This window comes from Prosopis cineraria, unplaced genomic scaffold, assembly GCF_029017545.1.
Source record: "Prosopis cineraria cultivar Desert tree isolate PC_DT_omini unplaced genomic scaffold, ASM2901754v1 PC2, whole genome shotgun sequence".
Taxonomy (NCBI): domain Eukaryota; kingdom Viridiplantae; phylum Streptophyta; class Magnoliopsida; order Fabales; family Fabaceae; genus Prosopis; species Prosopis cineraria.
In genome coordinates, this window is record NW_026555333.1 from 13772065 (window position 1) to 13843902 (window position 71838).

Here is a 71838-nt window from a genome sequence, read left to right on the forward strand (position 1 = left end):
AGACTTATTTTTTTAAAATAAAGACTTATTAATCAAATCACAATACTTGTTCCTCTCCACTATAAATTAATTTTTTAGAGTTATTAATAAAGGCATTGATTGTTGTTAAAATGTGAATGAAATTTTTTTTTATTGGGGAGTTGTTAAATGAATATATAATTTACACATGAAAGGTCTTTCTGTCTTTTTACAACAAAAGTAAGTATTTTGATCCTATAGAATAATATCAGAATGATTTGATCCTGTAGCATAATTAATCATCTACAAGGGTTCTTGATTGTGATTTTACCAAAGAAAAATGGCCTAATGGGAAACGACAAATGAGTACAAAAGAAACATCGCATCCAGCTTTTTGACGCAGCATCTTTAATTTATTTATTGTGTGTCTAGATGAAATGGTTCTGCAATGGGAATGCATGTAGAGGTAATTAATTTAAAGAATTATCTACATAGTTGACACAATATAATATCAATATAAATAATAACCAATGAAAGAACCTGGGAGGATTACATTGTTTACATATGAATATATGTGTGTGTATATATATATATATATTGGAGAAGCTTGCAGTATGCAGTAGTGAAGGTGTGCTAGCAGAGGAGGCAAAGGGAGCAGAGTAAGTGGTTGAGGTCTCAAGGAGCTCGGGAGGCCTAATTGAGAGACAGTGCGTATCTATGTGTCCAACATACAATCAAACACACACTCAAAAGTTCTAAATTCTCAGTTGCCCAAAGAGTGGTTAACCGAACACTATATTTTTCATGCTGCGAGCATACAAAGGAGGCAGATAAATCAAATGTGAAGGCTGATTATAATTTTATGAATTGTGGATCCAATCCGTATCAAACTAAATCAACATTTATTAATAGGTAAGTGTTGTTGGTTGGTAAATGAAATGTTCGGATAAATGTGAAGTAAAGGAGGAGCAGCGTGTTACGGGAGAAGGGAACGCCGCAATGGGCGGGGCAGTCGGAGGGAGAAATCCGGTGCAGTCTATTTCAGAAAGAAGCTTGACTCACTCCGTCTAACTATTTATTTATTTATTTATTTATTAAAGATAAGTGTACTGTGCTCTTTATGGGGAACCTCCACCGTGTGTGGAATACACGTCTCCTTCATTTTAAAAAGCTGTTGCATACTCCAACAATTCGCTTTTAAAAAATTCAATTAATGACAATTCCTTTTTTTTAATGACTTTTTCTCAAAATAAGTGTACGGTTGTAAAAAAAATTGAAATTATAATCTGACGGTTGCATTAAAATTAAAACATCATATTTCTAATAAAAATTCATGAAATTATAATTATTTAAATTGATATTGATAATTTCTTCATGTTTAATGAGAATGAAATTATCATTTATTTTTTTTTTTTAAAAAAAGCCTAAACGTGGGTTCATGGCGTCCACCTTGTCAATTAGGCGGCCGCTTTCCCACGCTCACGCGGTCACGCAGCTGGCTTCTCACTTTTAAAATCAATCATTCTCCTCTTCATTCTTTTGCCTTCTCCAATATTTCATCTCACCGTTTTTTTAAGCTGCAAGTATTACAAAAATTAATTATTTCATACATCAAGTCACCATTATTCAACTTAAAAAAATACTCATATCATCCAACTAAATTTCATATTATGTTAAAGAACAAATATAATTCGTTTTATATATTCATAGTATTTGTTTTTAATCAAATCACCACATGTCAATTTTTTTATATATTCCTTACGCTATAACAAATTTTCGTTATTCATATTATTAGTGCATTAAATTATATAAAGCATATACAAGTGAGTACTCAGTCTTTTTATTACATTAAGGATTAAATGCCAAATTTGATCTTATACCATAAATTTAAGACCATCTATTATTCTAAACTTGTTTATGATATAATATTGCTATCCAATATTTCAAAACAGCACAATATTTCTATCACCATTAAATAATATTAAATTTGACAGTTGATTGATAAAAAATTATAAAAATTTTTTAAATTTTTTGGATCATTTTTCTGTAATTTTTGAGATCATTTTTTTATAATTTTTTAGTTAATTAATAATCTAATTTAACTTTTGTTAAAGTTAGGGAGACATTAGATTGTTTTCAAAAATTAAAGAGAAATATTATATCAAAAATGAGTTTAAAGTTTTAAATGGTTCTGGACATATAATTTAAGGATAAAATTTTAATTTAACCTTATATTAATCACTTTGATATAAAGTATATAATTTTCATTAATCATTGCACTTTTGATCAAAAGTCCCGCGTTCATTTCGTATATATTCAGCCAAACTTTGACCTAAAATATCGATTCTAAGCCTGCATTTTAATTTAAATGTTCTAAGGTATAAATCTTTTGATAAATTTCCCCCCTTTACAATTTTCTCCTACGGGCTGTTTCTATAAGATCATTCCACACAATTATCTTCATAAATTTTGTCTTTGAGCAATTTAATTTGTCCAGATCCAAACCTTGACTAACTCGTAAAAACCCAGTCTATACGGGACAAGATTTGAACCTTCGTTGAATAGCTGGTCCACAAAAATGGTTGAACAGATTGATTGAATACAGCTAATTTATCGGCCAAACTAAGAAGCCTGATTTTATTTCATTGAATATGAATATATAACATAATACTCTTCCGGCCTTATATATTAATCACCTTTTAAAAATATAATATGATCCATTTTACAAGTGACTAACTGATAAGATTGTTTTGTTTTAAATTAAAATTCTCAAACCACCCCTAAAAAATAAAAAAATAAAGATAAAAAATAATATTATATTATTTATTTATTTTTGCTTGAGAGTTATATTTTAAAATTTTATTTTATTTTTATTCTTTATACTTTTAATGTATTAATATTGATGAGATTAGTAAAAAAATTTATAAATAGGATCAGGGAGTATCAATTAAGTTTCAAATTTATACTCTTGAAGTATGTGGTTCAACACTGACAATGATTTATATATGTATGTGTCTAAAAAATTACCTCCAAAGAATTATAATTGATTAACAAATCACAAGTCATATAGTGTAGTTCGGTATATAACTATACAAGGTTCCATTCAATGAATAAATCCCACCATCCAGTATAAATCCCGAACAGTGCAATAATTATCATTTTCATTACACATAAAAAGACAAAAACAAAATGGGGCCGCAAGGTACACGATTTATAAGTTGCCAATCTTTTACTTACAACCTTGAAATTGTTTTGATGACATATATATACACCACACACGTTCGGAGCGTCGGTGCCACTTGGGGCACACCACACAACTGTCAGTGGACTGGTCCGAATTTGCAAGTGTCTCATTTATCTCTATCCTTTTATAACACCTTTGTTGATATGGATGAATGAAAACCTTAAAAAAAAAAAATAAAGAGAGATTAGGAAAAGAAGCCACCGATGATGAAAAGTTAGCCGTAAAATAAAACAGAAAGGAAGAAGAAATCAGCTGCGTTATAACGAGGAAACGAGGATACTAATTTTTTATGCCGAATTATCGATTTCACACAAAAGATATATCCAAAATGCAAATCCATCGTCTCCTCGAATCTTCTCGATCGAGTCACAGGAAACCATATTTTTATACATAACCCGGCAAGTCAATATATGCATTAATTTTATTTTACTTTTTTATCTTCAGACATGATTAACATAGGATACGATTTACATAAAAAAAAATAGATTATAATAAGAGAAAACTTTTAGCATCTTGGAGTACATAGACGTAAATATGAACAAGTGAGATAATAATATTTTTAACTTGTCGGCAATAATATATTATTAAAATAAAAAATTTACTTTTATCTGGTTACTGTTGAATACAACGGGGAAAAATGGCCAACTGGTGCAGTTGGAATGCAGGAGAGACACGAGAGTGGGTTCCAATGGAACGAATCCACTATTCACACACATTCAAAATCCAACAGAGCCATCACCGGTCCATGTTTGGTGTTTTTGGATAAGCTTCTAGTACGGTTCCATTCCCCCATTATTATTTTAAAATTATTCCTGACATTTTTATGCTCAAAATATAATTAATTAAATACATATTTGCCCACTCCACACCGGCCTCCATATTCAAATCCCTTGGTTCCTCGTTGACCTGCGTATGCCCCCGTCCACACGTCTTTCTTCGTTATTTTCTTCAAAATTACAACAACACCTATCTGCATCTAAACTCCCACTATAAATATCCCTCCTTCTCTTCCCTCCTCTATCCAAATTCAAACATATTCAGCTTACCTTCAAAAAAAAAATGGTCGATTTACACTGGAAATCCAACATCGTCAACTCCGATATGCCCACCAAGCTCTCCCCCACCTCCGATATACCCCGTGTCATGTCGCTTCCACCCTTGACGGCGCCGTTTCACCCGATTGATATCTCTGCTTCTTCTTCCCCGGCTTGCTCTGCTTACGACAACTATCTTCGCCTCCCGCAGCTTAGGAAGCTATGGAGCTCCAACGACTTCCCCGATTGGAAGAGCGAGCCCGTCTTCAAGCCTGCCTTACACGCGCTCGAGATTACGTTTCGCTTACTCTTCACCGTCTTGTTAGACCCCAGACCCTACGCCAACCGCCGCCAATGGCTCCGCCGGATTGAGTCTCTCGCCGTGGCCGAGATCGAGACCATCTCCATCCTCTGCGAGGACGACGAAGAAGATCCCGATACACGTGGCACTGTTCCTACGGCTGACCTCAGCAAGAGCGAGGGCGTGAGTTACAGCGAGGCTAGCTTGCTTCCTCGATTGGCCACATGGTACAAATCCAAGGACGTGGCGCAGAGGATCCTCTACACCGTTGAATCTCAGATGAGGAGGTGCCCTTACACTTTGGGTCTTGGTGAGATGAATATCGCCGGAAAACCAAGCCTCCGGTACGACGCCGTATGCAAGCCGAGCGAGATTCATTCCCTGAACAAGGCGCCGAACGACGATCTCATCGAGAGCTACGAGAACCAGACGGTGTACACTACGCACCAGATCATAGAGTCATGGATCCACGTCACCCGCCAGCTGCTTGGCAGAATCACCGAGAGAATCCGAAGCAAGAGATTTGATAAGGCCGCTGACGATTGCTACATGGTGGAGCGGATCTGGAAGCTTCTCGCCGATATCGAAGAACTCCACCTTCTGATGGACCCCGACGATTTCCTGCGTCTGAAGAGCCAGCTGTCGCTCAGATCGACAGGGGAGACGACTGCGATATGCTTCCGGTCGAAGGAGCTGGTGGAGGTGACGACTCAGTGCAGGGATCTGAAGCACAAAGTGCCGGAGATACTGGAAGTGGAGGCGGACCCGAAGGGAGGGCCGAGGATTCAGGAGGCGGCGATGAAGCTGTACGTGGATAAGAATGAGAAGGGAAGGTTCGAGAAGGTTCAGTTGCTTCAGGCGATGCAGGGGATAGAATCGGCGATGAAGAGGTTCTTCTTCACGTACAAGCAGGTGCTGGTGGTGGTGATGGGGAGCTCGGAGGCCAGTTGTAACCGGGTCGGTGTGAGGTCGGACTCGGGCGACTCGCTGAGTCAGATATATCTGGAACCTACCTATTTTCCCAGTTTGGATGCTGCCAAGACATTCCTGGGGTACTTTTGGGATAACGAACACCGATGTTAATTCTAGTGCTGGTGTTGTTGGGATAATTTAGTAATTTAACATATTGAGACACGCGTGAAGAAAATTAGGCATATTAAAAAACGAATTCTTTTCTATAATATGGATTAAATTATTCTTGTAAGAGCTTGTATCATTATCCGTTTTTGTTTATAAGATATTCAATACGATTTTTTCTCCATTGCTCTCGTTTTGGATTCGGACTTAGAAGTATATTCTGTGATAGAAACTATAGATGAAAAATAAATTAACTAAATCCTTAAAAGTATTTTTGTTTAGAATTTTCTTTGAAAATTAAACATAAAACAGAGCTTTCTCCGTCCATAGTGAGGAAAAAAAAGTATTGCTTTTTAATAAAAATATTTCTGAATTCGTCCCATGAATGAACCTCAAGTGCATTCATTTTTAATCTTATCTGTTATATTTGTGCGTAGCAACATTATTTTGTTGAGAAATTTAAACTTCAAATTATAAGAATTTCAAATATATAAGTTTAACAAACTCATAAATTTCTAATTTTTTTCAATGTAATTTTTTAGATTTAGATTTGATAAAAATTAGTATCATGTCACGTGAAATATATATTGAATGCATGGATTTGTATTTCTCATTGGACTCAAATTCATAAGTTTTAACACAAGAGCCTCTGACATCAAGAAAAAGTGATGAAGAACTCAATTTTATGAATATTGAGCTGACCATAAACATTGTATAGCAAGAGATTCAAATAATTTAAGAAAGAAAAATTCCTAATCTTGTAATTTCACTTAAAAAGCATGCTCATGTTGAGCTAGCTAATTAGCTTAGGCATGAGCTTAACCAAAAACATGTTGATAGTCAATACTTCCCTTGTCCCATTAAAGATATAAATCAAAGGATGGTTTCCCTAGTATTGAGCCCTAAGAAAGTTGGACTTGATTTGAATGAGATGGAAAGTGGAAGAAAAATAGGAATGAAATGTATTATTTTTGAAGCTTTTCTCTCCTAACATTCCTTTTTCCTAAATTTTCTTTTCATCCAAATCAAGGTTAGAGCTTTTACCAAGTTGTTGTACATACTAATCTTCTTATATCCTTGATGTCAATAAAACTCAAGACCCTCTAGAATTTCAATCAATTCAATCAAATTAAAGTTGACAGGCAGGTATCCAAATGACCAAACGGAGGCCTAGTATGGTTTTGGCACCATTTTCAAATAAAGTGGTTAGAATGAAAACATGGGAGAGTTGCAAGAAATGAGCAGCTTGTGGTGTTTAAATAGAATCGGGTCAAAGTAAGTGATAAAATTGGCAAGTGAGGATGAGGCCTAACAAGTGATGTGACGCAACAAAAACCATAAAACATGAATTAAAAACAAGAAACCAAGCAGGAAGGAAGGAAGGAGGCAGGAAATTAAGGAAACATGCAACGGTGCAGTCAATTTTGGTGGCACCACAATATGTGTCTCTCGCCCTCTTGATTTTTCTACGTTTACTCCCTCAGCAAACAATACATCAATTCCTTTTTATCATTATTATATATTATTTCCTCTTCAAAACCAATGGAAGTTCAGTTGATGTCGTCAACAATTTATTTTTAAATTCTGAGAAGTTGCTTTTCTTTTTGTAGACATTCAAAGAAACAGTTTTGTTTACAATAATCAAAGCTCGCTTTTAATTTATTAAGGTAGTTTTAATTGAATTAGGATCAAGCTATCATTCATAAAAACAAGTTAATTTATAATATTTGAAAATTAAAGTAATATACAGTAGGATGAAATTCAAAAATACAAAAAAATTCGTAATAATTTAATATATTTCGACATATAATATATAAAATACATTGAAAAGTCTAATATAGGTTAAGAATCTTCATCACAAAGAAAGTCAAAGTTAACAGTTAATCATGGACTATTTGAGAGCGTTTCTAGATAAGTTTTACACTGAGTCCATTTTCAACATCCGCTCGACCAGCTTTAAAAGTTCCGTCGACTTTATACAATTTCTATTAATTATATTAATAATAACGCACTCCATAGAAAGGGCCTTTTTATGTAATGGGCCCATTAGTCTTAAGCCGAAGGATGTAACAAATCATTGGGCTTAGAATGATTCTTCTATTCCATTGCAACCACGAACTCAATACTAATGAGAATTGAGATTAATGAAAGTGATTAATTTCTTATAACATAATAAATTAATATTTAAATTCTTATTAAGACAGTATCCATTACTTTTGAACATAATTTCATCCAATGAGAGGATACACGTGGGAAACAAAAAAAAAATCATCAAATTTAAAAAAATATATATAAGGAAAAAAAAATACATTGACCATTCCTGTATTTCTTCTTAATTACAGTCACCACCCTTGTATTTTAAAAACCCATTTAAACCTCTCATAGAATCAATAATCACAAAACACAAACCTCTTCTTTACTTTAAACATTTCATTCCTATCCATACAACCGTTGATTAACTATTATGTCACATTTGTTAAATCAAAATACTCCTCTTTAAACATAAATGTTATCTAAAAAGTATTAAAATGCCAAAAAAAAATTAATGTACTCCCTTCATTTAAAAAATATAAAGTATTTAAACCCACAATAAACTAGTTACTTGTCTTTAATCTAATAATATTTTTTTATGTTTTAAAAAAAGTTAATGATTATACTTTGAAAGACTCTAAATACCTTATATTTTTTAACATCCAACTCATCAAAAAATGCCTTACATTTTTGAATGACGGAGTATATTTTTTTACTTTTTTATTCATATTTTATTATCAATTATGCAAAATTATTTATTTAAAATTTTTAAAAATAAAAACACATTTTGAGTAAAATAATATTTCAAACACAAATATAAACAAACTTAATGAAACAAGTATTTAATATAATAAGAGATAAATTAGTTATTATAATTTAGGTTTATATTTATTTAAATTTTATTACTTTCACACAATATTTTTAAATTATTTATCTAAATTTTATCATAATTATTTATTTATAGTTCATTAAATTTGTTGAGAGTCTATACAATTCTAAGGGTAAATTAGTAATTGTAAAATTTTCAACATAATTAAAAGTGAAAAGTAAATATTTTAGAGCCCTTAATAGAATATTCCTAATGGTATTAAAAATCAAATTAAAGTGTATGTTTTGAAAAAAAGAAGGTGTAATGCCCTGCATGGTAGAATGAACTAAAGACAATTATCAAAATCCCATTGTTTCCGGCGTTTTTTGTATGGGCATGCTAAAGGAGCATATCCTCAAAATGTACAATGTTTTTTACTTTTAGAATCGAACGGTAAGTTTTCAAAGTCCTTTATCACAATTTTTCTAAATACATGCTTAATAATAAAGAGAGTGGAGCAATAAAGATGGAGAAACATGTAAAACATACATAGTGAGAGCAAACATGATTGTGATGATGAAAAAAAGAAAGAAAATTACAGCAAATATAAGATGAAAAAAACTAAGAAAAGAGTTGGCATGCTATTAATATTGTTCTGCTAAAAACTAACACTCTAGTGGTTTTGGAGGACTCACTTTTCTCTATTGAATGGGTGGTGTAGTAAGAGTGCTGTGTCAAATTTGTTTAAAGATATAAGGAGTCATACTAGACGAAGTAAGGAATGACATAAGATTAAGACTTTTGTACTGAGCAAGTAAATTGAGTTGTCAAAGTGTTTGTAGTTGTTGACAACATATGTGTGTGTGTGAACCATATGTGTGTGGTGGCTAGTCCTTTTACTGGTATGAAGAGTCAATTTTCTCATGGCTTTATACTTTTCTAGGGCTACTGGGTGCAGTTGTCTCCAAAACTTCCTTCACTTTCATTTTTCTCGTGACTAACTTTTTCTATAACTTCCTTTCTTTTAGAAGACTTTAACGGACTTAGGCTAAATTTAATATTTTTAATCCAAATAATTGGACTTAGGATAAAATCACGACCTTGGCCAAATGCCTACCGTGGTAGTAAATGGTATACCATGATAAAAAAAAAGTTAATATTTTAAAATCTTATCATGGTAGGAAAGAGTATGCCATGATAATTATGAGTCAAAATAGTTTTATAAGGGTTTACTATGATAGAAAAAGATTTTCTATAAATATAAATATATTTGTTTAAAGTCAACAACCATTTTAGAAAAAGAGATACCATAGTAAAAAAAAAATCAATGTGTTATAATGTAAACTTGCCAGCTAGACACTAGAATCTTAATAAAACAATTGAGGCTTTTAAGCCTATCCATAAATTTAAAAAAAACACAAAAAGAGACTTCAGTTAAGACAAAAAAAGGATAGGCCTCAGCTCAAAGTCAAATAAAATAACTCTTTAAAATAATTACGTGAGACCTAAAATACCACAATTAATGAAATGTTTCAAAACTGATAAAATAATAGCTTAAATACACTCTCTTAGGTTATGGAAATGAGCAAAGTGTAAACTAAGCATATGTGACAGCTATAGAACAACTGAGTTATCGCTTAATTCTCTAACCCCTTCTCTTATGACCTATCGAAGGCCTTACATGAAAGTTAGTAAGAAGTAATAAATGAGATTTAATGTCTCAATAACAAATAAGAATTCTAAATATACTAACAAACCAATTTAAAATTTCATTTTGCAAAATATATTTACATAAATAATACCTTTCTCAAAGCTAGTTCACAAATGAGTTTACAGAAAGAATATTATTTTTACAAGTCAAAAGTATGTCAAAAATAATTATACAATAGATGACACCATTCCTGATCCTCCCTTATACCTTCCATTCACCTTATTCATTAGCAAAAGTCTAGCTTGAGGATATACTTGATCAACAATGAATTGGCTACAAAACTAAACCTCCTCCTTAAAAAAAAGGTGCCCAATGTTCCATAGTCCTAAATTAAGGAAAATGGGTCCTAATAAGAAATGTCAACTAGGAGGTCGTTGGTGGTGACTTACTAATATCTCCGACACATCTAATATGAACATATCCTCTCTTATACACTATACAAATGCATCACATCAAAAAAATAATTTCAAATGTGCAAGCATACTTGAAAAATTTAAATCATATTATTTTTAATTTCTAAAGCAAACAAGCATCCTGACAGAATTAAACCTTTATAAAAAATTATTTCCACAATCTTGTCATCAAATAACAAAAACTGGCATGTTTGAAAGGAATAAAGTAGTTCTATAATTTCATATATCATGCAAACATGCTAGATAGTTCAAAACATAAATTTCTAATACATAATCAATCTAACAAGCCCTCAGTTGGTACAAAATTACCAAAACAATTTACAAATATAATAATATAAAATAATATTTTTACAATATACAAAGAATAACCATTGTTATCTCTTTTTTAAAGTAAAACTATATGTGCCAAAATGTTCTTAAACACTACCAACTCAAATACTGCTTTGCAAAAATTAGTAATATTAAATATATCATTTAATAAGTCTAAATAATTTATTTAATCCAAAAATTAAATTTAATAGTTTCCAATGTTCCCCATTTAACCTCCAAACTATTTTTTCCTTTAACTTAAATCATTTTCTACAATTTTTTTCCATTTTCCATCTCAATAAAATTAATAAAAATTTCTTATATTTAAATTTCCCCCATAAGATTCAAATTCTGTCTCTAGAGTTTATCCTCCAATTTTTAAATTTCATATATTCAACTCTAATCTTTATATTCAACTTATCTATAAATAGTAACTTTTGGAGAAATTTTCTAGCCCATTAGTTCATAAATAAATCATTATTGGTTTATCACGAGTTTCTCATAATATTAAAAACTATTCTATAGTTCTCAAAATCAATGATTTGGACAAAACATGTGCATATAGACCCTAAATATAATTTTTTTTAGCTTTTTGAATAGCTCAATAATCAGTTGCAATCACCTAACAAATTTAAAATTTTTCTAGTTTTAAATTTCTCTATCTTATTAGATTCCAAAAATATCAAAAGGAAAAATAAGAAGGGCGGCTAGATTGCTTATCTAATTTTTAGAGATCTGAAAATAGATGATAGCCATCGAAGGATCTTGTGGTGCATGTTTTCCTGCTTCCTGCCTACAAAAGCATCCAATTGGATCAGGTTTAGTCTCATTTCGTGTCACTCAGATCTGGGTTGGACTTGATTTTTTTAATATTGAACATATTAGTTTTAATAATTGCTACAATCATTCTTTTGGGTCTGAATTGGAACTCAAGCTTGGGTTTAAAATACTTTGTTTTTAGATCCTCGGACATTGCAGGATGAAAAGTGAATGAACTTTCCCAGCAACGAAACACTATAATTAGTAAAATTTCCCACAGATCTTGCCTTGTAAACTTGTTCGATCCGACCCCACCTAGCTTGTGAAGAGCAAGGGCAGGTGGTGTCAACGACAGCGAAGATCTGATAAAGTGCTCTGGAAAGTATTGCCGGTCATGCACCAACGGGATGATAGCCGCCTACGTGGCCCTTTGTTGTTACCCCTGCACAATGCTCCACCTCTTCGCTCTGGCCTTTGTCAAAGCTCTGTGGATGGCGAGGAGGAGATGTCTAGGTCTTAAGAAGAAGACTGAGAGAGAGAGAGAAGAGGACCTGCTCTTGTGATTTGGATGAGGACTAAATGGAGAAGGCTTAATGGACCTCCACGTCGCTGTCCTTTTGCTCAAATTAACGGGCGTTAGATTAAATTTAACGGTGGACGAAATTGTTTCATATTTAATTATTTAAAGTTTAATATTTGTTATTTATAAGTATAAGATTTAAATCACTCGAATTTATAATTTAATATTCAAATTGTATATTGATCTTAAATTTTATCTCTCTCTCTCAAATTATATTTTTAATTCTGTCTTTTTCTATAATTTATCTTTTCTCAAGTGATTATATGGTGAGTTTTAATTACCATGAAATCATAACTCAATATGACTAAAATCCCAAAAATAAAAATTTGAACGTTACAATACATGTCATGTGATGCGGTATATAACACAATGAAATAAAATCTCACTTAAACCTAATAATTTGTATCCAATCCGGTCTAATCCTTATTTTGGATTCAAATCAACTTTAATATATGATCTTAGGCCCAACTTAAATCATAATTAAGTGCCTAAATATTTGATTAACTTCAAATAATCTCAATTATAAATTAATTCCTAAATTAAACCTCAAAATAACAATAATGCTACTTTAAATCCTCAATTTTCACAATTAAATCTTTAAATAAAAATTAGGATGTTACAGAAAAAATATCTCTATAATTTTAGTAAAGCAAAAGGGAGGTGAGTCACAGTATTTTACTCTAACATAAGCATTTAACTTTTAATTTTGAAATAAATGCCTTTTAAACTTTAAAATCAAAAGAAGCCAAATTCTCTTACAGAAGCTAAGGTGTTTACGTCCTTTTGAATGTAAGGTGGTGTGTGACAGGGTGAATGTTACTAGGTTCAGAATATGTAATTGCTTAATATCAGAAGCCTTTTTTTTATTCTTACCATAAGGGGGAGAAAAAGATTTTGATTCTGAATTTGAATCTCAATCGCGGCCATTCAATGATTATAGCTCCTCACATGCATATATCAGATGAGTTCTTCATATTTGATTATTAATAACGTAGGTTCTTTTTGCGATATATTAGGTTTGGGATCTGTTTAGTTTTTTTTTTTTTTTACCTTTTTGGCAAGAGAATCATACCGTTAAGGGGTCTGTTTAGTTAGATTGCAAGTGTGTGTGTGTGACTCTTTTAAATACACAAGGACTACTCATCTATTGAATATGAGCTTCTTCTGAATCTGCTTTTACAACATGCTATGAATAAAATAAATCATATAAAAGGTGATAATAATAAAATACTTACATTTAGTGCCTATTTAATGAAAAGACACCTGTTAGTTTGTATAAAGAAGAAACACTTGTTAGTAATAAAAAAATTATTTATCCAAATTCACTAATATCTCATAATCTAAGGGACAATGAAATACAAAATATTAAGGTCAAACTGGACATAGTTAGCTAGCTTGAGCTACCCAACATATTAGAGCTTGTTTGGTTTATGTTCTCATTTTTTATTTTTAAAAATTATTTTGTAATGCAGTTTTTAAAATTGTTTTAAAAAAATAAAATGAAAATTCGTTATGTCAATTAAAAAGTAGTTTTAGAATTGAAAAATGGATTGATATTGATAGCTATAGATAGTTAATGATGGTAATTAATAATAAAAATTGATCAAGGTAATTATAATTTTTAATAATCAAATATAGTATATTTTACAAATAAAACAAAAATAATTTAAAGTTGTTTCTATTTTTTTATTTTAAAAAAAAATAAAAATAATTTTGGAAACAATTAAATGGAAAACACTTATCGAAACAAATTTTTTAATTTTTTTGTTTTTAAAAATAAAAAATAGCTTTCAAAACAAAAAAACAAACAAGCTCCATGTTTATCTTTCAACGGCTACACAACTGGCTGACCTTTTTGTTTGTTTACTTTTTCGGTTCAATATACTTCAACGACTTCTTGTCCATGCTTTTTCTATCCTAAATGCACAATCTTAACTATAATTTTATCATGTTGTTTTTCAGAAAAAGAAATTGTTAACCTCACCATTATTTCCTCCTCCTCCTCACACACGCAAGCTCATTTCCTTCTTGCCTCCAGGTATGTTGGGCTTGGGGAATATCTTAAAAAAAAAAAATATAGCTAGGTTATCCAATCACTTCAAGAGAACACATATAAATGATTATGATGCTGCATTTTAATTCAAAATTTAAAAGCATTGAGTTTATTAATCTTTTTCACTTTTATATCTTTTATCTAGCCCACTTTTTTTCCACATCAAGTAGAGTTCACTCACACTTGCTAACCTAACAGTCTTTTCTTGAAGTGTGAGTCTATCATTGACCACACAACCATGCTTCCCATATTCATCCACAATTTAAAGACGTCAAACTGCTACCAATATAAGCTTCAAAGGCCTTTTTCACTGTTTTTACATCGAGTCTCCTTTTAGAATTTGACTTTGATACCACTTGTTAGATCCAAAGAACATATCGAAAGAGGAGAAAATATAGCTGGGTTACCTAATAATTTCAAAAGAGCGCATATAAATGAATATGACATAATATCTTAACCCAAAATTTTAAGATATTGAGTTTATGGGACATTTTTACTTATATATTTCTTATTTAACCCAACTCTATTTATGTAAGAATTTCTCTTCACACCAAATGAGGACCACTCATACTTGACAATCCAACAAAGTGTACTTGCCAACCATATTGTTGTATTTCCAAAACTCACTTATGGTATATGGATATAATATACTTCCTCCATCCTTATATATAAAAAATTTTTTAAAATCTTTTCTGTCCCTAACTATAAAGGGTTGTTAGCATGATTGTAATGAATGAATCATTATACTCTTATTAAATTGAAAAGAAAAAAAGATAAATATTTTTATTAATTTACTTTAAAAAAAGAGATTTATTTTTCATTTATAATAATTAAGAAAAAAATTAAAATATTATTGTGTTTTTAATTAGGTAACAAATTTTTATTGATTCGTATAATTTAATTAAAAATATTTTATATATAAAAACAGAGGTAGTAACGTACATAAACATAAAAGTCATAGCAAGCTTTATTGGATTCCATACACCACATGCAAGCCACATTTGGCGATATGTAATAATTTCTCAAGAAATAGGAGAGACAGGTTCCGGGATGAAAGAGGAATTGGCCATGATCTCCCGTGAATATGACTTCCTCTTCCTCTTCCTCTTCCTCTTCTTCTTCTTATTATTATTATTATAGCCAACCAGTGAATATGACTCGGATCACGTAATAAAGTGAATCAGTGAAGTGAATGTCAAACTCTGGCCAAAAAAAAAAAAACAAGAGTGAATGTCAAACAAGGTCTCACTTCTTTTTATTCATTTTATATTTGTATTTATCTGTTAAATTATTAAATCCATTTTTTCAATAAACATTTATTAATGAAATCGAATATATGTTGTCAAACTCTGTCTCCCTCCCTCACCGCCACGTTAATCTCCATCACCTCTAACCTGGCCCCACGTGTCATCCACTCAAACAGTTGCTCAGCTAAACCAATGTCCTGCCCCGAAATTGTCATCCTTTTTTTTCTGCTTTTCTTGAAACACTCTTGAATTCTCACGATCCAACAGGCAAAAGCTATCCACTTCTCTGTTTTATTATAACCTTCTCCATGGAGTTTCTTTGCTGTTTCAGTCTCCGGACAATTTAACACAAATCACAATCCACAGTTACGCCTTGCATGTACATACCTTCAATTAACGCCCCGTTCGATATCCCAGAGGCTATAGCTATCTATTTTTTATTTGTTCACGTTTTGATTGCTTCTCCATTTCTGGGTACATTAAATTCGCCGAAGGTTCTATTCCTTGTTCCTTTCTTTGGTTCCCCTTGAAATCTGATTCGAGTCTGCACATGAGAAGAGAACTTTTTATGACACCCTCTAAGATCGGCTTCTCGGGTTTGTAACTATATTCCACGGCGTGCTTTTCCTCTTTATTTAATTTTTTACGGTGAATCATAGCTTCTGGGATATGGGTTTGAGAGTGTATCAGAGTCCCAAGCGTATGCAAAGTTCCTTTTTCGGAGCCCCTCGTTCTGTGTGTCGTCCATCTAAGCTACCTTCTGTGTTTCCTTCTTGGTCACCGAGACATTTCAGTGATAGTAACGTTGCTCTGTCTTTGCGCTTGGTTCATCGATTACCTTTTTGTGGCTCACAGGTTTTGAGACATGAAAGAGTAAAACGAACTTGCACTGCCCATTCTGGGGAATGTTTCGATGAGATGAATCTGGTTGAGCAAGTTGCGAAGGAATTGGATATCCCATTCGAAGCAGATGAAAATGACGAGAGAGTCATGGAAATGGTTCAGACAGTCTGTGAGGAAACCCAAAACATACAGCGGCTAAATAGCTCGGGAAAGATTTCCAAGGAGCAATTTTGGACAGTGAAGCTTGATGTTATGGAGCCTTCTGTGTTCGGCATTGAGCCAGAGCCACCACGCAGGCTAGAAAGAGAGAAAATGCTAAGCGCGGACTTTGAAAGGAGAGCGAACTATTTGGGAATTCCTTTCTCGATTCGGATGATTCAGAAGAAGCTGCAGTGGCAAAAGAATCTGAAAGAAGCGAGTAAATGTACTCCCTGTTCTGTGAAGAAGACCTTCTCGTCCTTGGTCTTCATCCTCCACGAGCTTCAAAATTACGCCCTGCAAATAAGAGAAAGCATGTACAGCGAGGATTTGCAGGGGATGGTGGGAAAATTCCAAAGTGATATTGATGATTCCTTCGTATGCCTCTTCCAGAAGATTCTGTGCAAGACACCAAGTCTTATGGTCTATACCATGGTCCTCCTAGCGAACTTCTCTATGTTCTCGATGAATAAAAACAATGCCCTTGCAGCCACTCCTTTGATTACAGAGGTACAGACGTTGACCGACAACAAGAGTGAAGAAGGTTCAGAAATTTATGTCGACGCTGTTTCTGAGGAGATTTTATGGAATTCGATGCTGGAGGAAGCTCATAAATTGCAAGAAGAAATAAGGAATGAGGCTTTGGACAGCGAGAAAATGAAAATGTTGGTAGCTCCTGTGTCTGTGGAGCTTGAAGGAGATGCATACGAGGAATATAAAAGAACAGAGCTCTACTACAAAGAGCACATAAGTTGGGCACCTCATAGCTCTCTTCTGCTTTCTAACTATGCACAGTTCCTCTACCTTGTTTATCATGACGTTGACAAGTGAGTATTTCAGAACCCTTCCTCTACCTTGTTTATCATGACGTTGACAAGTGAGTATTTCAGAACCCTTCTGCTATATTCTATCTAGCTCTCTTCCATCTTAAGAGGACAACAGCTCTGCTGGTCATTGCCTATTAGAAATGGAGGAAGTGGCATCTTGCAGTAGTTCTGTAAATTGAATTTACTTTACTCCACGACCACGAGTTTCTTCATCCATTTGATTCTAGGAGGTACATTGCTGGTTACTGATTATCTGTCTTCCTACTTGCCCTGGAAAAAAAAAAATTGAATATGAAATCGCAGGGCAGAAGAGTACTTCAGGCGTGCAGTGATGGTGAAGCCACAAGATGCAGAGGCATTGAGTAGATATGCCGACTTCTTGTGTCTGGTAAGAAAGGATCTAAAAGAAGCAGAAGTGAGATACCTAGAAGCAATGGAGGTTGATCCTGAAAGCGCTCATTACAAGTCCAAGTATGCTAGTTTTATTTGGAGCACCAGCGAACAAGGAACTTGTTCTCCTTCCTCGGAAAACTCCAACGGCTTCGACCCAGTCCTATGATCCGCATCCCGGATGCGAGATGTTATGTTGAGTTTTGACTTTGATATGACATTATCCAACGTTTCACCAACACGCCTCATCGCTTTCATTGATGTCAGTGAAATGTCTGTATACATGGCATTACTTACATATACTAAATTACTTTAACCAGTTTTCCACCTCTGTCCCTAGAACAAAAATCACACGCGCAATAATTTTTTTCAAGTCTTTTTGTTAAATAAGTTTAGATGCTAATAAACGGAGCATGTCAAAACAATGGTAAGTGAACCACCCCTCCCTACAGAAACTAAAGCCATCGAACCTTTTTCTCACAAAAAAAAGGGGTAAATACATGAGAAGGAAGATCAGAGTGCAAGAGTTCATGAACAAGTTACTTCACTAAAGGATATAATAGCCCGTAATTCTACAATCACCTTTTAACATATGGAGACAAAAAGCACCCCAGGATGGCAGCAGCAGCAGCAGGGCCCTAGTATTAGGTGTCAATTATATAATGAATCAATCAAAGGAATTTGACATACTAGCTTTCCCCACAGAAATTCGTGAGTTGCGTATGGGATTTCATATCATAAAACTACAGAACTAAAAATAAGAAACAGATAGCTAGCTAACTCAGGATCGTGGAATTTTTTTAAAGCTACCAAGAAAAAACCTAAATAGGCATCACCAAAACCAGACGTTGCGGCTATCAACAGCCTTCACTGAAGTATACACCAAGGGCATCTTTCCATACTCAGCAGCAAATCTGTTCACGCATTCTGTTCTTCTTTCACTGTGACCACCCAGGCTGCTGATTCCAGTTGATCCTATCTCAAATATTCTACCTGGAAGATTGTAAAAAAGGTTTCGTTCAGTAAATATGATATGTTCATGCATCTATGCACAGACGGGTATATCAGCACTCTGAATAACATAGCAGTATGGATGGACAATCTAAAATCAACCACTGACTTGTTTAGTCTATAAGCTTCAGTTGGTAATAACGGGATGACTGACTACATACTTTGATGAACTGCGTCACTAGGTAGCCAAAAGAGGGGCATGGAAAAATGTGAAAATCCCACCCAAGATTTAGATTCAGCAAGAGGCAGTTTAAATCCATCCCTACCGTTCATTCACAACTCACAAAAATAAATGAAATGATTTTTTTTTTTTGAGCAATTTGCAGCATTTGATTGCCAATGAATCAAAAACTGGTTTTTAATCATGAGAGACTTCAGATTGACATGCGTGGAACAACTATGATGATAGAGGAGAAGTGAGCAGCAGAAATGCCTTCTTTAACTTCTCCATTTGTGAGACGTAAGATACGTTCTAACAATTTAGAAATAGTTTCTCCCTATACTTAAGCTAGAACATTTGGTAGTTCATCAGAATTTGGCATTTCCATTTTCTTGCCTCTGTAAAAAAGGGTATAATTATGCCTTTGTACCCAAAAAACAGCAAACGAGGCTATCATCCTTAAAATATGTATGAGGAGAACATGGTGCCAAATCTTCACAATATCTCTTGGACAAGTAGATTATCTGTTTCGGAGATAGCAATTACCTTTCACCCATATTGGTGGTGCCCCAGTTGCATTTGCAACAAGGAAAGACATTGCAATATCTTCACAATTCCTGGTAAAATCATTTAAGAACAACACGGATAATATAGATAAATATTCAAGTCTTTTTAAATCAAGAAGGCAGCAATTAATTTGTTAAGAGAAACAACCTTTTCTTGGTCACATATTCTCTAATTGAGGCTGGCATCTCATTCGTGTAGAGACTAAAATACTTTTTGTGGAAGAACGCTGCCTTGGATAGCACCATGCTGTACGTACCAGTCCACCACACGGACCACCACCCACCATATTGAAATTTATCACCATCACCTACCTGCAAGCAAGTTGAATAACTTGAAAGGTCAACATAAGAATTCTAAATGGGCCCCATCCCCAGAACGAATCTCACCAAAACCAATAAGAGAAAAACAGGCATGAAGACAGACAAACTTCTAATGGTTGAAGGATTAAATAAATTGAAACGACAGTTCACATCAAGAAAGTACAGATGAAAGGCACAAAACTACAGCTTCTTGTAGTTTTTCTTTCCATTTAAAATCCAATCCTCACTAACAATGAATTAACAGCTCCCCTGTTTATGATGGCGATCTATATTCTATGTGAGAATCAACTACTTATCTTGATATAGCCCAAGTAAGTTACATTCAATATTGGTTTTACTTTTTCTTTAAATTAGACGTCCAGATAAGGCGTAGTTTTGAAATGGAACTCCAACCTATTTGTCCTACAAAAACTAATTTGCTTTCTTTCTTTCTTTTTTCTTTTCTTTTTTTTTTGTTGAAACAGAATGTTGAAAGGCAACACCATCAAATATGATGCTTGTTGGAGATCCTAACTTCAAAACTAAACCAACATTGTTCTGTACAAAGCATAACCACAAAGGAAATATCATGTGACCTAGATCATAAGGGATGACAGATAGCACAGTAGACAGGCTAAAACATAAACATAATCATACCGATGAATGTTCCCAATGGGCACGGGGAACAAATCCCACCATTGTATCTGGTGCACTCTGCCAAACATCAAATGCAAATTCCACAGAAGGGCAAGGGAATATGACATCGTCATCAATGGAAAAGACTGCATCGGTCTCTAAATCTTTGATTTCCTTAAACCTATTGTTTAAACTGTCTTCTTTGTTGACATCAAACTTCAATTTGACGTGTCGCCCATCTTTAGAGTTGGACTGAACTACATGGTGTAAAAACTTTAAAAGAAAATCTGAAGGAGGATTGGGTTCACTCCACACAATATGTATTGATTCTAGCCGAGGACATGATGCATAGTGCTTGACGGATTGCTTTAGGAGATCATATCTCTTCCATGTGTTCATTACAATAGAATATCCTTTCCTGTGAAGAAATATAGAAAAAAAGTAAGTTCCCTACTATTGCAAGCTATATAAGCTCAACACCTCGTCCCTTTGGGGACATCCGATTATAATAAGCTCAGCACCTGAAGGAAAATGAAAATTAAGAGAAGCCTATATTTATTTATCTCACTGTACTCTTCAAAAGGCATGAAAACGGTACGGAGCGTGTCATCCAGACTCCATAATAACAAAATGGATAGTCATTCACGATAAAATTTAAGAGCAAGAGCAAGAGCAAGTTCAAAAGCAATTATACCGTAGAGCAACCAAAGAGCATGGTGATTTGAAAAGAATCTATAATTCAGGCAGGAAAAAAAAAATGAATCTATAAGAGCTAGAAGTTGTAATTTAAACTCTAGACCCTGAAGGTCATGAACTCGTTTTAAGGTCCGGCCTCCAGCACCCCATGTCATGAATTACTAGTTTGGTAACATAAAATCAACTAAACGGCTGTATCCCCAAGCGATGATTTTAAAACTCAGATGGCTTGTGACTTGAAAAGCCAACCTTTGTCGGAGAGAGGACATAGATATTACCTAAGCAGACAATCACCGTGCCACAATAGCACTAAAAAGAAACAGCCTTATCGGATTATATATGCCCGCTCTAGAACCTTTATACATCCAGGGTAAGCACGCCAATATCCACTTCATAGTATGAATTTACAACTCCAACCTTCTTTCTTTCTTTATTTTTCATTTTTTTATTGAAAAGGGCAACTTCCGTTTACCTTTCTCAATTCATTGTCCTCCTTTTTTTTTCTCGAGTCTATAGACATGAAAAGGTTTTTTTTTTAAAAAAAAAACATTTATAGAAGCCGCTATAAACAAACTACTAACTGCTGGAGATCCGTTTCATGGTATTATCGGCAATATTTCAACCTAAAACTGCACTGATCTAAGTAATTTAAGAGATGCTCTTGTAGCTGGAGTGAAGGCAATCTTTTTTTTTTTTTTGGGTTCGTTTCATACGCTTGCCCCAAATAGAAACTACAAGAACTTGCAAGTGGAAAATAACATATACAAAGCAATAACCGATTGATCCAAAAACTGAAGTCCGTCAGTATCAAAATCCACGAACCTTGAAGGAGAGTAGGGAGTGAAAACAGGATTCTGATTGGACCACACCACGAAGGCGGACGCCTTGCCGGTGAGAACGAACAGCGTGAACGCAATGCAACAACAGAGCAAAAGCTTGATCTTCACCGATTTAACTGAGGAAATCAGGAGTTGCCGGAATTTATGCTCTGCCCGGCGATTCAACTTCAACCACCAGCAGCTCCCTCTCATCACCGCCAACTTCCTGTGTATGAAAAAATGTATAAATCCTCGCAAGGGACGCGCCGGAGCAACCGTATGCCTCCGAGACCAATCCTAAAGTTTCAGCAACGAGTCGGATCTCCTTCCATCCCAGCTTCTTCGCAGCCGGTGAGATAAGGCAGAAGAGCTAGAGATCCGGTGAGGCGATGGTCTCCACGGAATTGGAGAGTTGGGAAGATGAAAATGAAGTAGTTTCCCAGTATTTAGGCTCCCGTCTGAATGCTATGTCCTATGCTCACTGCTCAAACTATTCATCTCAGATCAGAGAGGAAGCAAAATGGTCCTTGGCGCTCCTCAAAGACCGTTTCTTCTCATCACAGGAGCAAAATTTGACCGTTCGATGCTGCGTCCTGTGAGGAAATTAGATCAGACCCAAGTTTACATCACGCGTCGTAAACTAAATTATGTGGGAAGTTAATTAATTCATTATTAGTATTAGTAATAGTAATTTATTCATGTGTTGACTAATCCCTTTCATTTTTTTCCCCCATTTAGCTAATCATCCATATATCTATCTACCACGGTCAAAAAAATATATCAATATACTATAAAACATAAATTTCATATAGCCCAGAACAAATCCTAGCGTGGATTTCATTTGTGGGGAGGGTTGATCGATTGAAAGTAGATTTACATTACATTTGAAGAAAATACTGTAACAGTTTGGTTCCGCAACGGTGCAACCTGCCCTAGACGGAACACTGGCGGGCGGCAAGTTGCACTATACTGTGGGGAGTATCTGATTCGTTACATACACATGAAATTGGTAATTACGAACTTACAATCCATCCAGGGATTGAGTATTGATTCTTTATTATTTGTTTTTCTCTCTCATTCATGAATCCAGTTAATTCAAGTCATCCAAGGCAAGATATTTCTTCTGCATGATTTCCAAAAATATTATAAGATCCATTAATATTGGATACTTTACGTTATAATATTTAAATATTTGGTGATGTTTAGGTAGATTTCATTTAATGACTTTTAGTTTTAAATATGGATCATGTCCCCTTACATTAGTGGCAAAGCCACGATACTAGATAAGGAGGAATAAATTAACTTTAAGTATTAAAAATGAGAGAATAATTTGATAATTAAAAATTTATAAATAATTATATACTTAGTAATTTTTTTAAAGATATTTTTTATGTTTTAGATTAATCATTGAACAATTAACTTATTGTATTTTAAGACTTGAATATTGGCCAAAACAAGACTTAAATGAGTTTGAAGTTTAAAATATCAAAATGAAGGGTGTCAAATGCAATTGCTTGTACCCTTGGCATGTAATTTTCTCTAAGTGAGCTTATTTACATGTGGCTCCAGCACTGCCTTACATGTTCATAAAAATTACATTAATATTATTTTTTAAATTTTAATACATACTGCGCCTTCATGTGGCAATCCAACATAAACAACTAATGAAGAAGGGGGATTAGATATAAGTTAGAAATCAATATCTGAATGCATCTAGAGGGCTCGTACAAGTTCGTGTTATTTGGAAAAAATATAATTTTTCTTTTAGTTATCAACTCAATTCATGAATTTTAATACATTACAACTTAGTCTAATTTATTACAATAAAAATTTAAAAAAATTGAATTGTTTCAGGTTTAAAAACTATGAAATGAGTTGTTTCACATTAAGTAGTACTTATTAATGTACAATCTAGTAACTATTGATCTTCTAATGTTTAATTAATGCTAACCATCAGTATTAATATATTTATAAATGTTATGAATTTAATTTTCATATACTGTTGATAATATGAATATGATGGAGCTTATTTTCAAACTCCATGTGAATGTACCAGCTTAATTACTCTAGTTTCCAATAGACAGTTAAATCAATTGATGGCTTGCTTTACTATCAAGTAGTTGTGAGAGAAAAACGGATAAGGTGCCATAACTTCTTGTGCATTTTGAAGTGTCTTAATTATGGTATTAAAAATTGAACCAAACTAATGATCTAAATTGTTGAATGAGTCTTTGTCCAAGATCAAAGTTGGTAGACTACCCCATTTCACTTTTTCAAAAATTTATTGCATGTATTAGACGAGCTAGTTATGCTAAGAAGTAATGTTAATATAATTTCGACTTCTAAATTGATGAAATCCATTATGAATTTTTTAAAGAGTTTCTTTATCACAATCTCTTTAGATGCATAATACTAATACTATCCACAACCACAAAAATAAAAACTTCTAAGTGAGAGGGAGCAAAATCTTAGAACTCAAAAATCAAGAGGTGCAAAATCTTAACATTTATAAGTAAATAGGTCAAAATTTCAAAAACATGATGCAAAATATTAAAATTCATATATCAAATTTTTAATATTTTCTAAAATAAGGAGGCGCACTTGATCCCCTTACCCCAGTGTGGCTCTGACACTAGTTAGATAGGAAAGTAAAGTATAGAGATAGGAATGAAATGGGAAGGTACAACAAAACATAAGAAATTCTTGCATCTTTATTGGTATAGATTAATGTATTTATATCCATGGTCATTATAGAGTACATGAAATCATCCAGATGACATCGAACTTGATTAAGCCCATCCACATAGGTTGATCCAGTTTGTACAATTTTGGCACATAATCTTCAAGGTCCTAAGTTTAAATCCCATTTTCAATGTAAAAATTTTATTGTTAGATCATGTATGAGTATTCCTGTAAGTGTTTCATGAGTTTTTAAGGATATTTTAATAAGCTCTCACAATTCATCTCACCCAAGCCTTTTTAATTAACCAAAACCAATATACGAAATCAATCACGAACGAGTATTTTGATTGGGTCAACAATTAATTTTTAATATAGTATTTTTATACACGCATGATGTGCCAAAAAATAAACATATATAAATGCTTGGGTCCGGATCCATGAATCCAAGCCCAGTATTTAGGGCCTCCAAGGTCCATTAGAGTCGAAGAGCCCATGCTTGAATAGGTGTCGCGCACAGGAGTTTGAAGTCTTTCTTGATGCCTTAGCGCAAAAAATTAGACTTGTAGAAAATAAATAAAGAATCACCAAAAAGGTCAGGGAACAAAGTAAAATGCAGTGCGTGAGCAGCAAGTCTCATTGAATGTTAACTTATCAAAATTTTTCATTATTAGACAAAATGATTTTTTAAACACCTTTTGTTAATGTTGCACCACAGTCCACCTAGAGATTAGGTTACCTTTGCGTCCATCTGAAGGTTTGCTAACTAAAAAGGATTTTCTGAAATGAAGCTAATCCTTATGCCTCTATAGAAAGGTTGCGCAAAAGCGCATAGTACTGCGTCATGTGGGGTTTCGAGAATAAGAATACAAATTAAAACCCAGAGTATATAATACTTGTTAGTGTAATTTAAATTGTTCTAATTAATTCATTTTCAAGGGACGCGTGTTGGAGTCATAGTCGTCCACAAAAACTTATGGCTCCAATTTCTCTGACGGTCCCTGCTGAATTATTACTAAATAGTTTAACTTATTGTCTTCGGTCACGAGTTGATCACTTTGTAAATAAGTGTATATATATATATATATATATATTTTATATATAACAGTTTTATTATCCACGCATTTATTTAAACTTAAAAGCTTGATCCACTCTAAGCTGAAGGCGACATATGGCCGACGGCCATGGAAATTCTTTATGTTACAAAACAAGAAACGCAACGAGAATAAGAGAAAAATCTATGCCATAAAATCATTTGCACGAAAGTCTCACAGTCACACCGCCTAGCAGGTTAAAATCAACCTTCAAAATTAATCATCGTTCATCTTTTAACGATACAAGCACCCATGATTACCGAATATATAGTTAAAAGATCCCTCTAGGATTTTCGCATCCTCTTCTGAAAAATAGAACGAATTTAATTTGATATCGGTGATAAAGACTCTCACCAGCGACTACTAGAGGTTGAATCTCAACCTATATATATATATATATATATATGTATCTAATATTTGATTGGGAAGAGACTGTCTTTTATGCTATTAGCATTTAGCAAAGTTTATGTTTTGTTGAAAAAGAAAAAATAAATGGCAAACTAGCTAGTAAATCATTCATACTTTTTTAAAGTGTGTTGATTTAATTATTTCTTGTATGCCTGGTATTTTGGATCTATCTCGCGCCGAGCTAAAAAGATTTAACAAGGGTTAAACCAATCTGAATGGACCCTTTCAGATGGCGGGATTCACTACAAAATTTGAATGGGACTATATTTTTATAGCTCAAATTCAAAATAGATAATCAAGTTAGAACAACTCATTACCAGTGGATCATGGCTCAGTGGCTTAACTATGATTTGCTTGATGCTGTAATGAAGGTATAATTAAGCAAAATTGAAAAGTGGGAAGGAAAAAGGAGGGGGGGGGGTGGGGTGTGTCTGTAAACTGCCTTTTGTGATTAATTTGGATATAAAAGGTGAGTGGGTAAGTCAGGAGTCCCATCTGGAAAAGAAAGAAAAGAAAACAGTACCATTTGACATGCTTATGGGTTTTTCCCTTCTTGCCCGGCAGTCCCTAGGAGATTGATTATCACAATCTTCTTCGTTTCTTCATTCAGGCCCCCGAATACGTCTAAGAGGAGGAACGTGGAGGGCCATGCCACCTCCCACAGACAATCGTTTTCTTCTTCTCTTTCATGTTTTTGCCACAACACAACACATCAGCCACCAAAAATATTATCAAAGATTCCCACCCCCTTCCTTTAATTTTTTGTTCCCATTTTCAATTTGCTTTATTTATATATTGATATAGTATTTTATACTGTCGAGCCGTTGAGGCCCCTTTTTGGCTTGTTTTTTATGTTATCCGGACAAGTCATTCCTGCTAATTTAACGACTAAACTAATTAAGGTTAGGTATCATCATCTCTATAATCATTTCCCAACCCCATTTTTTAAACCCCCCTTCTCTCTCGCTTTTGGCCTCCTGTTTTGTTCCTATCTTAAATATGTATCTCTTGAGATTATATTGAGAATCCAATTGCCAGAATGCACTTTTCCATTAACACTCTGTAACCTCAATCATCAATGGTCTCATCCACGCAAAGGAACACTCTGTATGCAAAAGCCGTTGCCTCAATTTATCTGTCATGAGATTATTTTTTTAAATGTATTATTAGTGCAAAATAATTTGATTAACAAATTAATTCGATTAAAAAACAGGAGTTTATGGTATGTGATGGGCATGTATAAGATAAAGATGACGCTGGAATGAAGATGACATCATGTTTTTGGTTCTGGAGCCTTCTTCCCCAAATCATGGTCCTCCTCATAACAACAGAGACAACAGCAATATTTAACGGTCAGTTTTGAACAATGAATGGGTCGATGATTTGGAATTTCAGCTAAAATTCTGATATATTTCCGGATATTAATAACTTAGATTGACCAAATTGCAAGGGTAACCACTATTAAGCCAGCTCAATATCAGCATATTACACGAACATTCCATTTATCAATTATTGCATTTATATTTATCTGCACGCACGCATTTATCCTCCAATCATATTACGTGTTCCGTGGAATTCATAACTGATCTGCAGCAAGCCAACTTCGTAGAACTTTATGCTCACGGTATATTAATATTTTTTAAATTAAAATGCAAATAATCAAATTTTGTATCTGGTGGACACCGGTAATCAGCAGTGGGTAGAGAGGAGCAATTGCTGCTTACGTGTTGAATCAAGAAGATACGGATCGGAGACACGTGTCGTGGTCAGAGGCTCGAGTTCAACGTGATGTTTTAGTGGAGTGAAGTTCAGGAAAAGAACGGCTGACCCGAGCACTGACAGTAGAATCCAGGCCCTCCGTTGGAGGCGAAATCGAAACCATCCTCTGTTCCTCTGGGGCGCAGAACATGGTCGGTCTCGTGCGAGTGGCTAGCATCCTGCCAGCTGGCAGCGTACCTGTCATGGCCAGGACTAATCCGCCAGCCAGGTCACTGTTCAGTGAAATAGTGAATATACAAAATAAAAAAAACGAGAGAAAATGAAAGGTCGGCCAAAGGATAAGAAATTAAGTTCAATATATTACGCCAAATGGACCCCACCACTTCTCGTCTTCATTTTTCTCAACTAAACTCGATTCCACTTATAAATCCGCAATAAGTGAACCCTTCATCCCACTCATCACTAACTCTCATCATCGCTCTCTCTGTGTGTCTGTCACACCACCACCAGGATCTTCGAGAAGCAGGGGAAAAATGGAGGGGAAGGAGCAGGACGTTTCGTTGGGAGCGAACAAGTTCCCGGAGAGACAGCCCATCGGGACGGCGGCACAGAGCCAGGACGATGGGAAGGACTACCAGGAGCCACCGCCGGCGCCTCTGTTCGAGCCATCCGAGCTCACGTCGTGGTCCTTCTACAGAGCCGGGATCGCCGAGTTCGTCGCTACTTTCCTCTTCCTCTACATCACCATCTTGACTGTTATGGGCGTCAGTCGTGCTGATGCCAACTCCAAGTGCAAAACCGTGGGAATTCAAGGAATCGCCTGGGCTTTCGGTGGCATGATCTTCGCACTCGTGTACTGCACAGCAGGAATTTCAGGTTCGATGTCTTCTCTTCTGCTTAAAACTCGAATAAGAATGATCTTCAAAATCAAGAAACTCAGTTTGTTGTGTGTGATTGTGTGGCAGGTGGTCACATAAACCCAGCCGTGACGTTCGGGTTGTTCTTGGCAAGGAAGTTATCGTTGACAAGGGCACTGTTCTACATGGTGATGCAGTGCCTTGGTGCGATTTGCGGTGCGGGTGTGGTGAAGGGTTTTGAGGGAAAGAAACTATACGGGACCTTAGGGGGCGGTGTCAACTTTGTGCACGACGGTTATACCAAAGGAGATGGCCTCGGTGCTGAGATTGTTGGCACCTTCATTCTGGTCTACACCGTCTTCTCAGCTACTGATGCCAAGCGTAGCGCTCGAGACTCTCACGTCCCCGTAAGTACACATCCAGTTTCAAGCTCTTTTAGATCATTATGTATGTGTGGTGTATTAGGTTTGGTTTTTTGTGACGTTTAATTGAATGAATTAAATTGGATCAGATTTTGGCACCGTTGCCAATTGGGTTCGCTGTGTTTTTGGTTCACTTGGCCACCATCCCCATCACCGGTACCGGTATCAACCCGGCTCGAAGTCTCGGAGCCGCCATCATCTTCAACAAACACGAAGGCTGGCATGAACACGTAAGTTTCTCCGATCTGATATTCTTATTAGTTTCCGGGGCTGGTTAAGTCAAAGAGAGTCTTAATTAATTATGACGGATGTGGTTGCGTTGCAGTGGATCTTCTGGGTGGGACCATTCATCGGAGCAGCGCTGGCAGCTCTGTACCACGTCGTGGTGATCAGAGCAATTCCATTCAAGTCCAAGTGAGGGATGGGATTGAATTAAATTAAATGGAGCCGAGTTTGTGGGTTGTGGTGGATGTTTTTATGAGCGAAATTTCAGTGTCCCCTTCTTATCTTATTTGCTGAAATATGTAAAGAATGTATTTAATGTTTTATTGCTGCTACTAGTAGGGACTGCATGTTCCGTGAAGGGCCAGTTTTCCTCTGCTTTTAGAAGTTGGAAGAGGGCTCAACCCCCTGCGTGTGGGCCTCTGTGTATCGCTGTGATTGTGTATCTGTCAAATTATCAAATAAAAAAAAAGAAAAAGAAAAAATATGTTGTCTTCTTCATCATCGAGATCACGATCGTGTAATGGCATTGACGAACGGATTAGGTTCTACGCTACGAGGGGGTGGGGGAGGCTGATGGTGCGGTCGCCACCTAACGCTGGCCCACACCTTTTTCTTAATTTGTGTCATCAATAATTCACTTCGAAGTTAGGACTCAGAAGACTACGTTCTGTAGCGGTGTAGCCCACGGCATGGGCAAGTGGAGGGTGATAATAAGGATGTGCATCGCGCAAAATTTATCTCTCTGCGAAAGAATATATAAATAAATAGATTAAATAAAATACTATAATTTCTGTGTACTGAACCTTTAATTTTTCTTTTGTGTAAAATAGTAAACTACGCACAAGTGTCAAATTAGCAGTGGTTTGAGAAATTAGGACGATGATCTTGGCTCGGCAAGTTGCATTATCTTTTTTAAAATTTTGTCGTGACAAACCCGCGCAACAATTAATTAAAATGGGCACTACTATAGTCTGTGTTATCGCAAGCGTTATGATGTTTGTTTAGTACGCAGGTTTCTCAACATATATATATATATATATATAAAACATTCAGATACCAATAATTAATAAATATGTGTAAAATGAAATAATTTTTTTTAACAATATGTTAAGAATGAAAATGTTATTTTAGTTGCATGTCCAGCTGGATGCAATTTGTGATGATGCTTAATTAAAAAAAAACAGCGATAAATAGTTTTAAATAACAAGTTGACATAAACAATCAATACATGACACCATCAATATTAATGTTAATAAATATAAAAATAAAAATTTATGGGTGATAAATAATATGATTTATTTTTTTATAAAAGATTGCGGGTTCGGTTTTTTAAGGGTGTGGTGGGTGTATAAGTTGCTTCTAATGATCATTGATGAAAAAACAATTATCAGCTTCATTTTTTTTTCTCGGTGCGGGAATTGATATATTTTTTTATAAGAGCCGGAATTAATTCTACTCAGACATCGTATGCATCATTTTTATATCGAGTGGTTAAAAATAGCTTATTCACGCATCGATTTTTTTTTTGGCAAAAAGTCAATTTTATTAATTAAAAAACAATTACAATCACTGTATTAGGTTGTTGATTTTTTTGGCCAAGGGCATTAGGGTGTTGATTGATTCTACGTGATATGGATGAAAGAACATTGTTTAAGATTTTTTTCGTTCTATGAAGCAAGGCATAAAGAATGAAAAATGGCTCGTTATAAAAAAATAGAATTAAAAATGGTTAGAAGTAAAGAGGGAAAGTGACCTTGAAAAATCACAATACATACACTTAATACTAGTATTTGTCATTGGGGAAGAAGTCGTCCCCATTAATAAATTAAAAAATTAATTGAGCGCTTGAGTTAATTGATTAAGAATTGGTTCAATTTAATTAGAATTCTCGAGTCTGAATCCTATTTGAGTAACAGTAATAAAATTCTTTTTGAGAAGTATGCTTCTAAAAAATGCTTACAAGGTAATTAGTTTAAATATAAAAAATCTAGTATAATGGAACAAAAGAAAAAAAAAATAAAAAGTTAATATAATTTTGCTGATGTAGCCCTCCACTGATATGGATCACCTCTCGAAAGCGATCTCGGCATCCCTCAGCGGAAGAAATTCTGACCATTTAATCTATATCTAATGTTCCATATCTTGCCTCTTCATCTCATGATAAAATAATTTAATTTTAAAAATAATTCTTTTACAATTTATTTCATCACTTTAGATATATTTTTTATACTAATGATTTAAAATGATTTTTTTGCTCTTGAAACTTATTCTAAAAAATTACTCTTCAAATTTTTTTTATATATTTTTATCAAATAAGTCGGACCAAATTTTGAATAAATTGAATGGTAAGTCCCTGCAAATGATCTGAATAATCTTAAAAACTTGTGAACTTGCAGTCTGACTCATTTAAACTTTAGATTGACCTATTTAAAAAAAATGTTTACAAAAAAATTGTAGAGTAATTTTTCAGAATATGTTTTGAAATTAAAAAAAAATCGTTTAAGATCATTAATATAAAAAGTATTTTGAAAGTGGTAAGATAAATTGTGAAAGAATTGTTTCTTTAAATTAAATTATTTTAACACGAGATCACGTGATAACATATGAGACATTAGACTTTGATTTGAAAGGTCAGGATTTTCTGTCGTTGAGGTATGCTGAGAGGATCGCTTCACAGAGGGTCCGGATCCAGCTCTCTACTTCTCTGGAGTATGATATCCAAGCCAGCCAACAAGTTCCACCCCACTACATTCCCAAATACCAATCTCTACCTAATCACGCCAACCTCAGAACCTTCTCGCAGAATCTCAGAAAGGACGCACCGATGACGACAAAGCTCACAAAAACTCGCCAAGGGGAGAGGCGTCTTCTCATAATTATCACTCGAGAGATCATCCATTCGGAGAGAATTGAGAACCAAAACGGAGAGAAAAGGATCAATGTTTGCTATTAAAGTCTGAAAAAATGTTTTCGATAGACTTTCCTAAAATTTTATTGGCGAAACTGAGTATCATCATCACCTCATCGGCATTAATAATGACCCATTCACGAGGATCATCATGACGACCCTCGCCACTTCTCACAGCATTAGCTAAGATATTTTAATTTGCATTCATCAGTCGAGTCGTTGAAGGAATGGAATCCCATTATAACTCTAGAACTAATGGGCCTCCTAATTCTCATCTTGTGTCTTTTTTTTGGTTTGGCCAGTGACATGATACTATGTGCATAAATGTCTCCCAAGCAACCTAGGATTGTACGATGATATGCTTAACTGCTGATTTCTACATAGCATTTGGTCAAAAAGTTAACTTCTAAATCAAAACCATTTTGCTCTGAAAATATCAATATCAATAGAGCTCTGTTAGGACTGTGCCCTTATCAATATTAACACTGGCTTAATTTTGCTGTACTTGCACGGTCAGGACCGTTGCTTTGAATTTTTTTTTTGAAAGGGAGAGACGTCTTCTGATATCCCTTTTTTTTAACCCAATTTTTACACTAAAGGGAACATTTTAAAAGAAAATATCAAAGTTCATCCCCCCTATAATAAAGTTAAAAGTCATCATACTTTAAAATGTAATTTTTTTGCTTCGATTTGTAATACATTTTAGGCCCCACCCATTCTCATTCCAATTCTTGCCCCGTGATTTCATACAATGATTCATCCATGTGTTTGACCATTGTGAATACTAATTAGTTAATCACCGTGCACGGGATGCTATTTTTGCAAATTCTTTCAAGTGTTAGATAGTAATAATTAGTACATATTAAGCATTACTTTCATGTGTTTGACTATTGTCAATACTAAGAATTGATAGTTCTTCATTTTTTTAATAAAGCTTGAACTCTCAATTTTATCCGAGCTAAATTACATTGTTTTAACCTCACCTAATCACTATTATTAGTTATACTAAATGTTTTTATTAGGGTTAAAGTGTATTTTACCTCTGAAGTATTTTTCGAGGAGTACCCAGTATTCTAGTGTTTTTGTTGGAGTAATTTTGCCTTTAAAATTATTAAAACAAAGTATTTTTGTTCTTCCCGTCAATTTTTCTAACGGTCAACATTTAAAGTTACTAAAACAGAATAATTTTACTCTTTTCATCAAATTTTTAATATTGATCTTGAATGTTGACCATTAAAAAAATTGACAAGAAGGGCAAAAATATTCCATTTTAATAACTTTAAAGGTAAAATTATTCCAATAAAAATGTTAAAGTGCTGGATGTTTCTCAAAAATAATTCAAAAATAAAAATGCATCTTTTATTCTTTTTTGTTATGAGAAAACTTATTGCTGTTAAGAAAAGCATAAAAGAAAAACCTATCAATCTCAATTATCAAGAGTTATATAATGCCGGGGACACATTGCAAAGAACCTGTAATGAAAATCCGAAATACAAGATGTTGGATAGCATCAAGATGACCTTATACAATTTAAAAGGTGCATTTTTGTTTGGGAGAATGTCGACAGAGCTATAAAATGATTCAATATGTAACAAAAATTCCTACCAAGTAAATATTAATAATTAACAAGTAAAGTTTAAGTTTTAATAACCATACAATACATCTAAGCCCTTACCAAATATTGAATCATTCCAAAGATTTTATTAATGCTTTCTCTCTTTTTTATTGGTAAAAAAAAAATTTGGGTGAATCGGATTTAGAAACTCATTAATTATTTTCTCTGTCTCTCTTTGGTGGGTAAAATTTTTTTTAGATGAATTGAGTATTGGGGCTCATTAGGGATTAGGCGAGATTTCAACTTATAATCATATGAATTATGTCTCAAATTTTTATTAAGCAGACCAATATTTGTTGGTTGATATTTCCCTTTTTATTTTACCAGCAAGACACAACTTTCAGAAAAAAACCAAAACATTAGTTTAACGAAACAAATTTTTTTCTGGGCTAATCTGCTTTTTTGGGATAAAACGAGTCAATCAGGAAGCCCATAAAGCCCATATGTAAAACCCTAGCGTTTTGCCGTTTCACTCTGCTGGCCCCTTGCATTTGCGCTCTCTTCCTCGCACGCCTTGTTTGGTGAATAGAACCCGCAGAATCAAAGCTCCAAGCATGGCGGCGAGCGAGCGCACCGTGTTGCAGTTCTCTTCCTCTTCGCAGAGTTTGTCTGCGAAGGTTCACCCTCTGGTCATCTTCAACATCTGCGACTGCTATGTCCGACGTCCGGACCAAGCGGAGCGCGTCATCGGAACTCTCCTGGGCTCTGTTTTGCCCGATGGAACCGTTGATATCCGTAATTCTTATGCTGTTCCCCACAATGAGTCACTGGGACAGGTATGCGCGATTCTTCTTCTACATTAAGATTTTGTACTAGTTAGTGGGCAATTTTTTTGTTTTGGTGATCTCATAATCTAAGGCCCTGGATTTAATTATTTATTTTTTCAGTTTATCGTTGGGTGAAATCTAGGGGTATAAATTATTAACGGCGGTTGTTTCGGGGTCTTTTGCACATTAATTGTTGATTCTAGTTCCATACTTAGATCCGAGACAATGCACATGTTGGCCATTTTATGTTTTCTGTTGTATTCTTTGCAAAACGTGTAGCTCTAATCACCCCTTGTTTGATTTTCGTCCGTTGAAAGGTAATCATAGTACGTTTTATTCTTAATTTTGTTTCCCTGGTCTCAGCTATATCCCGTTGGTCCCTGTAATCTTTCCTTGTATTAATTTAGGTGCCTGGGAATGAAGTCTGGCACATTGCTTAAATTTCATGCCAATAGGGCATCTTTAAAATAGAACTCCAGATATTATAACGGGTTAGAAAGGATTGGTATTTACTGGCAGCTTGTTCTCCAGTTGTTCTCAAAACTGATAAGCTCTATTCATTTGCAAAAGATGAGGAATCTACAAGGGGTGATAAATTTAATTCTGGTTAAAATATTGCTACTAGTGAAGTATCTGTTACCTGTTCACATGGATAATGAGGGTATTGATTACTTTTTCCTCCAGAGGTGGTTTGTTTTTCCCTGCGCTGGTGTGGGGTAAATAATTTCATATTTAAGGAACTAGAATGGACAAACTTGATGTATTTTTGAGTGGAAGTGATGAAAGATAGGCTTCTTATGATTGAAAACGTGGATGGAATGGAACAGGATAATAGTTGGGTTGGGTGCCTGTTTGGTTGACTCTATCAGTTACCTCTCAAAATCTCTTCCTTTCATTGTTGACCTTTATAAATGAAATATCTTTCCTTACTAATCTTTATTTTATTGTTACAGGTTGCTTTGGATATTGAGTACCACCACAATATGTTGATATCCCACCAAAAAGTCAATCCAAAGGAAGTCATAGTTGGGTGGTAAGTCCAATGTTTATAAATTTTGTCCTTTTTTGCTTGAGAATCAAGTGCTAGTAACGGTGTTCTCCTTCAAGAGTTTCAAAGCATTACTACATGACTAGGCAACTTATTAGGTTTTACGAGTTTGTGTCAAGAAATCTTTCAGCGGTCTTTGGTTTAAAGTGATGACTTGGTTTGTGGTAGCAAACCTCCTTCACTGGAAAGTGATGCACTTATAAGGACTGGAGTGCAAGAACTTCCATATAGAGTTGTTTATGTCATCCACAACTTTTATCAGTGTTAATTTCTTGGCATGCTTGCATCTATGACTGTTTTGTGAAGGGATTCATGAACTTTTTAGCTTGTTTATCTTTCAGGTTTCTTATTTCTTTTGGTCTGGGGAAAACTAATTATGCTAACTTTGGTATTTATGCAGGTACTCAACTGGTCTTGGAGTGAATGGGGGTAGTGCATTAATCCATGAATTTTATTCTAGAGAAGTGCCCAATCCTATTCATTTGACAGTTGATACGGGATTCACAAATGGAGAGGGAACCATAAAAGCATATGTATCGCACAATTTATCTCTTGGAGATTGGCAAATTGCTGCTCAGTTTCAAGAAATTCCTCTGGATCTTCGCATGGTTGAAGCTGAGCGAATTGGATGTATGTTTTTATTGAATTTCAGCCTTAGAGCTATCCTTTTGTTTTCCTTATAGAGCTTGCGTTTTCTCTCATCAAAGTGCACGTGCTTTCTTTCATTGATTCATGGACGCAACTGCAGGGAGATGTCCTTCAATTTAGGAATATCATCTTTTACTTAATTAATGGCTGACAAAATTATTCTATTGCATACATTTATGCAAACCTTAACTGATGTTAACTATTTTGATGTTATAGGTGGCTGACAAGCTATTTTATGTTTTCATTTTCACTGTTTTAATGAACTTGCTAATCTGAGGAATTATTGTTGATAATAATTTGAGTAGTCTTCGTTTGCTTCTTTCTTGTTTCTGGTAATGGCAGTTGATACTTTGAAGGCAACTACTGTTGACAAAATCCCAAACGATTTGGAAGGGATGGAAACATCAATGGAACGTCTGCTAGCCTTGATTGATGACATCTACAAATATGTCGATGATGTTGTGGTATGCTGATATTATCTTCTGAATATTCATGCCATGTATTGTACGGGTTCTTTCTTTTGTAAGATCAAAACTGTATTCTTTCCCCCTTGAAATCAGGAAGGGCGTGTTGTGCCAGACAACAATGTCGGGAGGTTTATATCTAATGCTGTAGGTTCCCTTCTCAAATTGCCTCCTTCAGCTTTTGACAAGCTTGTGAACGATAGTTTGCAGGTAAGATTTTGTTTTAATGGGTTACTAGAACGACAAGGAGATGGTTGAATGTATATTTTTGGTTATAATCTTGGTTTTATGGGCACATCCTTGATTCGCCGGTTGTAGTTCTGTTTGATTGAGTGTTTATTTTCCTTTCAGGATCATTTGCTTTTGCTCTATTTATCAAGTATCACAAGGACACAACTGAGCTTGGCCGAGAAATTGAACACAGCTGCTCAGATTCTGTGATTCCTTTGTCAATCGTCGTGCCAAGGCAATTTTGCCCGTGGAAGTGCCTTTTGTCTTATTTACTGAAACACGTCAAATCTGTTTTTTTCCTCTTTAATTTTGTAGTTTTTTTTTTGCTTTTGTATTTTTTTTTTTGCAGTTGAGATTCATAGGTTCTTAATTATATCCAAATTACAGTTTAGCGATTCACCCGTATTGTAATCTGTCGTCTGCTAAAGAAATCTAGCCAGATCTTTTCAACACTACCTGGCACCATTATTTTCCCCTCGAGTAATGGCAGTGTTTATTTACCTGGTCACTGCGTCAGTCGTTTATTGGGATGGAGTTTCGTGGAAAGGAAATAAAATTAAAAGTGATTTTGCTAAAAAAAAAAAAAATTCTTTTCAGCTGGCTTAAAAAAGAGAAAGTTTGAGTATCTTTTTCATCTGGTCACACTATTCGGCTGATGTCTGCCTATGGCTTTTTCGGTAGGCCTCGTGTCAATTTAAAAAAAAAAAATTGAGACGCTGATTTTCGACCGTCTAAGAAGCGTGGGATTCGAATTTGAAGACATTTTTTTGTTTATTTTTCTCTTTGATTTTTACCCCGGGCTGACGAGTCACAACAATATGATGCAGCGAAATAAAATGAAACCAGAATCATTTCAAACGATCACGTCTCCATGTGAATTGCAGAATAAACGTATGAACTTTTTTATTGCTGGATAGAGGTTCCTTGTAAACTCATAGGGCTAGGTAGGTAAAGAGACCCAACCTACAGTTACAGAGCTACATATCCTCAAAACTCTCATATTTGTCCCCAGCTATAGAGGCATGTGAGACTATTCCGGCTGATTTTTATGCATGCCTTTTCATTGTTATCAAATTACTAACCCGTTTGTTCTTAATCACATAAGTCGTCTTCCCGTCCAGTCAGTGATCATCTTATTAGGCCGCATACACATCATAAACAATTTAGGCGATAACTAGCTTAGTTAGATGAATAAAATGCCAGCTCAATTAATCTAATATAGGAAGCATTTAATTCAATGTTTTTTTATTCGAATTTTTATTATTTTTATTTTGATTTTAAAATTTTATATTACTTGTACTATTTTTATTTTATATATATACCCCCCTCTGTTAAAAAATATAAGGCATTTTTTGAGAAGTTGGATGTTAAAAAATGTAAAGCATTTTTAGTTTTTCAAGGTGTAATTATTGTTTTTTTTAAAGTGCCCTTATTAATAATAATTTTATATTTATTGTAGAGTGTTCCATAGGGATAAATATAAAAAGATAAGATTAGTTAAAAAGTAGATAACTGCTTTATTGAATAGTGAGATTTGATTAAAAATGCCTTACATTTTTAAATGGAGGAAGTATATTATTCAACATATAAATTTTTTTATTATTTATGCATTATTTTATTATATAAATTATTTAACATATCAACTTTTTATGTTATCCTAAAATATTTCTAACAAAAATTATAAATCCTCATAAATTAATATCTTTTTTGGTAATCATGGATTCAAAAACATATTTCACCATTTATAATTCAAACAATTTTTAATCTACCGAAATGACTTTTGAAAAAATATATTCAAGATCAAAGTATAAATTTTATTATAACAATTAATTTTTATTGAATTAATTTTTATTAAATAAATTTTTAACAAATTGAATTTTGGCCGAAGAAAAACAAATACGTACCAAAAAGTCTGTTGCCCTTCAAACAATGCAATATCTCTAAGTATGGAGAACTTGAAAAGCACCCCACTTAATTCTCACACGTTGGTTAAAGTAGAATTAAAAACGTAAGGAGAAACAATGATGTTAACTATTTTGTTTAGAACATTAAGAAGTTTATTAAAATAACCAGAACAAATTCTGAGACTAAATTAAAACGTGATGTCAAGAAAATGCTCCATTATGTCATGTATTAGCGGCTGAAATAGAGGAAGTGATCGATGCGTGGGGCCCAACTTGTTCAAGGCTTATTGCTGGAGGGAGTATCAGTCATTATCTGTATTAAGAACAAACAGTGGCAGTGTATTTTAATAGCAGAAAGGTAATACACAAATGCTTTTTGTCGCGCATGGTGATAATGGTGGTGGCGGATTACTATTCCCAGAAAAAGAGAAGCAACAGATTGATGTTATGGAGACAAGAAAGTAAACAAGACACGGATCTTACGGAGCACACTAACCCTTCTGTATTTCTATTTCACGCCTTCCCCTATTCCCCTTTCTTTTCTAACCCCTTCACACACCAAAAGCCATCAAGCTCCTTTCTAGGATTTTGGCCCTGAAAGATTTGACACCCAGTTTTACGTTTGCTGTCAAGGATTTAAGTACAACCTTCTTCTTTTATCGGGTTTGGAATTGGCTTCAGACAAATGGAATTTGATCCTAACAAGTAGATCTAAACTATACCCACTTTTTTTTTTCTTTTTCTTTTTATAATAGAAGGATACTGGGAAACATGCATAGGATAGTGGCAAGTTAAGTCATGTTATAATATTAAAGGTTTTTGCACCCAAGTGGTGGAGCATAAAAAAATCTTAACATTTAAGTTGGCGTTGGAAGTTCGGTACACCAGCCAATTAACATTATTATTGACTTCTCTATTTACGTGGTCTAAACTAATGGTCCAATCTTTAATAATGAGTTTTTTGATTTTATTTAAGATTTGGGCAAGTGAGTGATTATTAAAAAATTTGTGCCAAATGAGTGTGAGGACTGCTAGGGGGATATCATTTCAACGGGAGAAAACACAAATCCAAGTTACGCGCGTATAGAGGATACTGTTGATTTCCAATTTCAGCCTGATCAACAACCAACGATCACCAATCATCTCGAAAAGCCGATATTCTGGAGATAGGTGCCGTCTTGGTGTAAATGCTTATATTGCCTAGCATTTGTCTGAAACATGTGCATATTCATTCATTCCATGTACAATTTCCAAAACCTAATGTCCTTCAAGCAAATTTCACAACCTCAATATTATATCTTTTGTACAAGCCTAAAGAATAAACTTGAATTCAAAGCATTACACACATATCTGTGACCAAGAATTTCTGTGTTCCAAGACTGAGCTGCTCGATAAGGCATAATATATATACGAAGCAGCTAGCCGCCTAACCTATACGGTTGGGTTAACAGCTTCAGTCCAAAACCCCTTGAAGTTAGAGAAGTCATCCTATTTGTGCCAAATATGAACAGACGGAATGAAACTACGCTCTTGGGAATTGCAGAAAGTCGCCTCTGTCGACTCTAGCAAACAATATTAGAATTCATGTATATGAATACAAAAGACAGATACCAAAGACAGGAGCTTGTGACATGAGAAAAACCAAGTGGCTTCCCTTTTTCTCTTGTTGGTCATGAGTTGTCCGTCTCTCCAAGTCCTGTCACCTAGTTTATGTTCCCACGTTACCTTAAAAAGAAGATTTTTCATGAACCCTAAGTCAACCTAACTCAGTATCTTTTATGATCACAACCGTTCAACACGCATCTCACAATGGGCAACTTTGACTTTCACTTCCCACTTTGATCATTGGCAGACAGCCACTTCTTTTAAAACACCGAGTTTTGTTTAGTTCGCATGTCTTGTATCTGATTACTATGCCCAAGCCTTAATTTAAAATCCACACCAATACACATAAAGGCCACTACGTATAGGATAATTATAATAAATTATGTGCAATCCATTCAGTTTTAGTGTGACTACGTGAATCCCAACACACTGTGTGTAAGCATATGAACTCGAGGAAACAAAAATATAAATGTAGAATCAGAGTGGCTACTTTTGCGCATGTCTTTATCTTTGTGTTCCCTTTTGCTTGCAAAAAGCAGCCCAACATAGTTCAATCTCGAATTCACCAAATTCAAAGCAGGCAGAAAACTATCAACATATAGAGCTGATCATCTGCGATGCCCGACAAAAGAAGACAAAAAAAGATAAGAGAAGAGACAAAGATTTTTTGTATTAAATTATTCAGTTATGGCATGTTTATATGTGCTCACACGCAGAGTCAGAGAAAGCTCAGAACCTAAAGTTGAGTACTCAGGGGCATTACCTGCAATCTGCAGGAAGTGAGAGATATGGAAGATGGCATGTCAGGGTTTTGTATCAGAGCAGAAAGTTTCCGGAGAGGTGATAGTGATGGGAACAGTGGAAGTAGTGGGACTAAATGTGGGCGTTGGAATCCCACAACAGAACAGGTTAAGCTTCTTACTGATTTGTTCATGTCTGGACTGAGAACTCCAAGCACCGATCAGATTCAGAAGATCTCCACTGAGCTTAGCTATTATGGCAAGATTGAGAGCAAGAACGTGTTCTATTGGTTTCAGAACCACAAAGCCAGGGAAAGACAGAAGCGTCGCAAGGTCTCATTCCACGACAAGGAGCTCAGTAATATTCGTCGTCAAAACTCCCTGTTATCTTCTACGCACAGTGAGTATTACTCTGATTTTCTTTGTTTTTTGACTTCATGTCGTTGTTTGTTAATTTGAGGTTTGAGCTTGCACTTTTCCTAAAAATGGTTCCTTTTGGCAGATTTTGAGGAGGAGAATCAAGTTCGGGAGCCGGAGAGAGTGATAGAGACTCTTCAACTGTTCCCCTTGAATTCACTGGGTGAATCAGAAGCAGAGAAACTGACGGCGCAAGCAAATAAGTATGGAGATGATAGTACGATGTTTCAATCTTCAACGGGGGAACATATAGAAAACCCACCGTTAGATTTGCGCTTAAGCTTTCTGTAAACACAGTGGTGGGAGAGTAGAAGGAGATGTTATTTTAACAATATTCATTACTGTCACTTAGTGATAAACAGGAGTAAAGAAGTTGAAGTTTTAAACTTTTAGAAGTATTATTGTAGCTTCAAATTATGAATGACGTACTGATATGTAGCTTTTTTCTAGATTATTTGAAGTGTCTGGACTTCTCTGCTTGCTTATTCAACAACTTGGTATTATCAGCAGTCCAAGTGTACTTTGCCGGATTATATTTAGATACAATGATTCTTGGAATTCTGATTATTTCTTTTCAAGAATGTTCACCTCGGAATGCCTATAAAGAATAACACAGGAGTCATGCATAGGGCCAGCTTCTATCTTTGAATATCATGAACCATTTTCACACACGAACAATGTTGGATTTGCGCATGGTATCTAAATAAGTTGGGGTGTCATTCTTTCATCTCATCCTCCCAAAAACGAAAAAAAAAGTGGGGAGCTAATTACTGTTTGGTCAGAAAAATATGGACTTGACTTTCTGTTGATTCACTTGTCTCAATTCAGAACCAGGTTTTACAAATATTCGAACAGTACAATTACCAAAAACAACAAGTCTAGTAGTCCTATCCTATTAGGTAGAGTGTGAATAAGTAAACTTACTGACACAAAAAATAAACAATAAAGAGTGTAGAGCTTTTGGTAATTTCAACTGAGCATGGGGTTATGATGACTAGTTCTCGTACGTTCTATATCAGTCCAACGATTTCACGCAGACACAGATTTAAATTGCAGCAAACTGCATCATCAGCATAACTAATTACAATAAACATAGTTGGGCTTCTAATGTTTTCCTTTTCAGGTGGGAGTGTGTGGGTAAGATTATCTAATGTAGCAACATGATTCCCACTCCCAGCATCATCTTAAAAAGCAGTATCCTATGAAGAACAACTCAAATTCTGATGTGTAAATAATGGCTATGGTGTTTGAGATTGAATGAAGTTGTTCTGATTCTAAAGGTGAGCCTCCCCTTAACAGATTGCCAAAACAAATCACATCATGCGTAAGCTAGCTTCAGTTGAATGTAGTGATGATACAATACAACCTTGATACATTTCCTATAAGCAAAATGATGATGATGAAAAATCCAAAACAGCACACAATCAATCCTCTTCACTGCTTAATATCACCGCACAGAACGGATTGTTCAAAACCAAAATCTATGATAACATCTATAGTTTCTGATTGGATCCTGTTCATGACTAGCATTCCATCTATGCCCTTTGCAATGTATAATTGAAACCCAGACGGAGAATGATATAATCGAGGATTGCACGAGTAGATTAACTTTACCCGGTTTTAAGCTGTCATTCACATGTCAGTGTAAATCGCGCTTGAAAGGTTCCTCTAGTTTCTCCAAATTATAAAGGCATGATCTTGAGGTAACATTTCAATGAACTTTTTGAGATTTCAACATTTTGTTTTGCTAATTGCAGGTAACCATCGTAGCTTGAGAATAATAACCATCGTAGTCAAAATGCAGGTAACACGTATCTGCATGCCTACAAGATCAATGGAACGCTTCAAGACCGGCCTCGTACTCATTTTCTTTCATAAACCCAACATCTTGCTAGCCTTAATTATATAGATGCAATTTTCCAATTTGATTTTCAGAACTTAAGAACAAGATATATTAATCTATATTCATGAGAGATTCGATAGACTTTTATGTTGGTTGTATAACTTTCTTCTATAATCTAAGCTTGGGACTGGCTATGAAATATATGCGGAGTTAGATGGACAATAGTGAGGAGAGTTGAATAATTAATAATGTGAAGACATGTAGAGGGTTAAAGGAAGACTAGGAAGAATATATATACTTCAAGAAGTTATCAAATGGCCGGGGACTAGATGAAATCCCAAGAGTACATCGACAGATTAGCAAATGAGTGTGTTGATTGGTTGGCGAAGAAACTCATGACATGAATGACGAGGTGATGATCATTAGAGAGAACCACCATCAATGCACGGACATCATGAGGATCGATATGATTAAAATGTTAGTCCATGTGGGTTAATCTTGCTCCTTTCCCTCTTAAGACTGATCATGACAGCCCTTAGCTCTAGATTATGATGGTTTGCTATCAAATCATCAAAAGGATATATGTAACAGCAAACTTTCTATATCAGAAGCGAATACCACATATTGAGCCAAAGTTCCTAATTGCAAGAGAAACACAGTATTAATTAGCTCTCGCTTTCCATTTCTTGGATATTCAAAGTTCGGTTTTACGCAGCTTCACTTTATATGTGTGTGTGTATAGTGATTTGACTAGATCAAATTTAAACATTGTTGGACTCAATTGAAGATAACTCTTTTAAGAACATTTTTTACATTTATACAGATCCTAACTCAAGACATCATACTTAAACATCAATAACCCTTTCATTAGAACCAATGGTTAAAGAAGTAGATTGAATCGGACGGTTGGACCATCGATTGGTCAGGCTAACGGCTCAATCAAGCCAATACAATCATTTGGAGAACTGAGTCGAGTTGGACCACTTTAGACTAGGGGCCAGATCGAGAACCGATTCGGTTTTCAAAAACCAGACTATTAAAAAAATGCCCTTTTCTTTTCCTTTTAAATTTTTTAAAAATGTCAATTTTTTTAATTATTTGATATTATGTTGTATCATATAACTTGTTAAGTTATGATAAATTAAAATATTTATTTTATTTTTAAGTTAAGTAGTAATTTTATATTTATTTTTCATATTTAAATTATTATATACATATATAATTTTTTAATTTAATTATTATGTTATCAATTTGATCATGTGAACCGTGAAATCGCTAACCTTTTTAGTTCAATATTCGGTCTGATTCTGGAAACATTGATTAGAACCCATGTCCTATTGGTAGATTCATATTAACTATGCGTTTGTTGGCCAAAGTTTCATTTTTTGGTAAAAATTAAAACCACAAATATTTTTATAAAACTAATGGAACAACTTAGAACAAGAAAATTTTAGAGTGGATAAGTTGGAAAAATTCTTCTCATTTATTTTGAATTAGATTTGTGTAGAAAATTTTGAGGCCGCCCTTTACTTTTAAACTTTCAATCATTAAATACTGATTTGTGGATTACATTATTGTGTGTGTGTGTTGTTTTTTTTTTTCCCCCCTGAATCGTTATATAAATGGTTATATTAGCTATGTTGGCATTATTACGATGTATTTTTTCTAAATGAAAGATTAATACTTTTTCTTGATCAACTCAAAGATTAATACTTGATGTTTAGTACATGGGATTATGTGAATGTTCTTGCATTTGGGTTTTTTAGAATTAGATTCATGAATGAGAGGGGAAGATAAGATAAGATTCACTAATCATAATTAGATTCTTTGAACCTTTACAGGAAATTAACATTAAAAAATAGCATAATATTTTGTTGGCAAAAAATTTAAATATAGTAATATCTGCAACAAACTTGATTAGAATTTTTTTTATAGATATATAAAAACTTGTTTATGACTTGTAAATATTTGATTTAAAAACATTATAAGCATATGATAAAATTTATATATTTTTATTTTTTAAAATAAAAGAGACAGGTTCTTATTTCTTAAACATGTTATTTTTCATTTTGAATAAAAAGATAACTAGATTTTTTTTTCATAAAAGATAGTTCTTCGTCCAATTAGACTAATATTAGCCATTCAAACCCAATGATGACAAGTGTGGATAATTTAGCAACTGGCCATCTAATGAAGTTGGTTAACTCGAGCTAATTATACTGACTAGTTTTGTCTAAATAAGTTAACATTTCAATATTTATACAATTTAACTTACTTAATCTATTTGACCTAAAAAAAATACTTAATCATCCAGAATTGTAGTTGCATTATTTATCTTTTGCTGGTTTGGTGATGTGCTCTGTTTTTTTCATAGTACCATCATCATCATAGTTGGCATTGTTCTTATTATTACTCGATTACACATCTTCTAGTATTTAATATTACTTAGTTAGATAGTGTTATATCTAGTTTTTTTCCCCCTGACAATAAGAGATTATGTTCAATAACGCAAAGGTTCACGAAGACAGTTAACCGATGCCCTGCTTATGCCAATTACGTTTCAGCTTGCAGTCTTTCTTCAGGGCCTCGTGTAATTCTATTCGACTGTATTTTTGGAGATGGACTGTTGAAAAAAAAAAATGAAGGATTTATGCAGGTTATTATGAGTCTTTTGAAAAAAGGTTTGGGCTTTTATGCCCTGCATTTTTCTCCCTATTTTGTCCGGTCAAAGAGTGATTAAAATTGTTAAAAATTATTTGGTTAAAAATTGTTTGGTTTATTTTAATTTTTGAATTAATATAAGAAAATGACACATTTTTTAAATTATGTATCAGTATAATTAAATTTTTTAAAAAAATATGCAGGCTTTTCTTGACCCGAGCCTGGACTATATCACTGAGAGCCTAGTTTAAAAACACGTTCAATTTAAGATATGTGGGATTACAAGCTTAAACCTTTTAGGTTAGTGAGAAAATTCTTATTGACAGCTTTACAATAAAATGATTTGGGACTTCAGTGTAAAATGATAATTTTATGGGACGTCAGCGTGGAATGACTTCTTCCAAGAGACTAGAGCCTCCCTCCTCTGTCTGAAAATTATTTGGTCTATTTTATTAAACTTGAGTGTGTTAATTAGTCTTCAATGAATATTGCTGGGGTAAAAATGTTCAAGTGCCATATCACAACGATTTTGACATTTGAGACGGGACGTTGCTCTATTCTCCTATCAAAATAATTCAATGAGGAAAATGCCCAATAAGTAATTTTATTATAGTCATTGTTGCATTAAATTCTGATTCATAATAATAAATTATCTTATTTCATTTAATGACATTGGCTACAAAATACTTTTCTACTCCTATTTAAAATAAATTCTATTATATTTTATCAAAATCAATGAAAAATTTAGAACGCTTTAACCATGTCTAAAAATTTCATTTATTTTAGCTTATCTGATGAAAAAAAATCACTTTTTTTTAAATTATTTTGTGAGTTTTTATAATATTTATTTAAACTCTTAAGAATAATCAGAATTTAAAAAAAGAAGTAATTTTTGATTATTTTAAAAAGCTACTTTAAGTAGCTTTTGAAAATAATTTAATAGGATAGGAGAGAGGAAGTGTTTTGAAGAGACGAAATACTCGAACATATCATAAAATTTTAAATAATACAATAATAAATTATTTTTATAAAACAAACATTAAAAAAGGATATCATAAAATTTAAAATAACTAACTAATTATTACTGTATCCAAACATAAAATAATATTTGCTTTTTAAAAAATCTCAACAAAATAAATCACTTTTAAAAAATCTCTAAACTACATAAAAATTATTTATTTTTTAATCTTAAGTAAATGAGCCCTTAATCAGTTCTTAACTATGACCTTTATTAAATATATATTCTAACAATATATTTTTTCCATCTAACGTTTAATAACCGGTAAAATAAAAAATTTATGTGGCAAATTCAAAAATATAACTCACAAATAGAATAAAATTTTTTCTCTTTATTATATAAATAGGATTGGAGGGAATAACATAATCCTCCAATTCTTATTGTAAGACACTTTTTTAAAAATGAATTTTTACTTAAAATATAAGACATTTTATAACAATTAATTATTTTTAATTTTATCATTTTCTGATTAGCATGAAAGTATTTAATATAATCACATTATTATTTAAAATCAATAATAAAGTTAAAGTACATCTTATTTTTATAATATTAATAATTTTTTTTATTAAAATATGTGAATAATAACTTGAAAGAGTATATTGTTTGATTCGTTATATTTTTTTTCAACAATCAACTCTTTATATATATATATATATATATTATCTGAACACAAAAATTATTCGACGGTTAAAAAAAAAAACTTGTTCGAACAAAATAAAATAAAATAAAAAAGCGAATTTTTGGCTTTCTTTGACTAAACAAAGAGACAAACATGATATGACATCGGGAGGAAGCAAGGGTCAAATACAGATATCACAATTCTAGCTAAGCGCTGTCTAACGGAAGGAAGCAGACACCTGAGATGTGTAAGCCGTGCGCAACGCAGCTGTGTGTTTTGATCTGAGGTGTGCGTTTCGAAGCAGATTGAGAGGTCACGGGTAAAAGCAGCATGCACGGGAAGCAAGGCACATCTCAGTAACTAGAAGGCGAGAGAGAGAAAGCATCAAAATATAAAATGCATTTAATGCCTCGAACGGCCAAACGTGAACGCTGAGGAGATCAAGCCAGATCAGTTGGCTTCTTAAATAACGCGCGTTTTATGCTGACTGAGATTGAGAAATTATACTGATTCAAATAAATTTTTTTAAACATTTTGCATTCTAACCTCAATTTCACCCATTCTAACTGAGGTTAGAGTGTAATTGAAACATGCTCTAAAACAAGTAGGCACTAATGACCATCCTCATCAGTTGCAGCCAGAACTCGATGCGTACGCCATGAACTCCGGGTCCGATTCGAGCCCCTCCATTGTCTCCGGCGACAATATCACCTCCAAAATCCACGCTCCCACCTCCTTCTCTCCCTGGAAACGCCGATATCTTACCGTCGAATTTTGTTTCCCTCGCCGCTCCTAACCGCCACAGGCCTCCCCACCCGAAGTCGTTATCGTACATCGGAAATCTCGGCGAACTCCCAATCGTCACCGTCGTACCATCAGGATTCCCCAGCGGGAAGCACCTCGGGTTACTCTCCCATTCCTCAATGAGCTGCCTCACCATAGCGTCATCGTGCGCCTTCACGTTCTTGTTCAGCTCCTCCGCACACCACCGTAGACCCCTGCACATGACGTCCTCTGCTCTGGCATAAGTTGGGATGCTCTGAATCGCGTTCCCGAAATAGTATGGATTCAATTTCGGCTCTAACCTCATGCGACAGTTCACTGCCATCTTAAACGCTGTCGTTATGGACGGATGCAACTTCCTCGCGCGTGTCACGCCTCGCCACAGCAGCGCGCAAAGTGACTGGAACGACGATATTTCATCAACTTTGCCTCTGATGTTGTGGTTGTTGTAGCTATCGTTGCTTTGCTTTCCTATCAACTCGACGGCGTTAACGTCCTCGTTCGTTGAGATGAGTTCTGGCTGTTGACTATGGCTTTCAGCTCTCGTATGGCTTCTCGGCTGAAGCTGAAAATTCTCTCACGCAATGGATCGTCGGGGTTGAACGTGATCTTGGGCCCGCCTTCCGGAAACTGAAGCACCGCTTTGGAAATTAGAATCGAATCCCGACGGAAATCGGGTAAGTTAGAGATTTTAGTGGCTTCTTCTGCACACTTCGGCGAACGTATTGAAGAAATTCCAGAATGACGTGCCGTCAGCAATGGCATGGTTCATAGCACAACCGATGAAGATGCCGTCTGCAAGCTCGGTTACCTGAACTGCCAAAAGTGGGCTGAAGTGGCCGGTGTAACTAACTTCTTGTCAAAGGAAAAGAAAAGCTTGAAGAGTCAGGGACATCGGGCGGGGACAAGAGGTGTTGGATGCAGTGTCCGGTGGCGCTGGCGTGGATGAAATCGACGCCGCCGTCGTTGCAGGTGATGTAAACATAGCCGTGACAGTCTGTAGTAAGGCGGCGGCGAGAGGAGGGAGTGAGAGAGTGAGAGAGAGAGGGACGAGAGAGAGAGTGAGAGAGAGAGAGGAGGGAGAGACGAGAGAGAGGAGAGAGGGAGAGGAGAGAAGGAAGAGGGAAGAGGCAACCTTTTTGGATGTAGTGACAAGAGAGCATGGCGAGGTCGGATATCGAGAGTTGAGGTCTGAGAGGGTGGACTTCTGGTCAGGGTACACAGTGCATCGGGAGAGTACAGTGAAGGTTGAAGAAGAAGAAGGCATTTTTTTTTATTAATTTTCGGAGGATTGAGATCTCCTTGCCCTTATGCTCTGTAGTTTGTGAATGGAAGACGGTGTTCCAAGTGCCTGGTATATATAGGGCAGGAGATGATGTCCTGGTTCATGAACTTTGCTCTGCTCCGCACGTACACGCGTTGAATGATTGAAACTGTCACACATAAATTACAAATAAATTCTGTCAACTATAATTATTATCTTTTGAAGCAACATATATATACTTTTATCCTTTCAATAGATTATCAAAAACTGAAACATAAATATATAATGGAAGATCAATGTTGGAAGAAACACAAATAAAGTGAACAGATATCATCATGCAGAAATGATAGGAATATTTGTTTAATATTATAAATGATATGCTGTGTATAGTATGTTTTTCTGAGATAATATTTCGAATATGGAGCACTAATGGTCTACAATATGTGGCTGATGAAAGTAGCTAATTAATGGTCTCCGCCTCTCCGGATGCATTTCTGATCGATAACCACCCAAACGGGGCAATGATGTGTCTGATCAAGTGAAATGACAAAAAATACCTTTCAGAGACAGATTCCTTTTGATTTGTTTTTCACACCTCTGGTCAGATTCTTCTCAGCTATAAATGTGTGCGCGCGCGCGCGCGTGTGGTGGGTTTGTGCTGTCTAAGTGTATATTTCAATTAAAAAATTTATAATTAAATTAAAATTTAATTAAGATTAGCAAATTAAATTAAAAGAAAAATTCATGAATGTAACGTGATTTATGTTTAAATATATTTTTTTTAAAAGTCAATTGAACAAATTAAATTTATTTAGATGATTTAATTCGAAAGTCAATTGAGACGTATAATGACAAAAATATATATAGTTTTGTTATATATTTTTGTAAATAATTTGATATTTAAAAAAAAAATTAATCTTTTAATCCTCCAACTTTTAATTTACTTATAACTCAATCCCACTATGACTCGTGTGACTTAGTCCTTGACTATGACTCGCCTATAACTCAGTTATGATTTTTCTTTATTTGTTCTAGATATTTTAGATTCTTTTTATCTTCATAAATTTCACATATATTTGAATTTTTATATTTTATTTTATATTTCATAAATATAAAATTTTTATTTTATAAAATTGATTGATATTTTATTTGTTGGATCATTATATTTATATACTATAATTATAATTATCTTATAATATTATAATTTGGAATAGAATATTTAGAAAAAATAAATTATTATAATATTATAATTATAATTATATTATAATATATTTATATTTATAATTATTTCTCCTCGCCTACTCGGTCATCCCCTTCTTCTTCCTCAAATTGCAGAACTGGCAAGATGGCAAACCTCATGGACGATGACGGTGGTGATTGCAGAGATGACGACAACCACAAAGGCTTGCTTGCATTTACCAGTTGCGTGCTTAAGACTGTTATCAATGGCCATGAACGCAAGCAACACACATCGAGATAGGCGACGGTGACGGGACGGTGGCCACCTCTGGTTAGATCCAATAGAGGAGAAGGAGGTGAAGGTTGAGCAAGGGATGATGACAGCATTATGAAAGAAGGTGAGAAGCAGAACAAGGAGAGAATCAATAGGGGTTAAGATAATAAAAGAGAGGAGAAAAGCATTGGGCGTTGGCTTTCAAAAACGCAACTACAAAAGCTTGAGCAATTGGACTTTCCAAAAATGCTCATAGGGACCTAATGCTAGTTGGATTTTTTTTTTAATCCAAACATAACTTTTAAAGCTTTTGACATCCCAACCTTGGTTAAGGATATCTCAGCTTAGGTTGAGATGTAATCCAAACATGCTCTAAGCCTTTCACTTAAAAATTGCACCAACTTATTCTTATCTTTCATCACATGCACTTCTATTATTCTCAAGGAAATTCTCACCACCACCGGAGTTAGTTTAGCAAAGTCGTGACCCTATTTTGAAATAATTATAAGTTATCCTTATCTTTTACATGTAACCGCTCCCAACAAAAAATAGCGTGTAGTTTGTTAATTCCTTTGGATAAAATCATCACCCCATATTATACAAAGAAAAATATAATTTTTATAATTCCTAATTTTTTTAATTATCCATTCAGTATATAAACTTTAATTCAAAACAATTCAGTTTTTATAATTTTTTCACAAGAGAAATAACTCAGACCTTATAAATTTTTGTACACATTACAATTCATTATAAGGATTGAATTATACTAAGTCAAAATTTAAATACTGAATTGACAATTAAAAAAAAAGTTTAGGGACTAAAAATTATATTATCTTCATATATATAATATTATATATATTTAAATTAGAGGGCATTTATATATTAGCATAAAAAACAAATAGAAACTAGAAAAGTGGCCTGGTTTAGCGACGGAGGAGCTTTTTTCCATTAAAAAAGAGAGAGCGAGAGAATGTAAATCTTTTATAGGGGACAAGAAATGCAACAAACACAGAGAAACAGAGAGAGGTAATAAAAATAGGGAAACATCTTGTTAAGAAGAGGATCGCACTGTCGTGAGCAGTCGAGCAAGCCGTTGTTTAGTCTGTACATGTACCCTGAAACACACAGAGCACCTGTGTGGATTGGTTGGTCTGAGAACTGAGATTGTCTCTCTCATCGTTGCCCTAAATAGAATTAACGAATAATGTGGCATGAACAATTGCTACCGCATGAGAATGGAGTTCAGTTTCCTGCTCAGCTATCCGATGAGCGCACGGTACTCATCAGGTAAACGGCGCCTCCTTTGAGTGACGGAGGGAAACCAACCCACATCTCCTTCATTTAGATTTCGCTCGAGGACAAGATAAAAAACTAGAAGGAATTGGTTATTGGGACTATTTTTGTAGGACCGACCGGCAATAATTTATAAACTTATATTTTGTTCTTTTTCAATTAAAATAAGTTCATTGAACCAAAAATTACAGCCCATGTGTATCTTTCATCTTTTCAATTATATATAATATAAATGGGCAATAAAAGAACAATTTGTTTCCCATACATTTTAAAAAAATAAAGAAAATTTGAAAAAAAAAGCTTTTTGTCATTTCCCCATTGAGAATGAGAAGTAAAGAACAATTTGCTTTATTGCCACAAAAAATTTTATAATTTTTTTCCATGTGTGTTAAAAAATACTCTCTCCAAACTAAAATATAGGGCATTGATAACTAATTTACACTTTTAAAAAATATTAATTGAAACCTTAATCTTAAAAATATTTACATCTTTGAAATTTTTCCTCATTAAATATCCTCTAATTGATTTAATAATGATAATTAAAATTTTAATGCATTATTTTTTCAAAAAAATAATAAATGAAGTAGGGGTATATAATTAAAAAAATAATTATAAGAGTTACCCAATGTCCTATATTTTCAATCAAACAAAACTTTTAGAAGATGTCATATATTGTGGGTTATAAGGAGTAAAGAATAATTTGTTATTTGAAGATTGTTTATACCCACATAAATCTAATAATAATAAAATTTTTAGCTTCTCAAATTTACTTTGGTCCCTCAACTTTAATTTTCTATCAATTGATATTTTGTTTTCTTATAAAATTAGTCTTCTAAGTTCTAAATTATAAATTGACCCTTAAATTAATCAATGTTATAAATATATTAATAACTTGACATGCACAGATGTGATTAAATGAGGAAATATTCATTTTCATAAGTTATTTTATTTTTTATTTTCTCTTATTTGATGACTTAAAAAAATATAAAGACTGATAAAAATTAAAATTTAAGGAATCAAAGGATTAACTGCTGCAAATATAATAAGGAGCTAAAAATTTCATTTTCCCCTAAATTAAAATAATGAGGCAAAATCTAATTGTGTAAGTTCTTATATAAGTTTAAATTAACAACAACAACATTATATAATTTTATTCATATTAAGATACTTTTATTTTTTATTTATTATATATAATTGAGAAAGATGAAAGATGAAAAGATGAAAGATATACAGGGTTGTGGTTTTTGGCTCAATGAACTCATCTGATTGGGGAACAACATACAAGTCCATAAGTCATGCGGGTAGGTCCCACAAAAATAGTCCCAATGATCATTTCCTTCATTTTTCTATTTTTTTTTTTTTTTTGTTTTTTTGGGGACCAAAGCCCTCGGGCAAAATCAAAATAAGGAACAAGAGCGTGATTTGTTTCCCTGCATCACCTAAAACGAGGGGCCGTTCACCTAATGAGTACTGTGCGCTTATCGCGTAGCTGAGCAGGGACACCTTTCTATTTTTTAATTTTTTAATAAAACATAAGAATTATATATTTTTATCTCCCATTTGACATATTATAAAGTTTGAAGATACTGAAAGAAATTCTCATTTTAATACTATATGTTGTCTTTACACATATATATAGTACAGCTGTTTTAATTTTTGAAATTATGTATATATATATATTTATCATATATGTTTTGTCATATCTACTCCTAACTAAAATTTCTTACTTCCTCTAGCATTATTGTTAAATTCTCAAATTGACTTTATAAGTTTATCATTTTTACGTTTTTAATTTATAAAATCATATTAACTTACTTATAAACTTAAATTAAATAAAATTTAGTTAAACTCGTAGTTAACTCATTGAGTTTATCATTTTTACATTTCTAACTAATAAAATCGTATTAATTTGCTCATAAATTTGTTAAGTAAAATAAATATATACAATATAAACTTAATTTAGAGAAGCGGTGGAATTTGATTGAGTGAAAAATAAAACGAAAAAATACCAAAAATAAATTTCATATTTTAAAATTTTATATTGAACATAATATTTATAAACTCAGATAGATTTAGTTTCATTGATTTATATTTAAAATATATTTAAATTAAATTATGATCATATTATATATTTTAATTATTTAATCATACATTTTTAAAGAATATTTATTAATAAAAATAAATTTTTATGAGTTTACGATCCAAGTCTATATTTTAAATTTATATTCTATCATGAATTTACTTAAATTCATAATTTTAACGTGTATATATGATTTGATTATACATACATTAACATGTGGCCAGGAGGGATGTATTGAAACGCATTGGTTTGTGGACTTGGGAACACGTGGATATGTTTGATCAATGAGGAGGTTTCCAAGTTCCGCGTATTATCATGCGCGTGTTCAATCATTGGCATAATAATATTTGGGATTTAAATTTTTTGAAGTTGGGATACGTGAATTTCGGTGAAGTTTGCCCTTTAGTATTTTTCATCATTTTTATAAAATATAAAAAGAAAAAATTTCACTAAAGACCCTCTTACCATACTTAATAAAAAAAGAAGATTTCAAAAATATTATATATTACTGCAAGACAAGGGAGTATTTGAGGTTAAATTTTTTAGGCCAGTGTATGTTTTAATGCGAGCTGATTAACTCTTGCTTTTCCTGGAGTGGATAAATGAAGGCTCAAGCAAGGAGAGAGTTTTATATGTGTGTGTGGTGTGTGATTGTGATGGGTAGATATGCTTTATTTGGGATTGAGAAGTTATTCAATCTTGGAATTGTGAACCGTAACTGAGACAGATTTCTTCTATTCCTATCCGTTGTTCGTTTCAAAACTGAAAACTTAATTAGTAACTAATATTTTCATAATTGTTAACGGTAGATTTGTATAAACACCCAGGGCACGCTCTGTTGTGTGTGTTCTAAAATGGAACTATAGGATGTGTTTTAAATTATTAATTACATACAAGCGTATAGAAATCCCACAATATCAAAGTAATTAACAATGAAAAACTTCATAAATACTTATTATCATTTTTAGACAATTCGGAGCAAAAGTTCACAATCACAATCTAAATTAAGGAGTACTGAAGTCAAATAACACAGTTAGAAGAAATGAAGTTGACGAATTAGAGTCTTGTTGATTATCGTGCAAGCACAATAATAATGGTAACTGAAGTATCCGTCACTAGTAAAAAAAATCTTCAAAAGGTAAAATCTTCCGGGGGAAAAAATCTTGCTCTGAAATGGACCTCAATGGTTGTGATTGATCTTGGCCATGACAAGGTGTTTTTGAAACGGATTGTAAATTCCTATTTAACCGTGTCTCTCTCAATCAACTAGACTTGTATGATTGGAAGAGTAGAAGTGTTGTTCATGATCTTCTCGATCAAGTTGAGTTCTCTCTATTTACCCCTAGCTGACTTTCTAGAGGCTGTTTCTTTTAAGGATGTGTGCCCGGCCGGGTGGGTTTTTGACCAAAACCTCCTTTGTCCTCTTTTCTAACATCAGATGCAGATGAAGCTTTCATGGCTGTCACTGTTAATTACTTCTTCCAACTATGGACCTGTTGTAGGTAAGTTTTCTTTGCTTTGTAGCTTTGGGTTTATTTCTATTTGTTTGTTCATTCTCTGTATTGCTGGTTTTATATTTAATGAAAGCTGCTGGAGCAATGTTCAAAAAAAAAAAATAGGTTTTTAGGAGAATATATTTAAATTTACACGCTCGCTGAAGCTGTTATCACTATTTAATAACGTTATTAATAAATTAATTAATAATTAACCGACAGGAAAAGATCCTAAATCTAGACTCAGTCAAACTAATTTACTGGTCACGTTTAGAACATTTTATTATTTAATTGTGATAACTGAAAATATCTAAAATATCTCATATAAAAATAATATTTTAAATATAATAAATATTATAACAGCTTATAACAGCGACATAAAACCCTTTCGCCTTACTCTCAGCCAATATAAATGCTTCATATGCATTTTAATTATTTCACTCTCCTACTCTCTTTATCGCTTATTTTCGATTTTTAATTATAAATAATTATGTTTTTAAAAAATTAAATTATTTTAAAAGCTTAACTAATAAAAAACTACATTAATTTTGAAATATCCATTTCAATCTGACGTTCTCATGTTACGAAGACGAGCTAGTCAAACATATGAATCTGACCAAACTCGGTACCATCAGAACGCGTGCATGTGTAAGCAGATAGAGGTGCAATTCGCAGTATTGCGGCTTATGAAAAACAATTTATTTTGATTAGAAATAAATTTCTAAAACATATATTTGATAAAATATTTTGACCGATGTTTACCGATTTGATGTTCAAAAATGTCTTTTTCTTATCTTGGCCCAACGGGATCACAAATCTCCTTGAAATTTGTTCACGTGCGAGGTTGGGCTCTCCTTTATTTTTAAGCGATGATATTATTTTATAAGGCATTCTTAATTCTTAATACGATAGTTAACTGAGATATTGAAAGTTAATTAATTAAAATATTGAATTTGGTTGTCTATGTTCCCATCATGCTTGAACACGATACTTGATTTTTTTTTTGGCCAAACAACACGCTACTTGAAATTTTAATAAGCTGTTTACAATTAAAAAACTATACAGGACTTTTACATATAGCTCCCAGTCTTCCCAGACTTCGCGAAAACGCAAGTACTGATATCCGTTGACCAAAAAAAAATCCAGCGTAAGATATACGAACTAGCAATTAATATATGCATCCTCAGGCAATGTATGGTGCATATGTAAGGATTTGACTGAGCAGGTGCAATAAAAGCTGTCCAGCACTCACTTCCCGTGTCTGTGTGTATGCTCTCTTTGGTATTAGAGAAAATATTTTTTTATTTTATTTATAAATTATCTCATTAAATTTTTAATATAAATTTTTAATTTTTCATTAAATTTTAAAAAAATTATATTATTAACATGTATATATTTAATATGAGTAAGTTTAAAAATTTATTAAATTTTAAAATAAAATTAATAAATTTTAATATTTTTTAATTTTGATAAAATATATTAAAAATAATTTATAAATAAGAGTAGAGGATGCATATATGTTATTTAAAAAGAAATTGACAGTTCTTTTTATAATTAACTCACCTAGTATAAAAACATGAACTATAATTTACTTTTTTAATTTTATTCTTTTGTAATTTTTATGTATAAGGCAAGAGGGTTGCCTATCAAAAGGAAAATATTTTTAAAATAACATATAGAACAAGAGTAAATTAAAAAAAATCTTTTTTAAGATAATATCAATCATCTTACTACTTTTTTAATTTCAATAATATAATTAAAAAGTAACTTATATATAAAATCGGAAAGTGTACGCCAGTACGTGCTATTTGAAAACAATATAATGGGAGAATTCACATTAAGAAAAGAGAGAAACCAAATACTAGAAGTTGATGATAATACGTGATCATATATAAGTTGAGTATCATTATGAGCTAGTATTAATATAAGCTCAGAATTTTTTAATTAATAAGAAACACAAGAAAAAATCAAAATTTTTCTACAATGTATTATTATTATTATTTGTTACAAAAAGTACATCAGAGGTACAGATGAAAAACTTATCACCTGAGCATTTTTCCGCCTTTCATTTTTCTCTTTTCTAAAAGACTATTTATCTTCGGGGACTAATGAACATTGTATTGAAATGTCGACAAGTGTAAAGGCATCTCGTGGATTGTAACAAATCTCACGCGTAATTGACGACAAAAAAAATGATAGCCCCTGTCAAGTCTTATAGTGCGTCAGGGCAATCCAATAATTTGGATAGGCACTTAAACTTTTTCTGGTGGGGCACGTTTTGTTTAAAAGAAAAAAAAAATTCTGATCATTTTGTCTCACTGTCATTAATTATTTAATTTTAATTTTATTCTGGTTTCTCAGCCATGTATGTGTCTCATGAACTTGTCCAATGTATTAGTCAAAAAGACAAAACGAAGAGATGCTGGTTATACAGCAATATATGCATCGCCTGAGAGCCGATACTAGTGCATGCACTGAAGCGACGTCAATCATTCATTGATATTCATTTTCAATTGTTTTTGGCCAAACATTATTTTCAATCTAATATATCATAATATCCTATTAAGATAAATATGCGACTAAAATAATCACTTACAAATGGATGAAAATTACGTATTTGGTTAAATTAAAATCTATATATAAGCTTACTAAGTTTAAGTAGCTAGTTTTACCCCCAAATATATATATATATATATATTGATTATCCGGCTTGTAAACATAATTGTATTATAAGAATTTTATAACAAATAGCCTCAAGAGAAAGTTGCACAAGCATTATTTGTCCATTATAATTATAGAATAGATCCCTAACAAAAACGGGGTCAACATTAAACACCTGTCCCAAATTATTGCGATTAGTCAACTCATTTTATTTCAAATATTGTATTAAATGGCCTGATCATAAACTATTATACTTCCTCTGCTTTAGGTGTGAAAATATATTAGGTCGAGTTAGTTTTTAATTACATAGGCTTGAGTATGTGTGATGGATTAAAAACTTGAGTCTAGTTTAAAGCCTATATAAAACTTTTTTTTATGGCTTAAGCCTAAACCTACCTAAAGTATGTCTTACTCTAAAAGCTTACTCAAAGTATATCTTTTAAATAGATTCATATAACTTGAATTATCAATTATAATATATATAATAATCAAGAGAATTTGTCAATATTAAAATTGATATATAAGTCCAATCTAATTGAAAACATTACTAGAATTTAAAAAGAATAAATTAATTAAAAATTAAAAATTGAAACATATATGTGTGCAATATATTACATAATAATATATGTGCAAATAAGTAGGCTTGTTAGACTTACAGACTAGGCCTTGTAAAAATAGCCAAGCCCAACCTATTTAACTAAATGAGCCTAATCAAAGGCCTGAATCTAGGTTAAATCTACTTAACAAATAGGTTAGATTGGGCTAGAAATAAGCCTAGCCATAAGCTCTTGATAAGGATCTCCGACCTATTTTCAATCCTACATTTTAGAATGGCATCTCACACGGTTTAAGAATTTGGTTAAGTATAATAATTATGTTAAAAATAGGACTAAAATACCTTTGTACTTAATTAAATAAGTCCATATTAATGTTTTGTTTTGTGTATGAAAACAATGATTTTAGGGTAAGTCTTATATACTTAATATACTTATATCCAATTAAATCATGACAAGTGGATATTAATGTGTTAATTAAATTAATAATAGGAATTGATATAGAGTAAAAAATCTATAAAAGATTTACATATTTTGATTTAATTAAAAACAACTAATATAAACTTAAGTATATAAGTTTTTTTTCCATAATTTTATGAGGGGTAATTTAAGAAAATTGTGATAAAATGATTATTGAAATGTATGGTTTTACTTACTAAAAAAAAAATACCATATGATAATCTCTCCTATATTTCAATGACGGAGGGATTACTCCCTTTGATCTTATTTTTATTAAAGAGAGAGAAGAATTTTTTTTAATCTTATCGAGTTATATTATCATTAAATCTTTATCATAAACTTTTTTTTTCCTTCATTAAATATTAGACTGAGAAATCATGTAATTAACACACACACGCACACACACACGTATTTAATAAAAATAAAGTTAAACACTCATTAATCTAGTGCCATGATGAGAATTAATGTTTATAATTAAGGACCCTTGCTCACATATTCCAGACATTGAATCGAACACTTCACATTTAGCAAGCACAACCATCAATCCATGTAAAAGTTACACAAAATGAAGGTTAAGTTAATAATCTTCACCATTCACAGAAAAAAGGAGAGAAAAATACAAAGAGCTTCATATTTTAAAAATTTGATAAGCCATACATCTAGAAGATAGAAAATAGATCAAGAATATAAAAAGTTTAGAGTCTGTCTAATCAAATAACTTAAGTTATTTTGATAAAATAGACTCTCATCAAATATGATTAATATAAAGAGTTTACTATAGTATTATGAGTTATTTGATGGGGGATCAAAAACAAAACAAAAAATCAAGAAAAAAGAGAAAAAAAAAAGAATGGAAGATAAAAAACAATAGATTAAAATAGAGAGAGGAAAGAAGAAGAAGAATGAATTGAATAGACTTAAGGCTTTTGAGATTAAAAAAATACAAGCACAGATAAAAAGCAAGAGAAAATAAAAAATCTAGGAAAAAAGAAAAAATTGTATAGAAAATATTAGAGACAAAAAAAAAATCAAAGTAAGAGGCAACACACTCAGAAGATAAAATAAATAAATTAAGGATATATAAAATTTAAGATGTGCTTAATTAATGAGTAATGACTTAAACTATTTTAATAAAGTAAATTATTTTCAAGTATAATTAATATAAAAAATTTGATAGGATGAAATCTTCGCACAGCACTCTCCCTTTGGATGGAGATGCATCGAACTCAATCACATTTTTTTTCTCCACATGAAAAACGACATAATAATTGACAGACTTATTTAGTAATTAAAAAGAATTATCTCAATCTGTGTTGACCAGGGATGCTATGAATGGAACTAGGGATACAGGCTAAGCTGCCCTGGTTTTGTCTTTTTATCAAAAAAGAAAGAAAGAAAGAATTATATCAATCAATGGTTAATCAGGCACGTTGTCGCTGAAAATTTCTTTTGGACGAAGTTGTCTCATTTTGTTCTATAATTGATTTTAAAGGAGTCTTATTTCATAAATTTAGCCATGCAAAGATGAAAAAAACAAATAATTTTATATGAAGGAATGGCCGTGGAATAATTGAACCGTGCAGATAACATATAAATATAGATATGCATAGTAATGGGTCCATAGTCCCATAGGCTGTGATTAATAATTTGTGTTCCGGTCACTTGTACTTTTGTATTCCAAGAATATTGTGAAGATTTGTCTGAAACGTTGTGGTTGTCGTTTCTGATTAGCGATGAAGATTGGAAAAGACAGAAAGGTCCTTGGGTACTTTGAATGTAATTGGAAATTGAAAGAGAAAAAGAAAACAAATCATTAATCAAGGTTGACTCACTCAATTCCTCATCACATACTGTAGGGATCAGGTCACAGGAAATAAACATGCCACATTCAGCTCACCTTAACAAAATAAGCCATCTATTGATTGATTGATTCCAAAATTGAAATTCCATACAGTCTTTTTGGTTTTTTTTTAATGAAAAAATCTTTAGCCTCATACACACGCACAACCAGCCATTTCTCTATGAAATATAAAATCAACAAAAAGTGACATTATTTAGAAGCCATGAATGATGCAACTGATTTTATTGATTTTAGAATTTGTCAAGATATAATGCTTGATTATATTTTATATGTAATTTATTTTCTATATGTAATATAAAATTTATGGTAAATTACGTTATTAGTTTGTCATTTCATATGTTTTGGGAAAAATATAACCACATATCCTTATGGTTTTTTCCAATTCTGAATTAAATTTTGGTAATTTATTTTATTTCAATCAAACCTTCATAATTAATTTGATTGGTTAGGTTTTTTAATCACTTGAGATTAAAATCCTTAAATTTTTATTTTTAAAAATAAAATTAAAAACTTTTATATTTTTATTAAAAGATTATATAACTTTAGAATTATTACATAATTTTTATAATTCATAATTTATATAATAATTAGCTTATATTTTAAATATTTTTTCTATACATAGAATTTTTATAAAAAAATTAATAAATTGTAAGGATATTGAAACAAAAGTTTAACGATTTCTTTCATTAACTGTCATACTAATTAACTAATATGAAGGATATTTAAAATTTAAAAATATATATTTATATACATGATGGTTTACTTGAGAATCGTCACACTTTGTTGATTTTACTTGACGGTTAAAATATAAACCCTCAAATAATATTCAAACTTATTTGACGGTTTTATCCACAACTGTCAAGTAAGAGTTTTCATAAAAACACTCTGCCCTTCAAAATTTGAGTTCCCGTCTCAGCGCCTGAACACTCGTCTCTTCTCTTCTCCTTTTCCTCTGTACCCCACCTTCCCATCTCTTTTCTTTTCTGCAAATTAGTGCATCTCTTTGATCAAAACCACAAACCCATTGGAATTTCACCCTGAAGAAAACCTAAATCTCGATGCGGCACCCACATTAAAACCCATCACGACAGCATACGGCGAGCGTCTCTGTCAACTGTTCTGAACCATTGGTCATTAAAGCAACTACCCAAGGGTTTGTGGGGACTTGGGCATCCTGTCTCTGGGTATTTGAAGGCAGCCTAACATTATTCAAAAGAGTAGAATTTCTATATATCCGCGGAAAGTAAGTTTAATTTCTCTTTCCTGTCCCTCTTCCTTTTTATTTTGGCTTCAAATAATGCTGTCCATTGGGGTACTATATCATGTATTCAGTCTATTTGAAACTTCTTGATAGTTTTCTCAAATATTGCTCCTATCGTGATGCTTTTCATTGGTGTTCTGTAGCAAATGTGATGATTTGAGATCTTTTTGAGACATTGTTTGGTCTCTATTTTTCAAATGCTTGCCTCGCATGAATTATAAATATTAAGATAGTGATGATAAAGGGCATGATGTTAGCTTAATTGATTCAAAATATTATAGGATATAATTCATTAGTCATGAGATTTATGTTTTTAATGCGTGGGTCTCAAGTCTTTTAGTTTCTTTTTAAGGGGGATGGCTCGTGACAAATAAAATGAGTTGATCTTCTTGAAACAACAAATTTAATGTTTCTTGTAGCTGATCATTTTTTGTTTCTATTCACCATTTCTTCAAGTTTCTCAACTCGAATCCTCAAGTCCTTCACCTCGTCTTCATAATCAATTGAAGCTCGCCTATCAACCTTTTTACCTTCCCTTGAACCTTTACTCTACTACTTCTTCGCTGATCCCCCATTTATAGCTTCCCTATGCTTTGCTAGCTAATTATTTATTAGTGTACAGACATCTAACACTAATTCCTCCTCTTCTTTTGCTACATGAATTGCTTCTATAAATTTCTTATCATGCTTCCTCTTACCACCTCTACTTCATTTCTTGCCTTGATTGTCTTTGCTCTCTTCTCCTTTATCTTTATGAGATTCAAGAGCATGATTTAAGGATTGCTTTGGTAAAAGGACCTTCATTGGGATGGGATTAAGCATTCCCTGACTAGAAACACCTAAACCCATACCTTCATAATAACCCATGTTAACCATCATTTAATCCTCTACAGTGCTATGTTCAATTCAAAAAAGCCTAGTTTACCTTACTTTTATGAAACAATTCATGTAGTTGTGGCATACACATTAATATAGTACCTTTCCATTTTCTATTTTGATTTGTCAAAATAAGTTAATTGATCTTATATAATCATTTGGCTCTTTTTTTATGATTACACGAAAAGATCATTTCTCTTGCATGCTTTAGTAATTAATAATAGGTTTTGGTAAATTTAAAACTATTTAAGGATGCTACACTCCCTATTTAGTTAACATTAAAGAAATTAACCCCTTGCTATTGAATTAAGTTTGATTAAATTATACAGGGATTGAATTTAATATGAAGAGAGGGTAAAATGCCCAAAAAACTTTTAATTATAAGCTGTTAAGCTGTCAAAATTTTGTTAAATAATAACAAAATTTAGGGCTTTATTACTTAAGTTTCAAATGTTTGAAATTATGTTTTTGTGAATTTAGTTTTTATCCTAACTAAGTAGGAGTCAATTAGATTATAGTAATATAACTATGAAGTTTTATTACTTATTAGTAGATAGTCAAATTTTTATTGAAACTAAGTTCTTCAAATTAGTTTAAGTACTTGTAGTCAATAAAGTTTATAGAGAAATTATGTGTGAAAGCATGTAACTCATTATTCATTATTTAATTGATGAAGACTTAACATCAATGAGTCACTAATCACATTTTTTTCTTAAAATGATTCTTTCCAGATCTAGAAGATGGACAAGGAATGTATATCTTCCAATCGATTAATGAAGGAATACTTGAATGGGGTGGAAGAATTTATTAAATTTGTACTTGAGCACACGAATGATCATACTAGTATTGTGTGCCCTTGTGTAAAATGTTGTCTGATGAAACGAGTTTATGCATTTGAATTGGAAGATCATTTACTGTGTTATGGAATTGATTAGAGTTATAAGTGATGATGGTACAAATATGGAAAGGCAAGAGATGTGAGTTGGGGGTGTAGTAAGAGCTACATGTCACATGATTTTGATATAAGTGCATATGAGGCTAATGAAGAAGACCATCTTGAGGAGATGACCAGGGTAATTGAAGAGGAACTGAAAGATTGTTCTAAATGCTTGAGAGGTAAAAAAGTGATGTGGAAAAGCTTTTGTATAGTGATTGTACCGATTTCACATATTATCAGGGGTGTTAAGTTTGTACAACTTGAAAGCGAGCAGCGATTGGAGTGATAAGAGCTTTAGTGAAATGCTGCATTTCTTAAAGTGATGCCACCCAAAGTGAATGAGCTTGTTATTAACACGTATCAAGCAAAATAAATGCTACGTGCTATTGGCATGAGCTATAAAAAAATTCATGCTTGCCTAAATGATTGCATATTGTTTAAAAATGAATATGAATCATTAACTAAGTGTCTAAAATATAAAGCATCACACTTCAAAGATAATAGGAAAAGTCCAGAGAGGGCATTATGGTACGTATTTTCCTTTGTGCATAGATTCAAACAATTGTATAGTAGTAAAGAAGATGCAAAAAATTTAACATGACATGCAGATGAGAGGATTAAAGATAAAAATTATGCATCCTATCGACTCTCCTCAATGGGTAAGGATTGATCATCAGTATCCTAAATTTGGATAAGAATCAAAGAACTTACGTCTTGTATTATTTACAGATAAAATGAATCCTCATGGGCTCCAAAGTAGTATCCATAGCATTTGGCTAGTAATTTTGATAATTTATAATCTGCCTTAATAATTATTCATGAAACATAAATACATGATGCTATCCATGCTAATTTCAGGGCCAAAACAACCCAACAATAATATAGACGTGTACTTGGCTCTTCTAATTGAAGACTTTCAAGTTATTGTGAAAGATAAAGATTAAGGTGTATGGTGGATATAGGGAAGAAAAATTCAATTTGAAAGCCTTGTTATTTAGTACCATAAATGATTTTTCAGTGTACGATAATTTGTCAGGATACAGTATAAAAGGAAAACTTAGATGCCTTATTTGTGAAGAAAACACAGATTTAATTGGGTTGGAGCATGGTATGAAAAATGCTTATATGGGGCATCACAGGTGATTGCATCTAAGTCATTATTATAGGCGATTCAAGAAATGTTTTAGTAGGAATTCAGAAGAACGTGGCCCGCCTTTAATGTTAACCAGTGACCAATTGTTTGAAAAAGTTAAGGATTTGTATATCGAGTTTAAGGTAATTGAGCACATTTGGGAGTTAGATTATGTAAAGTTTCATATTTCATTCTTCAATTGCAAGTGGGTTGACCATAAAAATAGCTTTTTAATTGAGGATAACTTAAGGTTGATACAGGTGAATCTGAATAAAAAAGAGTATAAAGATGAGCCTTTCATCCTTGCTTTGCAGGCTCAATAATTGTTCTATGTTTCTGATCTTGCTAAAATTAATTAGTCTATTGTTTTATTGACGAATAAAATCATTGAAGACATGGATGATACTGTTGTTGAGGATGATCCATTTTTAGGAATGTCGCTTAAAAGTGATTTTACTGAAGGTGATGCCTTCTATATGAGAAATGATTATACTGAAGGTATTTGGATTTCAAAGAGAGGAAAAAGAATTCGACATAAGAGTAAGTAAGGAAAAGATCAAAAGAACACAAGAAAAAAGGAAAAGATCAACTTAAACATGTGTTTTTATTTTGTAAATAATTATTACTTGTGTTTATTTAATTATTACATATAGTTTTTTATTTTCTAAATAATTGTTACATGTTTGGTGAATTTTGTAAATAATTATTATATGTGTCCATTGATTTTCTAATTATGTGTGTTCTTGCATTTTATAGGTAAATGGCTCCTAAGAAAGGTAAACACAAAGGTCATAATAACCTTGATGTTCTTAAGGGTGGCCCAACATTGATCCCAGCAGTGGTCCGAGCGTTGACTCTAGTGGTGCCCCTCGCATTGACCCTAGTGATTGCCCTGATGTTGTAGCTAGTGGTGATGCTCCTAATGCTACTCCTAGTCTGACAATGAATGATGATCAACTTTAGTAGGAGGTAACTGAAATTAGAAAGAGTTTAGTTTTGATGATAGAAGTAAATAGATGGAGGGTAGCTGGACAAAAAGATCCCCTCCTGTGGAATGATAAAGGGCAACTGATTAAAGACAGTAAAAATAAATTCATCAGCTATATTAGAGCTATCACGAGACCAAATGTGCCTATCACACTTAGAAATTGGAAGAAGGCAAATCAATCTATAGGGTAATATATTTGGGAACAAGTAGAGGTATTTTTGTTAACTTACCATCATGTAACTGTTGTGCCAATAATAGTTTATCAATTTACTAATAGCATGCAAATGTTTTGTAGTCAGCATTTATAATTGATGCTAGTAAAAGGAATTATGTCCTTGAAATAGCTAGGAGAGCAATGCGTTCTTTTCAGTACTTTATGGGATCAAAATATATTAAAAGAGCTGGTGGAAACATTAGTTCTGAGATCCCCACTTTAATAAGACCTTTAGTAACCCAACAACAATGGGATGAAATATATGGGATGTTCCTATGGTTTTGTCAGAAATCATAGGAAAATCTTGTGACAAAAGAAGATGTTTTCCCACGATTTCTCTCAAAATAGTACTTTTTTTTAAAAAAATTACTTTTCCCATGATTTTCAATTTAAACCATGTAAAAAGCCACGGTTTATAAAAATCGTGGAAAATGCAAGGTTTTTTAGTAGCATTCTTGGCTCTCTGATTTTTGTAAATGCTGCCTCCTGCTCTTCTTCACTCCTATGCTCTCTTTCATTTTTTGTTTTTAATCTAAATAACTCCATGTTCTTAGCAAATCTAAGCATCGTTGGTTAGGATTTTCCAACAAAGCCTCATTTCCTCTATAGCCAGTCTAGTAATAGTCTAATTTGTCTTTTCATCAATTTCATTGACTGTCTCTCTTACCCACTCTTGATTGTTTTCCCTTTCTACAATTTCATTGATGCAAGAAATAGAGCTTCATGATTTGTTTGACGACACCAATCACACTATATCACAGTAATAGTCAAGGGTCATGCTTGACAGATCACTTAACTTATTGAGATTGGCCATGACCTTAGAGGTCGAGAGCGAAACGAGTGAAACCCATTGAGCAAGGAAGGTTAGGGTGGTTTAGAGATGACAGCCATGACTGTGGACCATGAAGATGACTATGCCTCAAGGATCATGGTTGATATCGATCCAGGCTTCAACCTTGACCATGGTGACTTCTTTAGCCTTAGGGAAAGAAGAAAGCCAAGCTTGAGCCATGGTTTCCCATTCTTTACTTTGGTCAGTTTGGTTCTAAAAGACGACAACGAAGAAGAAGAAAAAGGAGGAAGGAGACAATGGCACAATCGAGCAATGGTTAATGCCTAGTCAACAAGGAAAAAAATAGGTGCATTTAATAGCGAAGCAATATTACACCATTTTAAAAAGTTCTAAGATAATATTTCTCTTTTAAAAAAGTTTAGGATACCAAAGATCCTTAGGAGAAAATTTTCAAGACATTTTTGCCCTTTTTTCTATTAAAATAATTAAGACAGCATTTAGATTGGTGGATTTGAATTTAGGTTTTACATTTGAAATCTTGCATTTCAAATCTCACATTTAAAATTTATGTATTTAAAATTCTTTGTTTGGATATTTCAAAAAATTTCAAATAAAGGAGAGATGAACTGAAATTCAAAATAAAAAATAAAAAATTTAAAATGATGAGTTTATTTTTATTTGATAATTAATAAGAGATGAGAAAATATACAAGATTTATAAAGGTATCAATAGTGAAAATATAAAAAGAACAAGGTGTTTGAAGTAATTAGAATTTTAAATAATTAAGATGTAGAGAATTTGTAATCACAAATGAATTATAATTAGAAATAAATTTGGATTTGAACTAAATCTAAATTCATAAATCTTTGTGTATCCAAATAAGAGATTTGGTTTAAATTCAAATCCTCATTAACCCAAACACACCATAATACATAACTAACTAACAATTAAAATATGAGTGCATAAGATTATAAAAAAAAAATTGTGAGTGTATAAGGGACATCACGTCTTGGAAATATTAATTAAGTTTTAAATTAAGAAATAAATTAAATTAACTAGGCATATTTAAAAAGGTAAAATAAAAGTGAATTTAATCAAATCAAATCAAACCAAAACAAATTGGGTCGAAATTTGAATCATTTGAATACATGCATCAAATATTTATTTAGAACTGTTTCAAAAATTAACGATAAATACGCTTATCAATTAGATGATTCTTCTAGGAGAAAAAAGTTTAAAGTGGGTTAAAATCCTATAGAAAAAAAAACCTGCGCACATAAGGATGCTGAATACTTGTGTTCACTAAACCAATTCAAAGGGGATGCATGCATCTCTTCAAAGGTGAAAATGTGAGCGAGTGCGTGTTTTTAATATAACACGTATCATTCTGTACCTTTGATTGGATTGGAGATTTGAAAATGACCATCCAGTCTCCTCCTCGATCGTACTGAGTTGAATCCTCATCATATTAAAACCACGCAATATATCCTTATCAGCTTGTAAATCGTCCAAAGCACAAACACGAAGAATCACAGCACATCATATAAGATACTCGCCATTCAACACCTTTATCATAAAACTTCAAATTCTGATCAGTTTTGCAAATATAGAAGAAGAATAAGAAAAACAGAACAATATCGGAAGGGTTTCCTTCTCTTCCGGGACCCAACACGAATCTAATATCTGTGCACCAGAAACCACATAAACTGTCTTTTAATTCCACCTCAATATCTCTCGAGCTAGCTACACCAACTCATAATCATCAGTGCCTGAAAAAAGAAGCCTTAATTAATTCTGTGAGTTGATCGAGACCAGCCAGAGTCAGAATTTTCTAACTGCTGATTATTGATCATATAATCAGGCCGCTGGAAAGGCCACGCTCTCTGGAGTTTCATGCACAGAATAATATCTCCTGCAAGACACATGTGCCCTTCGCCAATATGCTTCACGAGGCCAAAGCGATCTTCAATCGTACAGTAAGGTATCTTCGGCAAGGGCACTCTAGCCCTACCCACGATCACCGACCCGGAGGAGGGTCCCGGGTCGGTGTCGGAGCACAACCTAGCGACCTCTCCGTGGAGGAAGCCCGAGTTTTCAGGAGCATAGTCAAGTACCGGAAGGACATCAAGCTCCTCCCAGACTGGGTTGTTCCGCGAGGGGTGAACCGGCCGGGTGTGAAACACGTTGTCCGGTTCGATCCAGTACAGCACGCAGTAACACCTTCCGGCCGTGACCACCGGGTCGACGTCGTCGGTGCCGACGGCTCCGCGAATGCCCAGGGCTAGTTCCATTGGGAGGCTCCGGTAGAGATCGTATACGCGCTCTGGACTTCTTTTTGTTTCTGTTGGATCATGAATTAGGGCAGAGAGGAAGGAATAAAAATCTGCAAGACTGAGAAGATCAGAGGATCAAGATTTCAGAGTAAGTATAGCACCTGAGGGGATTTAAGGGTGACATTTTGTTTTTGGTATTAATTTTCGGAGGTTTGAGATCTTCTTGTCCTTATGCTCTTTAGTTTCGTGAATGGAAGACGATGTTCCAAGTGCCTGGTATATATAGGGCAGGAGATGATGTCGTGGTTCAGGAACTTTGCTCTGCTCTGCACACGTTGAATGATTGAAACTGTCACAATCGATTACAAATAAATTCTCTCAACTATAATTATTATCTTTTGAAGCAACATACATACACTTTTATCCTTTCAATAGATTATCAAAAACTGAAACATAAATATATAATGTAAGATCAATGTTGGAAGAAACGCAATTAAAGTGAACAGATATCATCATGCAGAAATGATAGGAATATTTGTTTGATATTATAAATGATATGCTGTGTATATGTATGCTTTTCTGAGATAATATTTCGAATATGGAGCACTAATGGTCTACTATATGTGGCTGATGACAGTAGCTAATTAATGGTCTTTGCCTCTCCGGATGCATTTCTGATCGATAACCACCCAAACGGGGCAATGATATGTCTGATCAAATGAAATTACAAAACAATACCTTTCAGAGACAGATTCCTTTTGATTTGTCTTTCACACCTTCTGGTCAGATTCTTCTCAGCTATAGATGTGTGTGCGTGTGTGGTGGGTTTGCGTTGTCTAAGCCTCTTCGCTTAAAAATTGCACCAGCTTATCCTCATCTTGCATCACATGCACTTCTATTATTCTCAAGAAAATTCTCACCGCCACCGGAGTTCTAGCAACGTCACGATCCTATTTTGAAATAATTGTAAGCTATCCTTATCTTTTTCATGTAACCGCTCCCAACAAAAGATAACGTATAGTTTGTTAATTCCTTTGGATAAAATCATCACCCCATATATATACAAGAAAAATATAATTTTTATAATTCCTAATATTTTTTAATTATCGATTCAGTATATAAACTTTAACTCAAAACAATTCAGTTTTTATAATTTTTTTAACCAGAAATAACTCAGACTCATTCCAATTCATTACAATAATTGAATTATATTGAGTCAAAATTTAAATACTGAATCGATAATTAAAAAAAGTCTAGGGACTAAGAATTATCTCATATATATATATATATATTAAATTAGATGGCATTTATATATTAGCATACAAAACAAATAGAAACTAAACAAGTGGCCTGGTTTAGCGACGGAGGAGCATTTTTCCATTAAAAAAAAAACAGAGAATGTAAATCTTTTATAGGGGACAAGAAATGCAACAAACACAGAGAAACAGAGAGAGGTAATAAAAATAGGGAAACATTCTTGCTAAGAAGAGGATAGGACTGTCGTGTTGAGCAGTCGAGCAAGCCGTTGTTTAGTCTGTACGTGTACCCTGAAACACACGGAGCACCTGTGTGGATTGGTTGATCTGAGAACTGAGATTGTC

At 33.3% G+C, this 71838-nt stretch overlaps 7 protein-coding genes and 1 pseudogene across 8 annotated transcripts; 5 read left to right on the plus strand and 3 right to left on the minus strand.

Annotated features, from left to right (window-relative positions):
* The first annotated feature begins 4189 nt into the window (after positions 1 to 4189).
* On the plus strand, positions 4190 to 5811 carry LOC129298911 (nematode resistance protein-like HSPRO2). Its single transcript, XM_054937353.1, has one exon. The coding sequence runs from the start codon at positions 4262 to 4264 to the stop codon at positions 5618 to 5620; it is 1359 nt and encodes a 452-aa protein (XP_054793328.1). The 5' UTR covers positions 4190 to 4261; the 3' UTR covers positions 5621 to 5811.
* Positions 5812 to 15772: 9961 nt separating this feature from the next.
* LOC129302414 (uncharacterized) lies at positions 15773 to 18102 on the plus strand. The gene is made up of 2 exons (XM_054941287.1): positions 15773 to 17393; positions 17697 to 18102. The coding sequence occupies exons 1-2, from the start codon at positions 16195 to 16197 to the stop codon at positions 17950 to 17952; spliced, it is 1455 nt and encodes a 484-aa protein (XP_054797262.1). The 5' UTR covers positions 15773 to 16194; the 3' UTR covers positions 17953 to 18102.
* LOC129302415 (glycosylinositol phosphorylceramide mannosyl transferase 1) lies at positions 17225 to 22577 on the minus strand. Of its 2 annotated transcripts, XR_008591279.1 has the most exons (8): positions 21975 to 22577; positions 20478 to 20874; positions 19669 to 19832; positions 19501 to 19571; positions 18366 to 18776; positions 17818 to 18058; positions 17421 to 17663; positions 17225 to 17370 (listed from the first exon to the last, which is right to left on the minus strand). XR_008591279.1 is itself a non-coding variant. In XM_054941289.1 (5 exons), exons 1-5 carry the CDS (start codon positions 22181 to 22183, stop codon positions 18616 to 18618), a joined length of 1002 nt encoding a protein of 333 aa, XP_054797264.1. In that variant the 5' UTR covers positions 22184 to 22577; the 3' UTR covers positions 18231 to 18615. The 2 variants fall into 2 exon arrangements, 1 of the variants encoding a protein (XP_054797264.1); XM_054941289.1 differs by lacking the exons at positions 17225 to 17370; positions 17421 to 17663; positions 17818 to 18058 and having other exon boundaries at positions 18231 to 18776.
* A 5745-nt stretch (positions 22578 to 28322) lies between these two features.
* On the plus strand, positions 28323 to 29872 carry LOC129303086 (probable aquaporin PIP-type 7a). Its single transcript, XM_054942107.1, has 4 exons — positions 28323 to 28746; positions 28836 to 29134; positions 29239 to 29379; positions 29475 to 29872. The coding sequence occupies exons 1-4, from the start codon at positions 28404 to 28406 to the stop codon at positions 29565 to 29567; spliced, it is 876 nt and encodes a 291-aa protein (XP_054798082.1). The 5' UTR covers positions 28323 to 28403; the 3' UTR covers positions 29568 to 29872.
* Positions 29873 to 34355: 4483 nt separating this feature from the next.
* LOC129303391 (eukaryotic translation initiation factor 3 subunit F) lies at positions 34356 to 37563 on the plus strand. The gene is made up of 6 exons (XM_054942680.1): positions 34356 to 34673; positions 35618 to 35697; positions 36113 to 36342; positions 36703 to 36824; positions 36921 to 37034; positions 37176 to 37563. Exons 1-6 carry the CDS (start codon positions 34452 to 34454, stop codon positions 37263 to 37265), a joined length of 858 nt encoding a protein of 285 aa, XP_054798655.1. The 5' UTR covers positions 34356 to 34451; the 3' UTR covers positions 37266 to 37563.
* Positions 37564 to 41151: 3588 nt separating this feature from the next.
* On the plus strand, positions 41152 to 42245 carry LOC129301541 (WUSCHEL-related homeobox 7-like). Its single transcript, XM_054940104.1, has 2 exons — positions 41152 to 41704; positions 41807 to 42245. The coding sequence occupies exons 1-2, from the start codon at positions 41353 to 41355 to the stop codon at positions 42010 to 42012; spliced, it is 558 nt and encodes a 185-aa protein (XP_054796079.1). The 5' UTR covers positions 41152 to 41352; the 3' UTR covers positions 42013 to 42245.
* Positions 42246 to 48355: 6110 nt separating this feature from the next.
* On the minus strand, positions 48356 to 49912 carry LOC129303774 (uncharacterized acetyltransferase At3g50280-like; annotated as a pseudogene).
* Positions 49913 to 69615: 19703 nt separating this feature from the next.
* Positions 69616 to 70687, minus strand: LOC129301661 (uncharacterized). Its single transcript, XM_054940247.1, has 2 exons — positions 70399 to 70687; positions 69616 to 70305 (listed from the first exon to the last, which is right to left on the minus strand). Exon 2 carries the CDS (start codon positions 70253 to 70255, stop codon positions 69749 to 69751), a length of 507 nt encoding a protein of 168 aa, XP_054796222.1. The 5' UTR covers positions 70256 to 70305; positions 70399 to 70687; the 3' UTR covers positions 69616 to 69748.
* Positions 70688 to 71838: the final 1151 nt, after the last annotated feature.

Bases quoted from the DNA above. Each gene is read 5' to 3' on its own strand.
- LOC129298911 (XM_054937353.1), top strand. From the start codon at position 4,262: ATGGTCGATTTACACTGGAAATCCAACATCGTCAACTCCGATATGCCC.
- LOC129302414 (XM_054941287.1), top strand. From the start codon at position 16,195: ATGGGTTTGAGAGTGTATCAGAGTCCCAAGCGTATGCAAAGTTCCTTT. The intron at 17,394-17,696 runs GTGAGTATTTCA...ATGAAATCGCAG, and splicing joins GTTTATCATGACGTTGACAA to GGCAGAAGAGTACTTCAGGC.
- LOC129302415 (XM_054941289.1), bottom strand. From the start codon at position 22,183: ATGAGAGGGAGCTGCTGGTGGTTGAAGTTGAATCGCCGGGCAGAGCAT. The intron at 19,833-20,477 runs GTATGATTATGT...ACTTGCTTGCAG, and splicing joins CCCATTGGGAACATTCATCG to GTAGGTGATGGTGATAAATT. The intron at 19,572-19,668 runs GTTGTTTCTCTT...TGATTTTACCAG, and splicing joins GAATATGTGACCAAGAAAAG to GAATTGTGAAGATATTGCAA.
- LOC129303086 (XM_054942107.1), top strand. From the start codon at position 28,404: ATGGAGGGGAAGGAGCAGGACGTTTCGTTGGGAGCGAACAAGTTCCCG. The intron at 28,747-28,835 runs GTTCGATGTCTT...ATTGTGTGGCAG, and splicing joins CTGCACAGCAGGAATTTCAG to GTGGTCACATAAACCCAGCC. The intron at 29,380-29,474 runs GTAAGTTTCTCC...GTTGCGTTGCAG, and splicing joins ACGAAGGCTGGCATGAACAC to TGGATCTTCTGGGTGGGACC.
- LOC129303391 (XM_054942680.1), top strand. From the start codon at position 34,452: ATGGCGGCGAGCGAGCGCACCGTGTTGCAGTTCTCTTCCTCTTCGCAG. The intron at 36,825-36,920 runs GTATGCTGATAT...CCTTGAAATCAG, and splicing joins AATATGTCGATGATGTTGTG to GAAGGGCGTGTTGTGCCAGA. The intron at 37,035-37,175 runs GTAAGATTTTGT...TTTTCCTTTCAG, and splicing joins TTGTGAACGATAGTTTGCAG to GATCATTTGCTTTTGCTCTA.
- LOC129301541 (XM_054940104.1), top strand. From the start codon at position 41,353: ATGGAAGATGGCATGTCAGGGTTTTGTATCAGAGCAGAAAGTTTCCGG. The intron at 41,705-41,806 runs GTGAGTATTACT...TCCTTTTGGCAG, and splicing joins CCTGTTATCTTCTACGCACA to ATTTTGAGGAGGAGAATCAA.
- LOC129301661 (XM_054940247.1), bottom strand. From the start codon at position 70,255: ATGGAACTAGCCCTGGGCATTCGCGGAGCCGTCGGCACCGACGACGTC.